This window comes from Bidens hawaiensis, unplaced genomic scaffold, assembly GCF_021521415.1.
Source record: "Bidens hawaiensis isolate Kalapana, Puna unplaced genomic scaffold, B.hawaiensis_p1.1 tig00032527_1, whole genome shotgun sequence".
Lineage (NCBI taxonomy): Eukaryota > Viridiplantae > Streptophyta > Magnoliopsida > Asterales > Asteraceae > Bidens > Bidens hawaiensis.
The window spans coordinates 17036-89124 of record NW_027495562.1 but is presented as its reverse complement, the minus strand read 5'-3'; the positions used below and the strand labels follow the sequence as shown (position 1 = coordinate 89124).

At 37.5% G+C, this 72089-nt stretch overlaps 3 protein-coding genes across 3 annotated transcripts; 2 read left to right on the top strand and 1 right to left on the bottom strand.

The window, feature by feature from the left end:
• Positions 1–13600: 13600 nt before the first annotated feature.
• Positions 13601–16502, top strand: LOC143583796 (glutamate dehydrogenase A-like). Its single transcript, XM_077066008.1, has 10 exons — positions 13601–13708; positions 13785–13898; positions 14286–14507; positions 14588–14662; positions 14731–14847; positions 14915–15129; positions 15453–15488; positions 15833–15908; positions 15990–16076; positions 16326–16502. Exons 1-10 carry the CDS (start codon positions 13601–13603, stop codon positions 16500–16502), a joined length of 1227 nt encoding a protein of 408 aa, XP_076922123.1.
• Positions 16503–34878: 18376 nt separating this feature from the next.
• LOC143583795 (mediator of RNA polymerase II transcription subunit 31-like) lies at positions 34879–35998 on the bottom strand. Its single transcript, XM_077066007.1, has 5 exons — positions 35928–35998; positions 35756–35853; positions 35573–35669; positions 35416–35494; positions 34879–35330 (listed from the first exon to the last, which is right to left on the bottom strand). Exons 1-5 carry the CDS (start codon positions 35972–35974, stop codon positions 35055–35057), a joined length of 597 nt encoding a protein of 198 aa, XP_076922122.1. The 5' UTR covers positions 35975–35998; the 3' UTR covers positions 34879–35054.
• Positions 35999–46678: 10680 nt separating this feature from the next.
• On the top strand, positions 46679–48202 carry LOC143583794 (polyadenylate-binding protein 2-like). Its single transcript, XM_077066006.1, has 6 exons — positions 46679–46789; positions 46882–46984; positions 47386–47459; positions 47555–47746; positions 47826–47947; positions 48073–48202. Exons 1-6 carry the CDS (start codon positions 46679–46681, stop codon positions 48116–48118), a joined length of 648 nt encoding a protein of 215 aa, XP_076922121.1. The 3' UTR covers positions 48119–48202.
• Positions 48203–72089: the final 23887 nt, after the last annotated feature.

Below are 72089 nucleotides of genomic sequence, written 5' to 3'. Positions count from 1 at the left end.
GTTCGTTCTACTGCTCCTGTATCTATTTCAGATCCTATTCCCACATCTCCTGCGCCTCAACAGATTCCAAGGTCACCGACTCCGGTTCATATGCCAGTGTCTCCGATACCTCTGTCTATGACCTTGATTACTACTTCACAACCAGATCCTGTATTTGGTAACATTTCTCAGACTGTTTTGGCTCGAATGCCTACACCGCAGCATGCTACTCCAGCTACTCCTGCTACACCTACACAGTTGCCGAGACCTAAGCACTCATATATGACATTTACTCGTCCTCAGGGTCTGTTGCAACTAGTTCATCCTAACTTCTTTAGTTTGAATCTTCAAACTCAAAGGTTTCATATGATGAATCTGTTGCACCTTCAACAGACTCAAATGTAAGCCGATAGAGCTGCCCATGAGCTAGCGCAAAGAAATTTATTGCGACATATTCAGTTCACTCAACGTGAAAACAGGGAACTTAGAGCCCTTGTTGCTGGAGATTGGACAAACAGGATGAGATCATTCTTCAGTTGACTTGTAAAGACTATGAGTTGAAGAAATTAAAGAACGATGAAGATGATCAGGATGGTACAGGTAGTGGGGTAGATCAGCAACCGGGCGGCAGTTCTACACCGTCAGCAGGTAATAAGACTGATGCAAGTGCTGGTGGTGGATCTGGAGATAATCAGTTGCAGATTGTGCCATACAAGGATTACACGAGAGCTAAACCGATTGATGTCATTCCAGCAAATATGATTTTATTTGTGGGGATGAACGGAATAGTGTATGGTAAGGTGAACACTGATGAGATCGAAGAAGGTGAATTTGTTGATCATTCGTTAACAAAAGAAAAAATTGCCTTGCTTCTGGATCTAAATGAAGATGAGGTGGATGTGTTGGGTAAGAGTGTGGACGTGGATATTGAAATAGAGGAAAGTACTAATACAGGCATTCCACATGGGAATGTGCCTGATGTTGATGAGGTGGAAGTTGAAGACGTTACTGCTGAGGAGTATCCTGAGTTCTACACTGACAACAACAACAACAACGATTCAGGTATTCCATTTTTCACTACTGAGCATTTTGATGCAGCAGAACATTGATTACAAGAAGAGAAAGAAAAATGGAAAGCTGTTGAAACAAGTCACATCTCGGCAACTGAGAAAAAGCGTAAACGTGCTTTGGATGGTATGTTTGAGCATAATGTAACAAAGATGAATAAGATGATCGAGACCTTTCGTTATCATGAACGAGAGGAAGTCAAAATGGCAAGGGCTCGAGCATCGGCATACCAGATGAAAAAGTACAGGCCGGCAAAAGACATCAAGGGTGATTTGATTGCATGGCAGTTTGATTCGGAACTTAAAGTATACATCGTGAAATGGGAACACGGTATTTATTACTTCAAGCGCCCACACGATATCTTATCTATGCCTAGATGGGATGTGAGAACACTAGCAAACAGACCGTTCGAATCGTGGGAACGATCAGTGGGCTGGGTGGTTCTATAAGCAGTTATTACATGAAACCCGTTTCGGTTTCAAGTTCTTCAAGCCACAGGTGCCGACTCACAAATATATTGATGAGATTGATACACGCACAGGCTGGAGGAAGATGATATTGCTAGTGAAGCCGCCAAAGACGATGAAGAGGGTTCCAATGAAGATTTTTCCTCAGAGTCCATTCACCTCGTTTAATTATTCATATTACGACAATCATACAGGTGAAGCGGTTATTGTATTCGGTCATGGTTCAAACATGAAGACAATACGTGTGATTGATCCGATGTGGCTGGTTAATTTATTTGAGGCTGACAACGATGCATTATTTACAAGTCAGATCAGGTTTGCTAACGTATGCGACTACGAGCTTGCTATGCAGTTTCAGAAGGTTGTTCGAGTCTGTTACGCATACAAGATTCATAATTGTGTTGACTGGAAGACCAAGATGTTCCAGAGATGAAATATAAAGAGCTCGAGACGAGGGGGAGTTTGTTGATACAAGTTTTGTCCGTCTTGGTCTTTATTGGTTGATAATGTAATAGTTTAATAGTATAGGGGTTATAAATGTAAATATGCCTAAGTGTAAGGCACATTCGTTACTCCGTAACGAATCTGTCACATTCGTCTTAATGTAAGTTCCATTCGTTAACCAAGATTAACGAATGGAACATGACGAATGCGGGCTATTCCCTTTGATTAAAGTATTAACGAATAAGCATGTTTATTCGTTAAGTAAGTGTAATGAATGACTCATTCGTTAAGACTATCTTAACGAATAAGATCATCTCCTATAAATACTCCTGTAAGTTATTCTAAAGTAAGAATTCTAATTATTTTCTATCATTCCTCTCGTTACTCTGTTCAATTTCTATCTCAACACACATACTACACCTACTAACGTAACCATAGCCTAATCGTATTCGTAATTGACGAGATTATTGTTGTAATCACAAGATCTAGATCCGTATATGCTCTATCATGAACCCCACCATAAACCCAAAAATTTTTGGGTCTAATGAAGCATGCATCCGTATAAGCGGCTCTTGATGCCATTGTTGGGTTTTAACAAGATTATCAAAGCCATAAAACCTTACTTATACACAACACCATTGTATCAGCGGCTCTTGGCATGTTTATCCCATCAACACCATTGTACGCCATGCTTCGGTGACCCTATTCACATGGTTTCCAATTTAAGTCGTCCTACTTATACACACGTGTGAGTTTTCACATACAAGTAGTTAGGTGACCTTTATCCCACAAATATGGTAAACCTACCTCAACCTCACAAGTTTCCTCCAATGCGGTTAGGTGACCTTTATCCCACATCGAGTTCCCAAGTGATTCGAGTGTTGTATAAAAGGATGGTGTTTGACTTAATTTATTAAAAGGATTTTCGTTTTCTGAAAAATCTAGTTTGGAAAACAATTTATGTACCTTGCATTTGCATGCATTCAAAAGTATGGTACTTAGTTGAAAAACCCCTTTTTCAAAGTTCCTAATAATAAAACCCATTTTATTATGAAATCATTAGCCTTTAATAAAACCAATTTTATTTCCTATCGATTACTAAGGAATCAATTTTATGCAAGTTGTTGATTTTAAGTTGTTAACAAACCATATTGAAATAACATAAACAAAAGTAAATCAACCACACAAGCATAAAACACACAATCACAAGTTCAAAACCATAGCCACCTAACTTTGACTACACTTGTTGACCGAAACAAGTGTGCCAAAATGTCTTTCCTAAGGGACCCAAAAGAACATAAGCTTGTGTCGGTGAACTCCCACTTGATTCCGCATCCAAAGGCTTCAAGAGTTCACTCCGTGTTGTGGTCTCCTCCACCTTACTTGGGCTTCATTCCTTGCATCTTCTTTTACAAAATTATATCCTAATACAACTTTCTATAGTAAAAGAAATGCATCTAATATACTTATTATTACAAACCAAATGAAATAAATAAATAGATTACAAAACCCAAATAAAATTATTACAACCATATTGAATGAACAAACACCACAACAAAAACATTCAACCAAACACAAGGCCATGGCTAGGTTATGAACATCTAATACACATCCATATATGTAAAAATCACAAGACCAAAATGGTTCCCCTTTATCCCTTAAAACTTTCGGCCCAAACATAACCAAACCGAAAGTTTCGGGTTTTGTCCAAACAAAACAATCAATCAACCAAGTGACTTAATTTTTCAAGATTACCACATGCATGTAAAGTATAATCTTGAAAAACCAAGGGGAAGCCAAAACCCCTAAAATTTTCGACCAAATGGTGAACCCCACCATAAACCCAAAAATTTTTGGGTCTAATGAAGCATGCATCCGTATAAGCGGCTCTTGATGCCATTGTTAGGTTTTACAAGATTATCAAAGCCATAAAACCTTACTTATACACAACACCTTTGTATCAACAGCTCTTGGCATGTTTAATCCTATCAACACCATTGTACGCCATTCTTTGGTGACCCTATTCACATGGTTTCCAATTTAAGTCGTCCAACTTATACACACGTGTGTGTTTTCACATACTAGTGGTTAGGTGACCTTTATCCCACAAATATGGTAAACCTACCTCAACCTCACAAGTTTCCTCCAATGCGGTTAGGTGACCTTTATCCCACGTCGAGTTCCCAAGTGATTCGAGTGTTGTATAAAAGGATGGTGTTTGACTTATTTTATAAAAGGGATTTTCGTTTTCTAAAAATTCTAGTTTGGAAAACAATTTATGTACCTTGCATTTGCATGCATTCAAATGTATGGTACTTAGTTGAAAAACCCATTTTCAAAGTTCCTAATAATAAAACCCATTTTATTATGAAATCATTAGCCTTCAATAAAACCAATTTTATTTCCTATCAATTTCTAAGGAACCAATTTTATGCAAGTTGTTGATTTTAAGTTGTTAACAAACCATATTGCAATAACATAAACAAAAGTAAATCAACCACACAAGCATAAAACACACAATCACAAGTTCATAAACATAGCCACCTATCTTTGACTACACTTGTTGACCGAAACAAGTGTGCCAAGATTTCGTTCCTAAGGGACCCAAAAGAACATAAGCTTGTGTCGGTGAACTCCCACTTGATTCCGCATCCAAATGCTTCAAGGGTTCACTCCGTGTTGTGGTCTCCTCCACCTTACTTGGGCTTCATTCCTTGCATCTTCTTTTACAAAATTATATCCTAATACAACTTTCTATAGTAAAAGAAATGCATCTAATATACTTATTATTACAAACCAAATGAAATAAATAAATAGATTACAAAACCCAAATAAAATTATTACAACCATATTGAATGAACAAACAACCACATGAATGAACAAACACCAAAACACAAACATTCAACCAAACACAAGGTCATGGCTAGGTTATGAACATCTAATACACATCCATATATGTAAAAATCACAAGACCAAAATGGTTCCCCTTTTTCCCTTAAAACTTTCGGCCCAAACATAACCAAACCGAAAGTTTTGGGTTTTGTCAAAACAAAACAATCAATCAACCAAGTGACTTAATTTTTCAAGATTACCACATGCATGTAAAGTATAATCTTGAAAAACCAAGGGGAAACCAAAACCCCTAAAATTTTCGACTAAATGGTGAACCCCACCATAAACCCAAAAATTTTTGGGTCTAATGAAGCATGCATCCGTTTAAGCGGCTCTTGATGCCATCAAAGCCATAAAACCTTACTTTTATGAAAAACGCAGCGGATATATATTTTAAATCTTGTTAATTTGATTAATGTAAAACCAATTTTACACATGTAAAACCCAAACCCGGATCCAAATACGAAAAACATACTTACAAACACATGCATGTCACTAGAAGTTCATGCATGTTAAGTATACCTTTCAAAACAAAGAAAAGGGTGAAGGAGATGATGAAATGGTAGGCAAGAACTTCAATGGAGGAGTTCCTCAAGCTTGCATACCCCAAGCCTCCAACAATACACCTCTTAGCTAGGAATCTTACACTTGAAAGGCACCCTTGTATAATCTTTCTTCTTGGCCGAAAATAAGGAAGGAAGAAGAGAGAATAAGAGTGTTCTTGGATGTTCTTGTGTGTGTGAGAGAGAAAGAAGAGAGTTTGAAATGCACCTCACTTACTCCCAATGAAACTCCTTGCATGTTTTATCTTACCAAGAAGGAAAGAGAAGAGGGAAAGAGGGGGGGGGGCTTCCTTCCATCTTTTCAAAATTCAAATTATTTTTTTATAACATAAAATAACTTATGTATATATATTTTCATGTTATAAAACTTTTATATCATGTTATAATGAATAAAAGGTTATATAACAAAATCTAGATACATGCAAGTGAACAAGTCTCACATATTGTTACTTAACCATCTTAAATAACATTATGGAATGGTCTCTCTCAAAATATAAATTATCCATATGATTTATTTATTACACAAGTACAATGTATTTAGAAACCCATTTCCAAATAACACAAGTATTAATATTTATTTGATATGATCGTATCATATATAAACAAATATTATTGGTGTTTGTCTAGCTTGTTATTGGGTATGACCAGACTTGGATCACAATGTACTAACCACACAATAATAATATGAGTCTTGGGCAGACCGAGTCCAACAATAGGAACCGGCGGCACATGAATCTTCAGCTACAAAAAGTCATGGACGTATGACTCAAACCCCCACATGACTTTATCTAATCACAATATCCCTATCGAGGTGAAGAAGATCTTGATAGATCGAAGACTTAATCTCGCATTTAGCAAAATGAACCAACCCTTTTGGGCCTAGTTTTGTGTATTTATAAGTCTTGTGTATTGTATGTTAGTTGGGCTTGTCTTTGTTAAGTTGTATTGAGCCTAAGGCCATTTGTACATAAAGCCCATTGGGCTATGTTATAATAGAAACATGTCTCATGCCATGCTTCGCTATAAATAGGAAGCATGTGCATGAGACACATAAGCTTTTGTTAAACAACTCTCATAATCTAATCTAGTTCTCTCTAGTATATAAAAGCTGAAATAACTAACACACAACAAGATCTGAGATCAAGGTGCCTTGGTGTGATATTCCGCTAAACACCGAGTTGATTGATCCAAGAATAGTTGTTAGATCCACCCTTTCGGGACCTACAATTGGTATCAGAGCTTTCGGCTCTACTATTTGAGGTTCTTGGATCACAACCTTGGGTTTTGATCTTGCTAGAGTGTGTAAAGAAATGTGTGTGTAAGTTGTGTTCACGAGTGTCTTAAGAAAATCTTCAAGGAGGAATCAAACGCGAAGAGGGCAGAACGTGAGCGAGTGCTTCTTGAGTGCATCAAGACTCAAAAGCAAAAAGAGGTTGAGAATGCAAAGGAGAAGGCAGCCTTGTTGGCGCGTGTAGCAAGAATGGAAGAGGAGCGTGATATTCATAAAGCATTGATCGATAGCCAGAGAGGATGGATACAAACCCTCCAAAAGCGAGTGGACAGCCAACGGCTTTTGCTTAATACTCAATCGCTGTCACTCGCTTCATAGCAGGATGAGGGTGCTAGAGTCGGGGACCGGGTGAGAACCCTAGAACAAGCTTTGCCGTCGACCTCAGCTCTTGGAAAGAAACTGACTACGGATTTGGAAAGGGCGACGGACAAATGGTTCGTTGCCCAAGAGGCCACCAATGCTAGTGTCTCACTGATTGAGGGTCAACAGGCGTCCTTGGCCACACTCGGTACGCTTATATATGAAAATACTAATTTCAAAACCGAGTTGGAGGCCCTGAAGACAAGATTGTCGCCCAGGAATGCCTTAACGAGCTTCAACTGAAGATCAATGAAGATATGGCGAGAAAGTACAAGGCGGCCTTTGAGCTTATCGGAATGCGTGATGAAGATTTTATGATGCTCAAGAACCGTCTTGACACAGTCTTTAGGAGTTGGAGGAAATCTGGGTTGAAGATGCACACGGAAGAACAGAAACCAACTGCTAGTCCCAGTGTGGTGGTGGGTTTACAGACTGCAAGGGGACCTGAGGGCGAGGCAACGATGGGTGTCATTATTCCTCACGTTGGCCAAGCCACGAGTGTTGTGGGCACAGATCGGCACCTCCGAATGCTGGAGGACCTGCCGTCCGAGCTGGTGATGATGATGAAGAATAAGAAGAAGAAGAAGACGACAACGACGACGACGACGATGAAGACGATGATGATGACGAGGACGATAATGTCCATGATAGTTTTGATGACGAAGATGATGATGATGGTGATGATGGATGTGATAGAGGAGACAGTGGTGCCTGTGCAGTGGGTGGTAATGGAGCGAACACACAAACCGCTCCGCATAATGACGAGCCATGGGAAGCCCCCGCTGCAATCGAGGCTTCGACAAGCGTGAGAGACCAGGATGCGGGACTCGATGACTTATTTAAAGAGTTATTTGATGCAGGGGAGTTTGTAAGTATCCTAGATTCTCTTGAGAAGGACGGAGCTACAGAGGAGGACGATGGCATCAATTACTCGCCACGTACTGATACGCCTCCAACACAGGTTCAAGCTCCTACTTCCGCACCCGAAGCTAAGCCGGTGATTGCCCTGTCAGCCGACTCCACACAGGTGCTGAAAACAAGGAAACGAAAATGGCAGTGTGTGACGAGTCATGCTAGTACACGCAACCTCACCTACAAGGACCACGATGAATCCCTTATAGTAGTTGCTGGGCGTTGCGTAGGGCTAACGGCGACCTCATCTGCCTACACTCAAAGGAGATGCATTCTCTGCCTGAGCTAGACATGAATTATTTTAGACGGGCTGTAAGTGATGGGGTTGGAGAAAAGAAGCATGACGACTGGTTCAAGTGTCATATGGATTGAGAGTCGAAGGTGGATTATGCCAACTTCGAGCTGAATAAGGGTCGAAAGTACAAGCATCCAACTGAGAGGGACCCAGCGACTGGAGAAAGGAGAATAATGTGGAAGTATGAAGCTCCCACAGATAGTCATGAGATCTATCATGGAGAACCTTTCACGCCTAACCTCCTGGACGACTTCATATGTTGGGAGCTTGACAACGAATCAGGTGAAGCCGTCATACACATCAAAACCATGCATCCGTTGCGTGTGTTTGACGAGCACGAGTTGATGGGGCTTAGCAAGGAAGACGTTTTGAAGCTTTACAACTCGCCTTTGCCTACATTAGAAGATATCGAGAAACAAAACACCGATAAGATAGTTGAAGCTTTCAACAAGTTTGCTCGAAAACTTGTTGAGATTCCACTTTCAAAAGACAGTACTTTGGAGTACGATACCGACTAAAGACGAAGACGGGCGGCAATACTAAAAACTAAAAGGAGATTGTTGGGCCTAGTTTTGTGTATTTATAAGTCTTTTGTATTGTAAGTTAGTTGGGCTTGTCTTTGTTAAGTTGTATTGGGCCTAAGGCCATTTGTACATAAAGCCATTGGGCTATGTTATAATAGAAACATGTCTTATGCCATGCTTCCCTATAAATAGGAAGCATGTGCATGAGACACATAAGCTTTTGTTAAACAACTCTCATAATCTTATCTAGTTCTCTCTAGTATACAAAAGCCGAAATAACTAACACACAACAAGATCCGAGATCAAGGTGCCTTGGTGTGATATTCCGCTAAACACTGAGTTGATTGATTCAAGAATAGTTGTTAGATCCACCCTTTCGGGACCTACAAACCCAACAAAGAAGTGATTGAAGATCTACCGACCGATAGCAAAAGTCGTCTCATGGAAGAAAGCATGAATCGGAAACAACTAGAGAAGGATTACCAATTCTTATTGAGTCACCTAACCATATGACCGGACCCGAGTTATGAGCTACCCTACAAATGTAGGACGGGATCGACAAACAAAGATAAGAAAGTTAGTGACGACACCAATGTTATAGCTAGAGAAGGAAAATAAAAAGATTAAAAAGGTGACTTGGCGTTGAGTTGAAATATTGAGGGGTGAAGTATGCTATGGAAGTTCGAAACCACACCCTCCACTTAACAACCAACATTAGATCATTTTGAAAATCTAAAATCCTATTAAATTCACATCTACTTAAGCACGTGAATCTGCTTTTGTAAAATATCTTAATGTTGTGTTCTCCTATATTTCGTATAGGTATTAAATGACTCGTATAGGGCTATCTGACACACCACCGGCACCGGAGCCACTGGCGTGGGGGCCACCACCACAATAGTTCTTATTTTATTTTCAGTATGTTTTTATGTGCACTATTATGAACTTTATGTATGTGAACCACGTGTTAAAAACTTGATATATTTTGGGGTGACCAATTTACTTTTATGCATGTAGACCATGTGTTTGGAACATAATGTATTTTGGGGTGCACTTTTCTTTTTATGTATATTTAGTCAAGTATGTTATATACTTATAATACATTAAAATGTAAGATATTAATGTATTAATATTTTAAATTGTGTCCAAAAAATTGTCTCATACGGCTGTATAATCCTATACGACCCGTATAGGTCTATACGGCCATATTAACGTATCAATATGTAAAATTTTCAAAAAAATTGTCTATATGACCGTATAGCTCTATACGCCCCGTATATGTCTATACGGCCGTATAGGGCTATACGAGGCACTAAAAATGATGAACAACAGCCTCCGACACAGTCTGACATGTTTTAGGTCCTATACGACCGTATAGTCCAACACGAGCCGTATAAGAAAAAAAATAGTGTATAAAGATCCTAGGTGGCGTGGGAGGATCGGCTGCCTCTTATTAATTCCCTTTAGCCGGCATGTAGCACATATACCTTTATGTTGGAGCCCAATAACAATTTAAACATACATCCTATAATGCAACACCAACCAAAAAATTATTTATTTCCTTTTAATTTCTTCATATCTTTATTTTCATAGTTGTTTTCTTGTATATTTATTTACGTTATCACTAATAATAGATAAAAATGATTTGGAATTTTAAACTCAAGCAATGGAATCTCTTACTCTTGTATTTCTTATAATTGTATCTTTTTGATATTTCATAAGTACAAATTATAAAACGGATCAATAGTTATTGTTTTTGAGTTGTTGTATTAGTTTGTCTTATGTTTAATATAAATACTCCACTGCTCGTTTGCATTTGAAACCATATAAGTCATATATAAACCATTGAAGAGTAACATTCTATACAACTGATCCAAAAATAATTCAAAGCGTAGAAAATATTGATGAAATTCATGTATAATCTAGACCACATCAAGTAATAACAGTAAAGATAAAAGGGTTTAAAGTGATTAACTGGTAGTAGCGGATCGTTACCCAATGCTTAACGGTGTGCTAATGCATGGTTAAGAAATAAAACTTGTGCTACATATGACAGATGACGAGGTGTTGATGTTGGCGCGTATCAGGTGGCCCATCATGGTAGCGGACCGGTACCGTAGCTGCCAACGGCCTGCTATGCACAAATATCATCTTATCAGCCAGAGCTTGATACGTGTACGATGGTGCAACGACCAAAATTCGGTGGGCGGCTGCCACCGATAAGTATAACAGTCCGCTACGGATCCAAGAATAGCGTATAAGTAGAGAGTTTGAGATGTTGGAAATCTCACTGCCTTCCCGATTTTCTATCGATACACTCATATTCCGAGCCACAACATCTCAGTTAGCATGAAGGTTCTGTCTAATCCCTAAAAGTCATAACCGGCTGTCTAGCTAGCGTAAAACTTATTAAGGTAATGGTTATTTTTTAATAAATTATTATATCTAAGCTAAGATCTTAGAACAGGGATATAGTCAAACTTTAATTGAAAAGTTTAAACAATGGAATAGGTTTGTATGCAAAAGTTTTGATAAGAGCATCTCCAATAATAGATTTTTAGAAGATGAGTTAGAAGAGAGAGATGATGATTTGAAGGAGAGAGGGTGAGGAAGATTCTTCACCAAGAATGTACAAAAAACATTCATGTGAGGAGAATGGTGGGCGAGAGGGAGATGAGAGAAAAGAGAGGGAAATGGTGTGCCATGTGCCAGATTGGACACATTCTTCACCCAAAAAATCACCTCTATTGGTGATGGTCTAAATGAACGTTTCTTTATCATGAAGGGACAACTTATATATATATATATATAATAAGACTGGTCAAACAGAGGAACTGAAAAGTCTATATGTTTTGACAGTCTACAAGAAAAGTAAAGAGGATGTTTTATTTGTAAAGGTTTTGAACTATACAACAAAGTAAGCATGTTAAAACGAGTTTTAAAAGTGTAAAATTAGATCCTATGATCTAGGTATTTGATAAAGAACCTATTATGAAATTGTAGGTTTGAAAAGATAATTATGTAAAGGTATGGAGCTAGATCCTACAATTTAGGTATTTGATAAAGAACCTATTATGAAATTATAGGTCTGTGAACATAATCAAAGTGTCAAGAAAGACCACGATTTTCAAATACTGGAAAATGTTTTTATATAAGGTAGTAACTAAACACTTAAGCTAAAATGCACATGTCTAGATCTTTCATACATGGTCTACACCAGGTAAATTGTTGTCATGTTGGCCACAATGTATGAGAACTACACGGAAATGGCTTTGCGTATTTCTTGATGACGTAGGATGGGGCCTTCTGAATTGTTGAAAACTATTGTTGATTGTGTCTTAATAGTTATGGAGAATTCATTTTTGTCTGTCTGCGTCCTTCACTAGCTTTTGTTGATATATGTTTCAAAAGTATTTTCTAAGTAATAAATAATATATAATAGACAACGATAGATGTTAAATGGAGACTGAAGATATGTAGGCATTACATGGTATTTGATGGCTCTGATAACCTTTTGTAAATGATCATTGTAACTTGTTTTTGAAGAAAAATTTTGGAATCTATAATTTAAATCCCTTTTGTATAATGTAATGTTTTTATCACACATTTTCCTGTTGCGTAACAAACTTAAAAAAATGACAAAAGTAGTATCAAACGATAGTGATATGTCCAGGCCTAAAGCCAGGTGTGACACAAACATCGAAAGGTATCTTGTCACTTTCTGAATTTGGTAAAATGTTAAAGGTTTTTGTGATCAATTAGGGGCTATTGGCAACTGGTAGATGATGTGGATGCGGTTCATTAGTTTTTTTGTGTTCTTGGACCCTCGTTTAAGATGTTCTCTACGCCTATTCGGGCTACCAAGCTACAAGCTGTTCTTAAAATCCCTTCATGGCTCCCCTAATCCACAAGTTGATAAAGAATGTTATGTTCCCAAATAATGTTTAGATGATTTGAATGTGTGATGTTTGCCAAAATGAATTTTAACACCTAAACAACATTTCAAAACAAACTAAACGTGCGAAACCTTAAAGTACAACATAAAATTTGTTAAAGCCAGTTACTTAATGATGACATATCAAAGATCGAAAAATTCAAGCAATGATGTTTTTTTGTTTATAGTTTAGTTATTTTTATAATATTTTATTTTAACTTAGTGATGAGGTTAGTTACAAAACTTACTTTATTTTTTTATTTATAGTTCTCCCGAAAAAATAACAACGGAATTAACTAATTTACTGTTTTTTTTAATAGTTAGTTTTTTTGACAAAATTAGTGACGGGAGTAATCTTCATTATTGCATATATTTATATTTTTTATTAGTTTTAGTGAGGGCAGACATTAGTCACGAGTAAACACTGGCAAATGGTAACTTTAGTGACTAGCTTCAATTGTGACGGTCTGTTTATATCTAACTAACTAAATATATTGACTACAGATTTCATGGTGATAAAAAATCATGAAAATAATCACAAAAATAAATACTGCAATCTAAATAGCAAATATATTTGGTATCGTCAGACTCTCTTTTTCCTTTTGGACGAAAAAGTCAAAATCATGTGATCCATAGATCAAGGAGTTAGCTAGGAGTTTAGATTGAGGAATTCAACAAGCGCGAGATAAATTATATTTTTGATATTAATTTATTAACTTCAATATCCTATATTCTAGGAGGTCGTTGGGACTATCATAATGTTTTGAATGAGTTAAAATATATTTAGAAAACATCTGCATATCATCATCTGAAACTGAAACTGAAACTGATTTATGGTTGAATTATATTAGAACGTACAATAGTTGTTATCATGAATGCTTTAGCTTCTACAAATCGGAACTTTCGGCATGCGGCTCGTCTTCTTAGCTTAGATTCTAAGTTCGAGAAGAGTTTGCTGATGCCGTATAGAGAAATCAAGGTGTGTAGAAATGATTTGCATTATTAATTGATGCTATATTTTGTTGTTATCAATTAACATTTGGATTTTCATTCAGTTTGAGTGTTCGATCCTAAAGGATGATGGAACTTTAGTGTCTTATGTTGGATTTAGAGTTCAACATGATAACTCTCGTGGACCGATGAAAGGAGGAATACGATATCATCCTAAGGTTTATTTCATTCGTCTTTTGATCTTTCTTTGTGCAGTGTCGATGTGTTTCATGATATTTGAGATTTAGGGTGTTAGAATATTAGATTCTAATATTCCCAAACTATAACCTATTAACCGATAATAATCTGTATTTGCACCTTCAACAATGATAATTATAACCTTGATCACTTTTGTTGCTAAAAATAATCTCGGTAGCAGCATAGTCATTATAGCTATTGTCGATTATTTTCTTTTATCATCTCTTTGATTGAAATGTCAAATTAATTACTATTTTTGATGCGTTGGTTCTTATAAAATTTTGTGTGTTGTAATCTAAACAAATCTCTAATTCTATTTTTGCCTTGAAAATTGATTGATTTTTTTAATGAACTTTGTTTATTTTAAGGTTGAACATGAAGAAGTAAACGCGTTGGCTCAACTAATGACTTGGAAAACGGCTGTAGTCAATGTTCCTTATGGTGGAGCCAAGGGCGGAATCGGGTGCTCACCAAAGGACTTTTCTGTTAGTGAGCTTGAACGTCTTACCCGCGTCTTCACACAAAAGATTCATGATGTTATTGGAGTAAATATTGACATTCCAGCACCAGATATGGGCACCAATTCCCAGGTTTGTACTAATATTGTTCTTCATCACACAATAATGATTGCAATAAACAAAAGTTACTAACCATTTCGAATATTGATAAGACTATGGCTTGGATTTCGGATGAGTACTCTAAATTCCATGGCTACTCGCCAGCTATTGTCACCGGAAAACCAATAGTGAGTACAACTTAATAAATCTATATGTATAGCTTGCTATCAATATATTCAACTATCTTGATTACCAGGAGCTTGGTGGATCACTCGGTAGAGAGGCCGCAACCGGTCGTGGTGTTATTTTTGCCACAGAAGCCTTGCTAGCTGATCATGGGAAGTCAATCAAAGGTTTGACTTTTGCAATTCAGGTATGGCTTATCATCTAGTGTTGATATTATATTTCCTGATATTTTATTGACTTGATTCTTTTTTCAGGGTTTTGGCAATGTAGGATCTTGGGTAGCTCGGCTGATACACGAAAGGGGTGGTAAGATCATTGCAGTGTGTGATGTTACTGGAGCTTTAAAGAACCCAAATGGTATTGATATTCCAGCATTGCTTGAGCATAAAGAAAAAAATGGAAGCTTATGTAGTTTTGATGGTGGAGACAAGATGAATGCAGATGAATTGCTAATTAGTGAATGTGATGTACTAATACAGATGAATGCAGATGAATTGATGGTATTTCCCTTACATATTTTATTATTATTATTGTTAGCTTTTATATTGCGGTTAAACTGTGACCTTTTTATTAATATTATTATAATTAGTAGTAGTTTTTTATATAACTGTTAAACTTTTTTTTTTTTTTTTTCATACACATGTTCTTAGAGCCGAGGGTCTCTCTGGAAGCCATCTCTTTATTCCTTTGGATAGAGGTACGGTGTGCCTACATCCCACCCTCCCCAGACCCTACCTATAGCTCTGCTGTTGGTAGGATTTTACTGGGTATGATTGATTGATTGATTGATTGATTGATACCATGTGCCTTAAGTGGTGTTCTCACCAGGTATCATCTAATTTTTCTAAGAAACATACTAATATACCATTGCGTACATATCGAACGTGTCAACAAATTCATCCTATATAGTGTTTAACAAGATTGATAACATGTTTTTGTAAAAGATGACACTTGATCGGAGATGTGCATGCAGTTTAGACAAAAAAGAATTGTCAAATACTATAGTTTTATTGACCTAAATCAATAGCATCAATAAGTAGTAATGTGCAATGGACAAATGGTTACTTCTAGCTTTGAAATCCACTATTGTTGCAATTTTCACTAGGAATAAAAGTTGTGATTTTCATGCATCATTCGAATTTCAAACTGATCTCATTTCTTTCTTCAAAAAGAGAAAATGCACCAGATGTTAAAGCCAAATTCATCATAGAAGGTGCTAACAATCCTACTGATCCGGAAGCAGATGAGGTATACCATTTTCATTTAGATTCGTTTTTCCATTAACAACTACATTTTAGATTTCTAATAAGATATGTTTTATTCCAATAGATTCTTTCAAAGAAAGGAGTTATAATACTTCCGGATATATATGCAAATGCTGGGGGTGTGACGGTTAGCTACTTCGAGTTAGTTCAGGTAATTAAAAGAATAGAAGTAACGTTTATTGTCCATAATTTGGTTCATTTTTGTCAAGATCCGTTTGTCCAATCCAAATTGATACTTTTTTGTAACAACCCGTTACCTAGCCCAACCCAAATTGAAGCTTTTTTGTAAATACCATAAAAAGAAGTTTATATGACGAAATAAGTGCAAGTTTTTTTTTTATTTATATTCATTTGTAGTTGAGACTGAACGAACTCTTCTTTTTGTACTTTGAATTCTCAGAACAATCAACATATTATTTGGGATGAAGAGCCAGTGAATGCCGAACTCAAGAGATACATGGCTGGAGCTTATAATAGCATAAAAAACATGTGTCAAACATATGGGTGCAACCTTCGGATGGGAGCCTTCACATTGGGTGTCAGCCAGGTTGCACAATGTACTCGTTTAAGAGGATAGGGTGCTTAAATACTCTTGTACGTTTTGCGTTTACTCCTAGAAACTATGATTCATAACATCAAGTTACCGTTTTGAATACCGCGTGAATCAAAAAACCATACCATTGGTAGAATTTATTCGACTAGTAATGACAATTCATGGTAAATTTTGGGTTTTGATTCTTAAATACTTTTAATATCAATTTGCAACAATGTGTTTTCTTACATATGAATTTTAGCTTATTATTCTATTTTTGATTCTTGAATCTTGGCTTAACATGGTAGGGGTGCGGGTAGTGGATTCGTGGTAGCATAATTAAGTTATTCTTTAACCATTATACAGACTACGATGTGTCGAAAATGAAACAAGTGTATCCAAATCAATTAATCAACTAATTTCACTACAAAAACAAGTAAAACTGATATAGGGTATTTGCTCGTTGTGACTGACTGATCATGATCACATATCGTTATAGTAACGTATGATTTTCTAACGTATAAGTTATAACACACTAGTTATGATCATATTTCTGGTTTCATTCTTATATTCCACTTTAATTATGGTCTTATGTGTGTGAGGATTTAACTAATCTTAATGAAGACTATTTGTAGATTCTACACTACTTGTTTCATCTCTTAACTCTGTATGGCCATTAATTAGTTCAACTATATGTATAAACCCATTTTTAAAACTTTTGGACATGCTTCGATAGTATAATTAGCAATTAGAAACTAATATTTCGAAGGTAACTCAAAGGGGGGAATAAACATTTATCTTCAGCTAGTCTTTTATAAAGAGAATACATGGATGGCCCAAGTGGTTCGGAGAAAATTACGGATCTGAGCCAGAATTATTTTTTCACGAGACTGGTCTTCAACAACACTATTTGCTTTCGAAAACAGTACACTGACTTGACTTAACACCTGTCAACTTTTATGTTTGGTACATGCAAATTAACTATTTTACTCTTAAAAACAAAAGTAAAATATCACTAGCAAATGGATATTGGATTTAAATACTTCTAACTTTCACTCGTTGGCCGAGAACACTCTCAACTAACGAAATGTTTATCACTAGTCCAAACTTTCGTCTTATTTTCTTCTGACACTCTAAACTAATTGAGCACTAACTCCATTAGTTTATTTTATGATGTGACATTTTCTTAATGATGTGACATGCTTATGTGATACTTTTAAAAAGCTTGTAGGTCCCACATTCCCACTTCATCTTTCTTCTCCATCAAACCCTAACCGACATACATAACCACCACCGCACATAACACCACGACCACAACACCAACATTCATTTCCCCCAAAATATCAGTCCTAACTTCAACCACATCACTAGGTTGACCATCCAATAACCAAATTAATCAGTATAAGAACCTTTTCATGATTTTGAAATCACTATTGATGATGGAACTCATCGATCCATCACCATCCATTGCGACCTCCAACTGCAGCCACGTCATACATCCCATGACTCTTGATTCAATTCTACTGGATTCGTAGAATTCCGGTAATTTTGAAGTGTATTAACTGTTTCACTCGGTCGATTAGTTCAAGTAAGGATTTGAAATGAGGATATTGAGTGATGGAGGAAAGTTGTGGTTGAAATTGATAACATTGGTTATTATGTCATATTATTTCTTTTACAATGAATGATTCAGATCAAGAATAAGCGTGTGATAACTAAGGAAGCCAAGCTAGTCAAAAGGAAAGCGAATTGAGGTTGTGATTGTGACAATGATCGTGGGCCATGAATGGGAGAATCAAATCACGGAAAACATGGCTGAATCATGGCTATGACTCCCCCTTAAGTGGTGCATGGAGATCAATAATGCCCAACTTGCCAAGTAATGTTTGAAATTCGTGTGCTCCCAAAGGTTTCGTGAATAAGTCTGCTATTTGCATTTAGGTATCAATATGCATGGGAATGATATCCTTCGACTCGACTCATTCTCAAAACAGTCCATTTCAACGTATTTGGTTTGTTCATGAAAAATGGGGTTGTTAGTTATTTTTCTAGAAGCTTGATTATCACAAATAATTGTGTTAGACCTTCACAAGGCATTTTGAGTTCCTTGGGCAACCATCTTGTCCATATTTGCTTGCTATAGAGGCCACAGATTGATATTCTGCTTCAGCTGAAGAACGTGAGACGACGAATTGTTTCTTTAATTTCCAAACTATAGAGACTCCCCCTAAGAGCAATAGGTATCTGGTTCTTGACATCTTGGTAATGGGACAACCAAGCCAATCAGTGTCTAAATAGGCTGTTAAATTCGTGCCACTCTCTTTGCTAATAAGAATCCCATGTTCGGGCTTTGCCTTGAGATACCACAAAATGCGATTTGCGGCTTCAAGATGACTCAGTCTTGGATCAATCACAAACTGACTAAGTATGTTTACCGCATAAGTGATGTTACACTACTAGAAAAAAGAATGAGGATGAGATGCTAACCAACCATAAAAATCGTAACACATAGTCATATAACATTTAGCAACTGATCTAGCAATATCACAATATGCAAATAGTGGAATTGTGTTTGAGTATATTCTTGTATAGTAAGTAAATAATAAAGTTGTGTACGTATAAAGTTCCCAAAATGTAAAATAGAAAAAAGAGAGTGTGATTCTTACCTTGATTGATGAATGAAAAGATCGGGTCTTTGGTTAAGCTTGGGCGAGTCCTAATGAGTAATCTCTAAATCCAAGTAACCAAAGTTTCTTTAGAATATGTTGGATAAATGAAGGTCAAAGAAACATATAACACAACAAAAGTTGAAAAAGAAACAAGAAAAAAACGAAATCATTTTTGGACAGATTTTTGTCACCGATTGCATATATGTTTAAAATATCAATAACTTCTCAAAAATTATAATAATCTCCGATCAACTAAATTAATATGTAAGGACCAACTTTTATTTAGAAAGTTAGCCCAAATTCGGACCCTAGATAGGCTATAATAGCCGATCTTCACAGAGGGTACAAATCTGGGCACCAATTTTAAAATAACGATTGTGAAGTCAAACGAAATAATAAAAATACAAATACATAGTCGTTAGAACTGTAACTCAATAAAGTTAATTATAGGCTTTGCCCTAGCATCTTTACAGTTTGTTATAACCAATTTATTGCCCAACCTTTGTCGAACAATTCTGTTGTCAAATCAACAACAATGTTTTTGATGCTTTGGAATGGATTTTGATAAAAAAATTATGAACCACTTTTGGTATGATAAATATAATATGTTTGGTCATGTATCATCAAAATCCTTATGGTTCATGAATCAAAATAAATTAAACAAAACAAAAACTTTAAGAACGTAAGAACCTGTTAAGGTGTGACAATTAAAGATCATCTTGCAACCTTGTCTCCTCCACCCAACACACCATGGTGTATTGACTAGTTGGGGATCATAGACATGATTATTTGATGGTTTTAAAACCATTATTAAAAAAAGAAAAAGAAAAATAAGAGAAAATGAAGAATAAACACATAAAACATTAATAAGGATAATGAAAATATGAAGAACATAAATTATAAACTTACTTGGAGGAATGCTTTAGGGAAAGAAGAAGATAAATGAGGAAAGGAAAAAAAGATGAAAATGAGATGATATTTATAGTTGTTATTAGAAGAGGATTGAGTAGGTAAATCTTAGAGAGAATGTTGTGTTTGGATATGCAAGAAAGATGTTTTTCTTTTAACAAAAGATGCCAAATAAAATACTTAAGATAAAAATTAATTTAAGATGACCATAATTATTTATGTTACATGTTAAATATTAATATAGACTTACCCGGTTCAACTGTCAAATTAACGATTACACATGTAAACAATGAAATGAACATAGATTCAAGTATTTGCACATATAAAAATAATGTCAATAACTTGAAATTAATTAAAAAACAACAACAACAACAATAATAATAATAATAATAATAATAAAATAAATAAATAATCTTTCATGAAAATCAAAATTTTGAAACGGACCGGGTTTTCGGGGTTTGAAAAATAGCAAATGTTACATAGCCCACCACAATAATTTACGGTTGGCATGCAAATCAATTATTAAAAATAAGATATATGTAATTACCAGCGTATTTGTGCCCATGTCGAGTGCGGGCACGCCCATATTCGGGCCTATGAAGTGATGGGTCTTGCGAGTGAAAATGTGTATTAAGCGCTCCAGTTCCATTAGTGATAACTCGTCTGGGGAGGATTCAACTCCCCCTTTCCCCTGCCAAATGGTACATTCGCAACCCCTGTCTTCCATGTCATCAGTTGCACAAGGGCACTAATTCTATCCAAATCAGAGACATAGCCATATTAATTCAATCCTCAAGAAACAAACGTATGAAACCGATATTAAAACCATATGAACATAAATTCAACCTGTAAGTTCTAGCCCTCATAAGCAAGCAAACCCACCTCTGAATGAATACTTATGCCTCCTTTTATGGGTCTCCAGATTTGTTATGTTGTACTCAAAAACCATAAACAACCATCAACTTTTTCATTAGAACACTCAACCTTAAATGAAATCTTCAGAACATGAACAATCAACAACGAAAACCATGAAAACGAGTTTAAGGCATTACATACCTTGATTAATTGGTGTGGGATGGTTTGGGACTCAAGCTTGAAAATTAGCCTCAATACATGAACTGCTTGACGGAAATTTTACGTAGTCAGTGCTAGAACTAGTTGCTTTCAAGCTGCGTATTGTGGCGGGAATGTGAAGAAAACTCGGTTGGTGACGATTGGATTTATTACAGTACTAGTACGGTACTACTACGCTATAGCAACCAAAAATGAAATCCAAAAAGGCAAAGTCGTAATACAATCATAAGGATATCGACATGTGTAATTGGTTCGTTGTGACGACAACTCGTATTTAAGCATCGAAACAGAGCGATGAAAAAGGTACCTAATATTTTTAGCAAATTGTGATATAAAGCCGTACAAAACGTTGATGATTGTGTAACATTTTTGATAACACTGTTAAAAAGAGAAAAACAATCATATAAAAGTTTAGAAGAAATATGGGAAAAAAACCGAGATGGAAATAAAAGACAAATAAGAAAAGAAAAGTTGGCTTTCAAAGTATTTATGGCAGCTTCTCTATCTCTATAATTACATTAAAGGACGTTACATTTTCTCTCCCATATGCAATTAAATAATGCATTTTTACGTCTTAATTATTATTTTCTCTTTCATTCACTCACAACCACTTTCAAACATGTTAAAAAAATATAGTTAATGGCCATTTTCGTCCCTTTGGTTTGCTACTTTTGCCACTTTATTCCAAAGTTTGAAATTTTGTCAATTTAGTCCTCATAATTTTAAACATTAGCCAATTACGTCGCCACCTAACGGCATCCAACTATGCCGTTAGTTTAAGGGTATTTTTCTCTTTCTCCTTGTTATTTTAGATAATGTTTAATTAATTCAGTTTTTTTTGTCTATAATCCCTGAGAGCATAATCGAAGCCCTAAACCATCGAGCATCGACCGAAATAGGTATGCACTTACTCTGTCGACAAAAGTAATCATACCCCTCTTGTATGTAGTTTCTGGACATTTCCTAAACTCTCCCCCATGGTGGAATTCAATGGTAAAGTGGTCAGTGTAATTCCCTAAAACCGAATTGTACAGAAAAAACTAAAAACATTTTTTTGATTAATGCATAATAGTTAGCGTTTTGGGGATTAACATATCGTAGTGAACATCTGGGTCGAAATCAACATTAGGAGGTCGAATATCACACATTTCCATGTTTGCTCAAGAAATCAATAAACTAAATTGCCTGTGTGTTCTTCAAATCGTGGTGTTGTTCTTGAATCCGTCCAACTCTAGGTTGTAGATGGCTAAACGTTATTGATTACGTCTATAAAGATGATTATAACCCTCACATAATGTCTAAAAGACATTTATGACCCACCCTCACGTAAAGGACACGTGATAATGAAGTAACGATATTATTGGATGCCATGAGACGGTGGGACGTAATCCGCTAATGTTTAAAACTATGAGGACTGAATTGACAAATTTTCAAACTTTGGACTGAAGTGGCAAAAGTAGCAAACCATATAGACGAAAATGGCCATTAACTCAAAAAATAAATAGAAGATGAATAGTGTTCCTTCAAATTTACACAAAATTTACTCATCTCTTTAAAAATTTTTCCTCTCCTTCATTTATAACCACTTACAACCCTCAAAAAGATTTAGAGATTTCTCTCCCATAATCATAGAGGAGCTGAATCTCTTGGTCCTTTCCCTTCTACCATAAGAAAAATAATACCCAAATGAAGTCACATTATCTTGTTGGGTTTTTTTTAACTACACCCACCCTATTTGCCATTTACACCCTACCCTATAGGATTAATCCCATTTAATCTTATAATCCACCAATCAAACATTGGTTTCATTTAATCTCATTCTTTAGAAAAGAAATTTTTTTTTAAAAGTAAATAATGGCCCATTAAAAATAAAATGATCTCTGTAAATTAGTTGGCATTTTTTTTTAATTATTATTATTATTATTATTATTTTATTGAACGATAAATTTTTTTTTTAATCTCTGTCGTTTGTGGGATTTGAACCCAAGACCAGTCAAGTTAATGTTATTCTATTTAGAACTGGACTAAATATATGTTTCTTTGGCTTGGCTCCATATCTAGAGGTGTACAAAAAAACCGGTTTGGGACCGGTTTTAGGCAAACCGAACCGAATCGGTTTGGGTTTAAAACTGGTTTCACCCAAACCGGTTCCCAAACCGCCAGTTTGAGGACCGGTTCCCCTTAAGATCTACCAAACCGATTTTAAAACTGAACCGGTTTGAGAAAAACCGGTTTAAAACTGGCTAAAACCTATTAAACCGGTTTATAAACCGAACCGCACCGACGTGACCAGGCTGGCTTCTCTTGTGTCTAAACCGGTTTATAAACCGAACCGGTTTGAGTCAAACCGGTTTTGACCAGCCGTTGACCAAACCGGTTCGGTTTGGGTTTAAAACCGGTTTTGTACACCTCTATATCAATGAGATAGTTTGGATAGGTTACATATTTAAAATGTCTTAAATAGTTTTATGAGTCGTGCGTATCGTAGTTTTGATTTAAACTTTTCGTCCGTCTACGAAATCAACATATGACATTAATACATAATAAAAATATAAAACTTACATTTAGAATAATTCAAAGGAAAGATTCACACCTGTTTGTATTTGTTTGGCATTTGGCCTATATTTCTCACTGGTCTTGCTAATAAATTTGCAGTTTAAGAAAAATAATAATAAATAGAAACTATGATTAAAGGAGTTTTTTAATTTTAAGTTAATAATTAATGATAAATTAAAAAGACTGTTAACTATTATATATTAATTAATGACCATATAGTGTAGGGTGTTGTAAGGTAGGGTGCATAAAGCAACACCCATTTAAAATGTGCCTTGACACGTAATTAAAACGTATATCAAGACACTAATTAACTACAATATCGTGCATGAATTATTAGCCTCACTCATTTGCAGCACAATTCAAGCTTTTAGTACACCAATCTCAAAACTTTGCTTGTTCACATTAACGTCACGAAGAAAAATTATTCTAGCTAGCAGTAAGAAGTAAAGCACAATCAAACTTTATAACCACCGACTAGCAAAGGAACACAGTTTTTGGCATTATAAAGCAATAATCAACAAATCATGCTACAAATTTAACTATTATATATTAATTAATAACCATATAGTGTAGGGTGTTGTAAGGTAGGGTGTAAAAAGCAACACCCATTTAAAATGTGCCTTGACATGTAATTAAAACGTATATCAAGACACTTGAAGAGGTAGGTCCCAGCAGAGCCCAGTTGGACCCGCAAGACTCACCTCAAAGAGGGACGTCTGCGCAGTTGAACCCGCAAGACTCACCTTCAACAGGGACGTCTGCGCAAAGGCTAAACTCGCAACCCCTTGAAGAGGGACGTCTGCGTAGAAACCAACTGGACCCGCAGGACCCACCATGCTCAGAGACGTGACGTCCTTACGCGCAGTACGCAAGCTGTTCCCGCAGGAAAAGCCTCCCAATGGTGAAGTACTCCGCCTGTTCCCGCAGTTGCGGATACAAGCCATCAGGGAAGGCTACCTGCGCAGCAAAGCTACACGCACAAGGCACTTAACTGTTAAATAATTCAGTAATGTCACCTGAAGAAGGAGTGAGCAAGCCGGGAGAACTCCCGCCCAAATGAGCCAGTCCGTACGATGCTGGAGGATATTTTGTACTGTACCTGACGAGGTATGGACAAAAGATCTGACCAAGGATACGACAGCTCACTGACAACAGTATGACGAGCAGCACGCTCTTGTACTGTATGTCACTATTAGCCGCTGCCTACTCATCAACCTGTCGGAGGACGTGCATGACCTGAAGTTGGTGGAACAGGAATAGTACACAGCCGGCCTGGTCACTATCAGCCGCTGCCTATCCACCAACCACCAGCATGGCATGTGCGTAGCCCACAGTTGTCAGAACAGGAACACTATTCAGCCGGCTGTACCTGCTTGGAAACCTACCTTCGGCTATAAATACTCCAACACCTTGGAATGGTATCATCTTATCTCATATCTCATATCTTGATATATTACCTGATATCTGCTCTAGTCATTCTCTTAATATACACTTATATTCAAGAGCAATCTAGTCTGATTCTCACGCCGGAGGGTGGTCACAAGGAGGTACCCCCCCCTTCTCAGTGACGAGCTCACGGTGTCTGTTTTGCAGGTTATCAGAAGAACCATCTTTGCCGGACTTAACCCTCGTGGGAAACATCTATTTAACCCCCAGATTATCCGTAATCTGCCCGGGGTCGATTAGTGTTTCTTCATTGGCGTCATCCGTGCATAAAAGCTAGAACTTATTCTTTTTTCAGATTTTTCAAACTTCTGGAAAGATGGTTAAGGTTACTCCGCTGCCAAGATCAACGAGTGACCAAGAAGCCCCGGTAACCACAACCCCAGCGACTGGGGAGAATACCGGCGACTACACAGTTTTTACGAACACTACCCCGGTTACCCAAGCCGGGGCAAGTGCAGTAAATTTTACGAACACTACCCCAGTTACCCGAGCTGGGGCGAGTGCAGTAAATAATCTTTCACTGGGATTCACCGATACCCAGTTAGAGAGACAACGAACGAGGCTCCCACGCCAAACACTCGATGAAGTTAAAGCGTGGGCGGAAGCACGTCAAAAAGAATTCCAAGCTGAGTTGGATGAACGCTTACGTTCACTCCAACATGCTGATGAATTCGGAGAGTACTTGGACGATGATTCGGAGGAATCCGATAGTGACGCAAACCCTCGTCATAGGGCGAAAGGGAAGCGTAAGGAAACGGACTCCAAACCGAGAAGGCATTTTGGAGAAACCTTCAAACCAAAAAACGCGGGTGGAAACCCACGTGACTTCAAAACATTTAGACCAACTGCTGCAAATGCGGGAACGTCCAAATTTGCAAGGGACATTGCGGAAGAAATCGCCCCGAAAAGTGCCAAACAGATGTCCAACATCAGCAATTACGATGGTATATTTGATCCAGACGATCATTTGAACAGATTCATAGCGGGGGCAACCGTCAGTAGTTGGACAGAACCTACGTGGTGTTACATGCTCCAAATGACGCTTGTTGGGGCAGCTAGAGCGTGGTTCGATCGTCTACCGGTCCACCACATCTACGATTAGGCATACTTCCAGCAGAAGTTCAGCCAACACTTCAGCCAACAAAGAAAGTACACCGAAGAGCAATGGACAATCCTCAACTGCATCCGAGAGGAAGATGAGTCTTTACCAGACTTCATCACGCGCTTCAATTCAAAGAAGCTAAGTCTGGGCACTATTAGCGAAGATCTTGTTCGTGCTGCTTTCATCCAGGGAGCGAAAGACCCAGAGCTCATCCGCACCTTAACGGGTAAAGATGGCATGCCGTCCACATGGGATGCAATCATGACAGCAGCTAAACGCTTTGCGGAAACGGAGAAGCAACTGGGTAGAGATCTCCCCCAGAGCACAAACCTCTACACCCAGAAAACAAGAGAAGACAACGTCCTTACCGCCCGACTAAACAAAAAGCGGAAGCTAGGCATTTGGTAGTCAAGGGTAAACTTTGACACCTCATCCGGCTTGCAACATCGGTTAGGCGGAAGGGATAACGTGCAGTCGAACCAGAACTCCAGATGGACGCCACTCACCAAAAGCGCCACCGAGATATTCGCCACTGAGAAGCTCCCATGGCCAAAGGCTCCAATAATCCGACATCGTCACAATGCTGATCGGAGCAAATACTGTGACTTTCACAGGGCAAAAGGCCACAACACTGAAGAATGCACAGACTTGAAGGACATCGTCGAAGCATTTGTCAGAGATGGGACGCTCGAGCACCTCGTGGCGTAACGAACGCTGAGCAGGCTGATGCGTGAAGAACCCCAGTTGGGGAAAACACGAATAAAACTGCAGCTTCAATGTTGGAGACTACATACTGCGTAAACAACGAGATTCCGAACCAGGTGCATATCGGCTCAAAAGGCTCGATGACACTCCCAAGAACATGGAAGGGAGCTCAATTACACAGTCTGCATGTAGATCAATTCCAAACTTGTAAAATAAAAGGCCCAGAGCCACTTCTAATGGAAATGATTCTCCTTATCACATTGACGCTGATGGTCTTACATTTATACTTATAATGAACTTTCCACACTGACATGCCGGTCTTCACCGCATACATAAGTGTAAAGAAATCGTTGCGTGTGGAAGACGGCAAAACCCGCAAAAACACAATAAACGGAAAACCTTCACGCAGGTCAGTTATAGGTAAAAGTTTGGTGATCCCACTAAATGAAAGTGCCGGTCTTAGCCGCACAAATCATGATAGAGGAAACCAAACTAACCTATTGATAACCGTGCGTCGAATGGTTAATTTATTCAAAACGCTGATGCCGGTTTTCACCGCATCAGTAAAGAAATCGTTGCGTGTGGACGGCGGCAAAACCCGCGTAAGCACAAAAAACAGATAAAGACAACCTTCACGCAGGTCAGTTATAGGTAAAGTTGGGTGATCCCACTAAATGAAAGTGCCGGTCCTAACCGCACAAATCATGATAGAGGAAACCGAACTAACCTATTGACAACCGCGCGTCGAACGGTTAACTTATAAAACACTTAGAAAATATCTTCAAGAAAAAAATGAGGAAAACCTCCACGCAGGTGAGATATAGGTAAAATTTAGCCATCCTACTAAGTGCAAGTGACGGTCTTACCCGCACAATCACGAAGGAGGAAGCAAAACTTCAACCTATTATCTACCACGTTCAAAGGTTAACTCATTCAGAACACTTAGAAAATATCTTCAAGGAAAAAATGAGGAAAACCTCCACGCAGGGCAGATATAGGTAAAGTTTAGCCATCCTACTAAGTGCAAGTGACGGTCTTACCCGCACAATCACGAAAGAGGAAGCAAAACTTTAACCTATTATCTGCCACGTTGATAGGTTAACTTATTCAAAGTACTTAAGAAATTGCTAAGTTAAACTACAGTATGCACAAGCGAATCATACATTGTTTATGCGGCAAAACAAGTGTCAAATTAAACTATAGTATGCATGAGCACGTCATATAACGTTTATAAGGCAAGTCATCCACTGAAAGTAGCGGTCCTACCCGCACAAAGATTTGTATTCCATAATAATTCAAGTATTACAAGAATGGCCGGGTAACTACCCGCCTAAAAGAATATAAATCTATACAATGTAAACCTATCCTAACAGTGGGAAGGGATCTAAAGGTTCAAGCTTCAGGACCACTCCCTCCAAACCCACTTGTACCCGCACCATCAGTTGGCTGTGGCGGTTCAAGGAAGGTCTTAAGAATGGTTAGCCCATCATCAGCAGCAGCAACTTCGTTCACCTTCTCCACCACCGGATGCGGGAAAGCGGCATACTGGTTCACTGCTTGGTCATATACAGCTTCAGTATCCACATCATATAAAGGGAAGTTGGAAGGCGGGATGCCCTTCTCAACGAACCCTAGACCAAGCAGGAAGCCGGCCTTTTCCCCATCCTCATGAGAAGCGTTGAGGGCTGCGCTCATGGCATCGTCGTATGATTTGTCCGTGAAGACTCGATGCACAACCTACAAGAAAAAATACAAATATCAAAACCTTTTCTATGTACAAAGAAAAGCGTAAAGATATTATGAAATTACGCATACCTGAGACAACGCTTCTCGAAGAAGCCATTCCTTGGCAACCAGAGCCTCCTGGAAGGCAGCTTAAGCTTGGTTACGGGCGCGTTCGGCTTCACTTTTGTTAAGGTTGGCGAGCAACACTTCCTTAGCAGCAGCCTCTTCAACGCCCTTTAGCTTCCGCTCAGTGTGGTCAAGCACGCCCCTCTGGTCCAAGATCTCTTGGAGCTTCTTGGCGTCTTCCATAGCCAAGGCATCATGAGCCTGCTGGAGTAGCTTGGCTTTAAGCTCCTCGTTCTCAATACGTAGAGGCTCAGCAACAGCTTCAGCCTTGGTGGCCCTCTCAGTTGCGTTCCGTGCAGTTTCCTTAGCCAGCCGAAGCTGTTCGTTAACAGCTTGGGCAGCCTTGGAACGGGCCTGAAATTCAACTTCAATGGCCTGGAAGGCCTTCTCCTTTTCCGCAGCCACTGCGGCAAGCCTCTTGTTCTCCTCCCGGATGGCCCGCGCCTGAGCCACTTCCAGGCTACGCGCCGTCTTTAACTTATCGTTTTCACGACAAAGTAACTCGACGCGCGGCTGCATCCGGGCAAGGAGAATCCGCAGTTCATTCGACAGCCTACCCTCCTAGTAGCTGGACATGGCTTCCCCCAGCGCACCAGCGGGGGCGGCGTGGCGCGCCCATTCGACGCATTCTACAGGCGTCCGAAGGGTTGTTCCTCGGCGGATGTTCCATCGTGGAACATACACTTCATTGGAATCCAACACTGCAAAAGCAAAAAGCAGTTAGAAAAAGATGATAAAGAAAAAAAATATATATATAAAATAAAGGCCAAAATAACCCTACGCACCTGTAGGGTCGACGACAGGCCTGTAGCCGCCAAACCCATCACCCGAACCTAACGGATATCCATCCAAGAGGTCAGGCAGATGGGAGGGAGGCAGAGATTGGCTTGACGCCCCAACCCCGGACATACCTGAAGGACCGGCCGTAGTTGCCGGCGCCGGAGGAGGCATAGCGGAGGCCGCCGTGGTAGAAACCAGCGGAGGTGAACTCACAACCGCGGCCGCGGCTGTGGAAGAATCCACAGAAATACTCACCGCCGGCTCAGTGAAAGAATCAGTGAATATGGCACTGACAGCCGGCGGGGACGTCGTCACAGTTGGAACAGTTGGCTCAACCGGGTGAGCAACTGAACCAACTGAAGCAGGCGCAGTCGCCTGGGTCATCGCATCAGGTAGGTTGACCAAACCTACCTTCATGGGTCCAGAACTGCTACCTCCCGCTCCACCCTGGAATGCGGTAGCATCCACGCCTGCACAAAGAAGATATAAGTATAATGGTGGAAAGCTATGCAGTAAAAGTAAAGGAAGATTATACTTACGGGTTTTCTTGAGCCTAAAGGTGCGAACAGGCGGGGACGAACCCGATGGAGCCGGCCTCTTCACGCCGCTCACCATCGTCACACTGGGCTGCCCGGAGGTGACAGCCGTCTCAACCTCCGGAACAGTGGTCTCACTACCACCAGGGTTCCCCGCCGCCTCCTCGCTCTGGGTTTCCGAGTCAGATCGGACAACCGGATCGGCGGTGGAGGCAACCTTCGCCTTGCCCTTCGCGCCAGTAGCCTTCTTTTTCCGCACCAACAAAGGACCATCTGCGGATTCCTCGTCAGAAGATGACAAGATTAGAGGAATTCCTGCAGAGGTTTGAGCATTGAGAGGGCGAGGGTCAAAAAGTTCTTTACCTGGCCGCCTGGCGCTCAAGATCTCGTGGCCTGGCGGGTAGACCTCCACGAACCGATCCGCCGTTTGCTCAAGGATGGGCAACTCGTTCTCATCTAGAGCACGAGTACCCATCCGAGCGGGACCATCACTCTCCCGCGGCTGCAGGAGAGACTGCAAGTCGTTTCCCTCTGTAAACAAAAAAAAAATAAACAGTTAGAAGAAAAACCTATATCAACAAAGAAGACAGAGCATACCGTAAGGGACAGAGTTCAAACCGTATTCGAGGACGATGGGAATCTGTGACGCCTCCTTCCACACCCGGCTCATCCCGAGCATCACCATCCCGGACTCCGCAAAGCGGTACACCGGAGTCTGGATCCGGAAGATCTTGGCGAACCACTCCGCCTCCTGGTGGTTGAGGGCGTGAAGGGCGGGGAGTGCTCTCCCATTCTTAAACGTCATCGCAAGGGGGACGACGCGAGCGGAGATATAAAAATACTCCCGCTTCCACGACCGAAGACTGCGCTCGGTAGCGCAGATCTTCAACCCCTTGATCCGATTGATCAAGGTGTACCACCCCTAGATGCACCTCCAGGAGTAGAAGGTCATCAACCGATCAACGTGGGGCTCCGCGCCCAGAATGAGGCACACCCACTCAAAGTGGCGGATCTTGGCGATAGCCATCGGGTGTACCTCAGTCAGATGCATACCGTGTCTCTCCAGAACACGGTATACAAACTTCGTCAATGGGAACCTGAGATTCCCATAGACGAAGAATGCAACGTACACCCCTATCTTGCCCTTGGGGGCATCGTACACCGTCTGGTGTGGCTCCGGAAACTCAGGCTCGAACGGCTCGAGCATGAACTTCTGGACGACGTACTGATAGAGGTCAGCCGGAAGAGCACACTGGCACTCGCCAGCAGTACTCTTGTCATCCTTATCGGAAGTGGACGATGGATTCTCGACGAACACGTCAGACTCCTCAGCAGTAGCCTCAAAATCGTGAGTAGAAGACATGTTTTGGAGGTAAATAATGATTTCAGGAGAATGCTCGACAGAGAATATTCGCCGGAAATCGCTTAGGAGAAGATAGAAGTGAAGGTGTGGATTACAAAGGACCCTCTCCCCCTTTATATACTCATCGCAATGAATGCGATGAATTTAATGCGGAGGAGAGAGAAAAGAGCTGGTGCAATGAAACTATGACACGTGGAAAAAGCAAGCTGGCAACAGCTGTTGACGGGACGCGCGCCGTAAAATCCGCACCCACGCGCCCAAAAAATCGCGCCCACGTGCCTGAAAAAGCGTCTGGAATGACCATGTACTGTCACGTCGCCATAACTTCCTGCACGTCCTGACACTGTCAGAAGAAACCGTCGGACGACGTTTCAACAGTTTGGACTGTTCTTATCCTTTCACCAACTCTTCGAATTTCAAAAAGATTCAAAAAGATTCAAAAGTAAGCGGGAATATACCCCTTACCTTGGCAACCAAGTAACTATAAGACAGGTGCGAGTACAGTGTTAAGACAAAACCCTTCACATACTTAGCACCTGCAGGGAATTGAAGCCAAGAATACCTCGGCAACCAAGTAACCATAAGACGGGTGCGAGTACAGTGTCAAGGCAAAACCCTTCACATACTTAGCACCCGCAGGGAATTGAAGCCAGGAATACCTTGGAAGTAAAGTAACTATAAGACGAGTGCGGGTACAGTGTCAAGGCGAAAACCTTCACATACCTAGCACTCCGCAGGGAATTGAAACCAAGAAGGATCTTCTGGGCCGTGCTTGCGGAAACGGGAATAACATCCCCGCATAGCGGGAACGTCGAGAACTAGATTGTTTGAAGCTCCAAGATGGAATTGGTTGTTTAAACATAATTGATTATGTTCAAAACTACCAAAACCTCATGGAGAATCTACACAAGTGGAACTCAACGCTCCTGACTTGCGAGGAGGTTACAGACCTACCCGCATCATACCCAAAGATCAAGCAGGAAAGTCAGGAATTTCTGCACGTGACATTAGGACTTCCGCGGGAAGAATCCCCATGGAAAACCTTAAAACTAAACCCTTTTCAAAACCCTTTGCTTAAGTCCAAAAGTTCACCTCACTTATTAACAATTCATGAGAAGAACATTGGACTGGGGGGACTTGAAGAGGTAGGTCCCAGCAGAGCCCAGTTGGACCCGCAAGACTCACCTCAAAGAGGGACGTCTGCGCAGTTGAACCCGCAAGACTCACCTTCAACAGGGACGTCTGCGCAAAGGCTAAACTCGCAACCCCTTGAAGAGGGACGTCTGCGTAGAAACCAACTGGACCCGCAGGACCCACCATGCTCAGAGACGTGACGTCCTTACGCGCAGTACGCAAGCTGTTCCCGCAGGAAAAGCCTCCCAATGGTGAAGTACTCCGCCTGTTCCCGCAGTTGCGGATACAAGCCATTAGGGAAGGCTACCTGCGCAGCAAAGCTACACGCACAAGGCACTTAACTCTTAAATAATTCAGTAATGTCACCTGAAGAAGGAGTGAGAAAGCCGGGAGAACTCCCACCCAAATGAGCCAGTCCGTACGATGCTGGAGGATCTTTTGTACTGTACCTGACGAGGTATGGACAAAAGATCTGACCAAGGATACGACAGCTCACTGACAACAGTATGACGAGCAGCACGCTCTTGTACTGTATGTCACTATTAGCCGCTGCCTACTCACCAACCTGTCGGAGGACGTGCATGACCTGCAGTTGGTGGAACAGGAATAGTACACAGCCGGCCTGGTCACTATCAGCCGCTGCCTATCCACCAACCACCAGCATAGCATGTGCGTAGCCCACAGTTGGCAGAACAGGAACACTATTCAGCCGGCTGTACCTGCTTGGAAACCTACCTTCGGCTATAAATACTCCAACACCTTGGAATGGTATCATCTTATCTCATATCTCATATTTTGATATATTACCTGATATCTGCTCTAGTCATTCTCTTAATATACACTTATATTTAAGAGCAATCTAGTCTGATTCTCATGCCGGATGGTGGTCACAAGGAGGTACCCCCCCCCCCTTCTCAGTGACGAGCTCACGGTGTCTGTTTTGCAGGTTATCAGAAGAACCATCTTTGCCGGACTTAACCCTCGTGGGAAACATCTATTTAACCCCCAGATTATCCGTAATCTGCCCGGGGTCGATTAGTGTTTCTTCAACACTAATTAACTACAATATCGTGCATGAATTATTAGCCTCACTCATTTACAGCACAATTCAAGCTTTTAATAAACCAATCTCAAAACTTTGCTTGTTCACATTAACGTCACAATCTGGGGGTCGATTAGTGTTTCTTCAACACTAATTAACTACAATATCGTGCATGAATTATTAGCCTCACTCATTTACAGCACAATTCAAGCTTTTAATAAACCAATCTCAAAACTTTGCTTGTTCACATTAACGTCACGAAGAAAAATTATTCTAGCTAGCAGTAAGAAGTAAAGCACAATCAAACTTTATAACCACCGACTAGCGAAGGAACACAGTTTTTGGCATTATAAAGCCATAATCAACAAATCATGCTACAAATGCATCATTTCACCAACAGTGCAAAAATAACAATCCATCATTGTTCTTGTTGACAGACATATAAGACTTGTAATAAGGAACTCTAAATATTACTTGGTTGGCAACTCAAATGTCAATATTCTACATCCGTTAAACATGGAAATCACAGAAAATTGCATATATTGCCACTTCTGTCACTTCAAGTTACCCGTCTTTCCTGTAAATGGGTAAACATTCCAGAAGTAAAAACTGGATAATAAAGGGTAGATACGCCAATTTCAACTAGGGGTGTAAACGAGCTTAGCCACTGAGGTCGACTAGGCTCAAGCTCAACTTGTTTGACTTCCGAGAGCTCGAGCCCATTTAGAGTTCTTTTTCTAAAGTACAAGCTCGGCTCGTGAGTAGTCTCCCAAGCCAGGGTTCGGCTTGTTTATAATTTTTAATTAATTTAAAAACATTTTTTTAATTATTTTTATATATTTTTTAATTATAAACTGTGTATACATATTATGTAGTTATTGTTTTTATCAAAATTATATACATACTAATTATTAAACAAATATATATTTAATATATTAAATAAAAATGATATAAACAAATATATATTTAATATATTAAATTAAAATGATATAAAAATAGATTCTTTAATTAATCAAGTTTTTTTTTAAATCGAGCTTGTTTAAGCTCGGCTTGATTCAAGCTTTTAGCGAGTTGATCTTGAGTCGTTCACAAGCTGGCTTAACTTGTTTACAGCCCCAACTTTGGCCAATTTGTGGTTATCATTTTATCCATAACGGGTTGAATGTTAGAAAATTAAAGTAAAAAAAGAAAACGGGCCGAAAATTTAAATTACTATTGAAATAATGAAATCTTTTTCATCATATTAGACACTAAGCACTTGTAATATCTTTCAGACCAAAAATAGTTTCATGTCAAACTCAACTTGACCTGTTTTCAATGGTACAAAGAGACTACCCGTTATGACTGATGACCAATTTTTCGCAAGCGCTAATAAAATTAATGACTAAAAGATTGTTTATGCTAACAGACCGAACATACAGAGAAAAGTTTTACTTTCTCTTTCTTCTATCAATTGCATTTCTCGGGTCATTTTTGGCCAGTGGCGGGCCAGAAGGCACACCATACTGCATAGGCGAGGGTATTGGTGGCGCTGCCACAGGAGCAGCTGAAGCCACCATGGTGGCGGCGGCAGGCGGTATAGGTGGCGGAAGAGCATTAGACGCCTGTGCAGCTGTAGGCTCGGGAAGAGGCCTAGGTAATATATGCTTCAATCGATTATTCCTGTAGTTTTTCCAAAAGTAAAACTGCTGCCTGTGTGTCAACTCCTAAAAGATTCAAAAAATATAATTAAATATAACATAAAAGCATATTATATTTATTAGTTATTTATCAAATTTTAAAAAATGCAACCTTATTGGCCGGATGTGCCATAGCATTGCGGAAGCTTGCATTTTGAAGAAGTTCTAAAAAGTAGAGACAGTGTGGGTACCTATGATTCTCCAAAAATAAGCAGAAGTTAACAAACTGTTGATATAAAAATAAGATTGTTAGAATACATTAAACTCACATAATATATTTTATGTATTCGGGTCGTTGCCAGTACTGAAGGTACTTCAAGTAGCCTATGAAAGCTTCATCTTCAAAATAACGGTTCTGAGCTAAATCTACATCAGAGTTGTAAGTGTAAATTATGCAAAGTTTTGCCATCACTTTAAAGTAATAAAGATGCTACAATGTAAGTTAAACTTACAGTGAATATAAGTTGGATTGGCAAGGCATTGGACAAATTCAAGCTCAAGTAAAAATCTTTGTCGGCCATCATCAGGATCCTTGTATACCTTTTTGGGCCTAAAACATAATTGAGGTCAGACACATGGTAACTTACATTATATTGACACTATATTAAGAACATTTAAGCTTACGAGCTGTTATCATTTGAAGAATCATGAATTTCTTGACCTGAAGCCATGTTGTCGCATTCCTATGACTAACTGCACCAAGATGATGAGCTTTATACCAATTTTTGGAGACAAAGTTATACGAGATGATCAGCATACATTTACATAAACAGGTTTACAAAATGTTTAAGAGCAAGAGAATGGAGCCCCAACTAAACAACCAGCCACTTAAGTATCACCCTATACATACACATATTCCTTTGATTTGATGAATAGAGGAAATCAAGGTTTAAAACCCAAAACATCTTACCAAAATCAAAAAATTAAACATAACTAGGGGTGTTCGAATTCGGATATCCGAAATAATTTTTAAAAATCAAAAAATCAAAATCGAACATCATCATAACTCCAAGATCGAAAAATTAAAATCATCGTCACAGCTTCATAATCAAAGCTCCTTCCCAAATTCAAAATGAAACACGTATATATGCTTGAAGATCATGAACTCAAAGCTATAGACAAATATCAGAATCAAATTCAAAGTTTGATTGTGTAACATTATCTCTAATCTACCAAATACTAACAGACTTGATCACTTCTTACGGGATTAGGAGCCAGAAGGTGATGGTGAACGGCGGCGAGAAGCGAATACGGACATACGGTTGTGGCTGGTGAAGGTGAAAGGCGGTGATAAACTGATACCGAGATAAAGTGTGGATCTTGAATTAGGTTACACCAACCAAAAGACTTATAAAACATTTTTTTAACGAATAACTAAGTAACGCCAGGTATTTCGAACGTGGTCTCCAATCATTAAAGGTAGACCGAGCCGGCCACAAGTCCAGACGAACGGATCCCCTAGAGATCCACCTATTGAGAGATTCCCTGGATAAAACCCGACCCCCACGCCCGCCAAACGACACGACAGCGAGGAGCCGGTAACACCGGGTGAGATCAGGACTCGAACCCTGGCAAGCCAGGCTCATACCTTATATCTCCCATATAAATTGGTGATAGTAAGGTTTAAGCTCCCTACCTCTCACTAATGAGTGCTCTACCATTGAGTCACACCTAATTTACTTTATAAAACAATTGATATTATTATTTAATATATTCGTATAAAATTTATTTCGGACCCGAAATATCCGAACTTTATTCATTTTTTATTATTTTTTTAATTATTATTTATTCATTTTTTACATATACTTTTTTATTCATGTGTAACTTTTTTTATAAAGCGATTGTTATTTTTTATATTTATTATATTTAATTTACAGGTTTAAGTTATCTTATACAGTAAAATCTAAAAAAGTATAAAGATACAGTGGACCATAAAATATAACACAATGTTGAGTAATATAACACAACACAGTGCAAATGAAAAAAACACGATGACCAAAATAAACAAAAAACACAATGGTTTCAATAAAAATTCTAAAATCTTCAAGCTAGAAATCGAAAAGCGGAAACCTAAAATCTAATATCGTATAGTTCCACAAGACAGTTCCAATGCCGATAGTTTAAGTTCAATCAGAATCCATTTCATACTCTAAGACTTCCTAGTTTTTAAAGACTATGTATTTGAACCTTACCATTTAAAGATCAAGTGACATAATATATGCATACTATGATAGAGCCTGTGTGATACACAGGTGCTTAAAAAATAAAACAAAATGGAATGTTGTGAATCTATAGCAATTAAGAAAAAGAGAAGGCTAATATCAATTCATCCTGGTTGAGTTGGTAAGTTACAAACATTTTAAAAGCAAGGTGGTGAGTTTGATTCCCACCAACAACATGTTTTCATTTTATCATTCATGAAGGAAAAATTGTAAAAATGAAAACTTGTACCCTTGCATCTATGTGGATGGTCTAATTGAATGACATGTGGAAACATTGTCTTGCTTTAATAGTACAGGTAGATTTTTTATTTTCTTTTACTTTTTTGGATAGGCTATTATTATATAGTAAAATTTAGGGTTTAATCAAAACGAGCCGAGCCAACCCTAGCTCAATCTCGACTCGTTTAAATTCAATCTTTTTTCAAGTATAGCTTTTTTCAAGCTATTTTTGAGCGAGCTTCGAACGAGTCGCGAACTTTTTGAACAATTTAACTTTAACCATTTCGCTAAATTAATTACCTTGCCTAATACAAGTCATCCTAACTTAAAGATAGCCCAACCGTCTCATAAGCATGTAAACGAACACGAATAACGACATATTTATGTTCATTCAATTAAATTCGAAACACAAACGAATAAATATCATACATATTAGGGTGATAATATGTAAAACACAAATAATATTCAGTTATTTTTTATTAATTGTAAACGAACATGAATGAATATACATGAAAAACACAAGAACATAAATGAACAAACTTTTTATTTATATTTTCTCTTTTATTAAATCAATAAAAGTAAAATGCCAAAGTCGTCCTGTAGGTTTGGTCAATTATTCGATTTTCGTCCAAAAATTTTCTTTTTTGCAAATGTGCCATCGAGGTTTACCACTTTTTGCCAATTACATCCAAACTGTTAACTCCGTTAGTTTTCATAGTTAAACAAAGGATAATTTTGTCCTTTTACATGAATACCTCGTAACTAAAAAAATAAAAATAACAGATAACCTTGAGCCATCATTACCACCCTTCTTCATCCTAAACCTAGGGGTGTTTGGGATTGCTTATTTTCACCAACTTATAACTTATTAACTTTTTGGAAAGTAATAAGGTGTTTGGGATTGCTTGTATTGTGAGAGGAAAAGTTTCATAAGTTACATGTAACTTATTAACTTAATGAAAAGTTATAAGGTGCTAAAATAAGGAATCCCAAACAGTTTGAGTTCCACCACCACAATGGATGAATGGAACACCGTAGTTACCACAGCCTGCGTTGTCATCATCGTCGAACATCACACTCTATTTTCTTCTTTTGCAAATCGACTTTGCCCTCCATCATTTTTATGGTGGTCGCCCTTGAATCTGATTTTTAGGATTCAATAGAATAAAACGCAAATCCTAGATCAGAGACTATTGGGTTTCAGTTAAGGAGGTGTTTTGAATTATTAGGCAATAATGCTTAATTACCAAATCTGGAGGTCGGAGGTGTTTCATAAAGGTCAAAGAACTAGACGGGTCATTGGTTTTTGTTTCAAAAGCTTCCTTGATTTGATCTACTTGATAAGGTGTTTTCACTCCATAAGAGCATTCCCAACCCATTCTCTACTCTATATTCATATGTATCATATAATTACACTAAAAATCACTGATTTTTCTCTCTCCTGTTTAATTAAATAATACTTTTTATACCTTTATCATTATCTTTTCTCTTTACTCCACTCACAACCATTTTTAGAAAATATTAAAAAATTATACAGTATGAACAGTGAATCCCCAAATTTAACTTTCCCCTATAACATTTTATCTCTCATCTACTCACAACCACTCATAATCATACCATATAATTTACAAATCCCTCTCACCAAAACATAGGAAATGGGCTGAGAATGCTCTAAGGTTAATTCTTCAATTGTATCCATTGTAGAGTGACAAAAATAAGGGTGGGTGTGTGGTGTTTATGGGTTATGTTTTATTGTTTTTTATTATGATTATGATTATAATAGATAAAAGGATAAAGCTGCCCATGGTTTAACTATTAAAACTGCCAGAGTTAACAATTTGAATGTAATTGACAAAAAGCGAGGAACCCTGATGGCCCGGTTATAAAAAAGAAACTTTTTAAATGAAAATCGTATAATTAATCAAATTTGAAGAACGATTTTGACACTTTACTCTGACAATAAAGATAAACCAACTTCCTTTCAAACGAGCGTTTACTAAACAGTTTGGTTCGTTTACTTATATTCAGACTTGGGAACAACTAAACCCTAACTTTGTTCCCGAGCTCACTTAACGAAGGAAAGGAAAGGAAAGGAAAGGAAAGGATATGAAAACATTTCCTTTCCTTTCCTTTCTTTTCATTTTCCTTTCCTTTCATTCATTTTCCTTTCCTTTCCATCCATTCAATTCCTTTCAAAATGGAAGGAAAGAATTTACACTATAAAACCCTCCATTTTCCTTTGCTTTCTTTCCTTTAATGAAACTCGAGAACACACTTATTGTTATTTCCTTCCTTTAATGAAACTCAGGAACACAACATTTTCTTTCCATCCCTTCATTTCCTTTCCTTTTCCCTTGTTAAATTGTTAAATGAAACTCAGGAACAGAGTCCCGACACCATACTATGGGCTCATCGGACGACCATTCGCCGCAACCTTCCAAACGTCACGAAATCATTTCAATCGGATCATCAAAACAAAAGAAAGTAAAACACACCGGCGACGACGAGGACTATACATCTGCACATACGCTATGTTCCCGAGTTTAATTTAACGAGAGAAGATAAAAGATTTGGAGAGAAATAAACAAAATTGGTGTTTCGAAGTTTTTTTAATGAAAAGAAGAGGAAAGAGAAGAAAAGGTTTTTAGTATTTTTATATTTCTTTTCAAATTGAAAAGATACGAGGAGAAGAGAAAGGTTATTAAAATATTTAATATCCTTTCCTTTTCTCTTCTTTTAATTTCATTAAACTCGAAAACACAGTCTTTTCTGATTCCCCTTCTTTTCTCATCTCTCGTTAAACTCATGAACACAGCGATATAGTCGACGACCTTCTGATTAAAATCATAACCGGATTACCTCCCCGATCACTACCCATATCCAGATCCGTCTGCAAACACTGGTCATCCCTCATCACCGATCCTAACTTCACTCTACAACGAACCCGAAACCCTAACGCCGATCACCCTCAAGGTTTGTTTTTCCAGTTACAATCAACTTCCTCTGTATTTACATTTGTGCCATTAGATTCGGTTCAAAGACGCCCTTTGATTAAAAGCTTCCCGTTTAACCCGAGCCCCACATCCGGGTTTACGGAGGCTTTGCATTCGTCTAACGGTCTGGTGTTGTGTCATGTGTGGCCTGATAAGTTATATGTATACAATCCAACTGTGAATAAGTACAAGTTGCTTCCGTTACCGTGTACTTGGATTACAAGCCGGGTTATTAACGGTATGGCGATAGCTTTTGATCCCACAGTATCGCCTCACTACAAGGTACTTTATCCTAGAGAGGATTTTAACGATCCCGATATTCGTGTTCGTTTGGAGATTTATTCTTCGGAAACGGGAACTTGGAGGGTTTGTGGTCGAACGTTTAGTTTAGTACCGTTTTTTATGTTTAGTAGACGGTGGTTTACTGGCGTGATGCGATTCATTGGATGGATAATCTCGAGGTTTATCATTTTAAGTGTGATGTAGAGAATCCTCACTTTATGCAAGTGGAGAACCCGAAGATCTTGAATGGTACGGAGTACGGTTTGCACGATAAGTTATTGGTGTCGAAAGATCGCTTGCTTCTTGTTAAGATGGTTGAGGTTCGGTCTATGTTAAAGATGAATGTTTATGAGATAAAGAATACATGCTATTCCGGGTGGTCTATCAGATACCATATTAATCTTGAATGTGCTGGAGATTTTGACTTACTTCTCAGACCTAATCTGACTGAACCTAATATCAATTTACCATCCGGACCTAAGTACAATGTGCTAGCAGTTGTGATTGGGAAAAGAGACGAGGATTCGTTTCTTGTGTTGGAAGTAACCCGGGGGAAACTTGTGCAATACAATGTCTTCTCAAAGACTTTGTGTGAGCTTTGTGACTTGACGCCGTTTCAACTTCGTGATACGAAAGCTGGTTACTTTTTGTTCATGTTGTCTCTTGCTGGTGTGTGAGTTAAGTGCATTATAATAGTTGATCAATAATACACAGTATTGTAATGGGCTTTTATTGTTTTATTGGCTTATTGCCATGTTGTATGCTTCTTAACTTGTACATGCTTTCCAATAGTGTGATATTGTTTTAAGCTTGTTGTAATGTTTATGAGCTACAAAAGTTGCATATTTTTCCATATGGCATAAGATAGGGCTGAGCACGGTTCGGTTCTGTTTTTAGGTAAAACCGAAACTGAAAAGTCGGTTTTTCAAATACACAAACCGTTCGGTTTTCGGTTTTTTTCGGTTTCGGTTATGTTATAATCGGGTTTTTTTTGTGTGTGTGTAGACATTGTATAGAATTCCAAAAAAATGAAAATGCATATTAGATCCAAAAAACAAAAATAGGCATTTGTTACGTGGAACCACGAATACAAATTTGCAAGAGTACTAGAGTTTAAAATTCAATAAAATGCTTAATCAAAAAACACTAAAAATTTAGTTCCAATCTTCATTCTTCATCATCAAAGTATACTCCCAATTTTCACCATCTTTATAATCCTTATCACCATCAACGGTATATCCTTTTGGTGTTTTGTTTCCGGTCCTAACATCTAAAAAACACATATAATTGTATTAATATTTAAGTAAAAACATATATCGGTTCAGTTCGGTTTTTCAAAAAAACAAAAAATAAACTGTCGGTTAATGCTTCGGTTCGGTTTTTTCGGTTAATTCGGTTTCGGTTCGGTTAATTCGGTTTCTTGCTCACCCCTAATAAGGTACCCACATAAAAACATTACATTAAAACAATGTGGCAGTTGTTTTTAGATAAGACGAGTCGAAAATATACCTTTTGATAATCATACTTCACTTCTTGACCCGTATAAGTTGGTTTCAGTTATGGTTCTTAAAATTCATGATCATGACCCTGTAGATTTTTACAGAACTCTACTTTCAATGTGCATATCAAACAGAATCCACATAATAAAGGGGACTCAAAAGGGATTGAAACAATTTAAGCAACCTCCTGCAAAAATACAATTTAGAGGACCAAATGGACTTGCAATGATTCATGCCATATTATTATTTAGCATTAGCATATAATGGGTCAACCTGCTGATCTTTGAAGTTGGTTAGAGTGGAACCCAAACGGATTAAAACATGAGTGTGTACTTTAAATGGTACAATCTAGATATCTACTTGATTTTTTTATCAAGCAAAATAATTTAGTTTTCTTGTTCATTACATTATATCAAATATTTCTAAAATATTTTGAACAAGGCTTAACAATTACACCATTATGGTTCAGTTAAAACACAGTGTTCACTTTGCAAATATCGCATATGGTTAACCAATAAGATTTATAAATTCTAAAGCATCTACTCAACTCCTACGAGTTGACTATTCATATGTTGACTTAACTAAATTACTTTTATCGGAAATGTTTTTTCTCAAATCCGGTTATTATAACCATATTATTTTAAGAGTAATCTAATTTTTTAATATAAAATTAACGTTTGGATTTAGTGGTGGTTGTCTTCAATGTATTGGAATTTAGGGTGCGAAAGACGATGAAGATTTAAGACTCCGACGATGAAGGTTCCCTTTTTCTCTATGTAAGCACAAAAAACAAGAAGAAAAGTATGGGAAGAAGGTCGATATGTGTAGTTCAGCGTGGCAATTAAGTAACAAACACCTCATTTAAAAAAATTATAAATGTTATCTATGTGAGAGAACCGTCATTTGACATTTAATAGTTATGATAATATATTTCTGTTGAGTTAACGCATCAAACATGATTCATAACTTGGTTTCTACAGAGGATTTTATGCATTAACATATACCTTGAAGAAACTTTGGCTACTTAGAAACAAAACACATTTGGCGTTCTTTTTATTATTGGACTGTAAGATTTAAAACATTATATACACCCATGCATAGCCCATGCAGCTCAACTGTGGTTCAAGAAATTGATTTTGCGAAAAAAGATATGTAAGTAGGCCTTTAATATTAGTTTCTTTATCATTAAATAATAATAATAATTATATGCACGAATCATGCAAATGATTTTGAAAAAAAAAAGATATGAAAGGATTTTTTTTAGTATTTATATATCAATTATTTCGTAATGAAAACGACAACCAAAACTTGTGTAAGGGTCAAAAACAAACTTTTGGATAAACATTCTCCATACTCTTAAAACTGGGTGGCATTTAGACCCAAATAGGTCAATTTCAGTTGACTCTTAACTGATCAGACATGCCAAGACAAAATATTTAACTAAAAGAACTCAAAAATGAGTGCATCTAGTGCCTTAAAATCATCACGTGTCTACTTTCTTTGCAGCTTGAATCTAGATGCAGGTGCAGGCGTTTGGCCCGTTTAACTGTTCTCAATGATATGCGCGCGTTCCACAATAGAACCCCTAAAGGCCTGCAAAGAATAAAAAAAATCGTATCTGAAAAATGTATGATATTTCTTGAGTGCAAGTATACTTGCAATGTAAGAAAACTTTCCTTGCTTCTATCGTTGTTTGAGATTGAACCAGAATTGGATACCTGCAAAACATACAATGCCACTTTTTACCATCACACAAACAAAGGTAGCGTTTGGTTCACATGCGAGAATCAATATCGAACCCCTATGCTTATATCCAAACCCCAAACATCCCCTTTAAAGGTTAACAGAAGGCCCGGATTGATAAAAACTATATACCTCCTTTGACACAGGTGAAGCAACACTTGTTTTGCTACCATCATTTCTCGACTTTAAATCTTTGAATAAGAACGATTTAAGAGGTTGTGTGTATAAAGAAAACTTGGCCCGTCAGAGATATAAGCATAATCCAAACAGACCCAGTCTTAACTAAACGGGTCGAATTTCATCCCCTACCTCATTCCTTGACACAGGTGTGTGAGGCAAGCTCTACAAGCCTCACAGGAATGTTTGATCCACTTGGTGTGGGAACCTTATCATGTGAATCTGGGGGGTCATGATAAACAATAAATAACTTATAAGTAGTTTAGTCTTTAGAGTAAACTTTCAAAATCGTCCCTAAGATTTAGTTAAATTTGAGACACTCATCCTACTTCTTCCGTTTTAGCAGTTGGACCCTTGAGGTTTCCTACTTGTTGCCAAAGTTGTCCAAATCTTTAACTCCGTTAGTTTCTTAATGTTAAGTCAGGGGTATTTTGGACGACATTGGCAACAAATGAGAAACCTCAAGGGTCCAGTTGCAAGAAAAAGAAAAGTAAAAAAAAAAATATTCGGACGATTGCAAATTTAAAACCTCAGGGACGATTTTGGCAGTTTACTAAGCAGTTTATACTTCGCAATGATTGTGCATATAACAAGCTAAAAAGAGTTTGGTGCAACTAAATTATATGATCGTTCGTCCAAATTTAATGAAAGATATGTTAACAGCAGACTGACCTTTGGCTACAGAAATATCTGGTGAGTCTTCGAGCTGCAAGTATCAAGTAAACATGTTATTTAATAACTTGAATACTTTGTAGAACTGTTGATCAAGTGGAGACTTTAGCTCTGAAATTCTAACCGCAGGTTCAATATCAGCCTCTTTGTTATCTTCAACTTCTTCAGCAATTTCAGCTTCAAGTTCTTCCTTTTCAAGTTCATCAATCTGGGATAAAATACAAGCAAAATCATCCTTTTAACATATCTTTTTTTTAACTATATGTGCTTAACAATTCAATAAAATAGCTATTTGATCGAATAGGAGCATGAAGCTTGATTTTAGTTTTTCACCGATGAAGAGATATGAACCTGCCACTGCTGTGGCCTTATCTTCATCAACATAGTCTTCTCTTTTTCTACAATACCCTCCTGTTTATATATCATCGTCTGAAGTTATGACTTTGTGTCTTATCTGTTTTAAACAAAACACAAGGATACAATAACTTAAATAAATATATAATGATATTCTACATAGTTGGTGAATCAATAAAGATTCAACATTGCAGCAACAGCATGGACTCAAGTATATACATGCCATAACCAGATAAAAACTAACATATATGTACACTAGTGAAAGCAAAATATGTACAAGCCATTCTCACTAGTTTAAATAAATAATGCAACAATCGCAAGTCAACATAAAGCAATATGACAATAGAAACTCAAACAAACGGATTAATATAGAGGTGGTAGAGCGGGTGGGTAACAGGTCAAAATGTGTGACGGTAAAGGTCCAAACAAGCTACGTCAAGTTGAATTGACCAAAAACACTTTTTGTCCTAAATTGTTAACTTTTTTATTAATTAGCTGTTATCATATTCATATATGCTATCCTCATAGAAACTACATGCAAAATAGTATTTTGCAAAAGGAACCTGCAAAATTCTGTTAACAGTTACCAATCAAACGTCTATGAAGATGTTTTAAAGATGCTTTCTAAATGCTGATTCTTCATGTTGGAATTACAAGTTTGAAAACACACTACAAACCATCCTCAAAAATCAGCTTTGATGATCACAAAATTAAGGTAATCAAATTGTTGCAATTTGATGGGAAGACTAACCATAATTCAGTTAATCCTACCAATAGCAAAACTATGGTAGAGTCTGTTACCTCTATCTCCTAGGAGTAGTGAAATTGCTTCTGGTAAGAACCCCTCAGCTCGATAGTAGTTTTGCATTTAGTCTTGGACATAAGGAACAAAGGTAAAACAAAACATAAAATACATAAAATGGAGATATAAAAGCTAGAAATATATGAAAATGCAAATGATTATCGGTTAATTTTGGATACAGAAAGTAATCAATAACTATTTTTCGGTTAATTTCGGTTCGACTTTTGCTCAAGTAGAGTTTGCAAGAACTGGGCTTAAGCCCAATGCATAACTGGTCAACTAAAACCCGGATTAAAGTTCCAAAAACACCCTTACAAATAATCAGAATTACATTACTACCCTTCATCATCCTCATCTCGTTTGTGAACCAACAAAATCACAACCCTTAATTCAATCTCCGGCAGATTATTACATGGATCAAGATCAGGAGCACGAAGTCTACGGCGGAGATATACCCGATGACGGAGACATGGACGCCGATATGGAAACCCCAACGGAACCCGACGAAACCGCTAACACCAAGGTTTGCTTTTATACTTTTACTTCAATCCATCTTTATTATTATTATTTGGGTATTAGTGTGAAACCCCTGTCTTAATTTGTTTGTGGGCTTAGGATTTGGAGGACATGAAGAAGAGACTGAAGGAGATTGAAGAAGAAGCAAGCGCGCTTCGCGAAATGCAGGCCAAAGTCGAGAAGGAGATGGGATCGGCTCAAGGTTTTCGTTCAATTTTGACTCTAGGCCTTGCAATTCAGATATAATTAAGACTTACTTTGTTTCGGTTAATTGGATCCTAGAACCGGCTCGGGTCGGGTTGTAGTTTAGGCTAGTAGTTTCTTGTCCGTTAACGATCACAACAAGTACAAAATATTTTGCTGATTTAGAGACACAGTTAATAGAATTCGGGCATTGATATTAGGTTTAAAGTGTCATTCGTGTGTGTTGGAGCTAACTGTAATCCTAGATGGCCGCGAGTCCGTTAAATGATGATAATTTATTTAACCACTTGCTATGCCAGATTAAGATCATCCCTATGGTAAAATTGTTGTTTACGTAAAGCTGATAATGTCTTTTCTACCTAACATTATTGTTGTTCTTTTGATCATGTGTGTTGTCAGACGATCCTGCTGGTGCTTCTGCAACTCTGGCTGAAAAAGAGGAGGCGGATGCCCGCTCGATATATGTTGGTAATGTGAGGTTTTATGACCCTTCATCTTCTTTTATATATGTGTTTCACTAAGTGTACTAAATCTGTTTATATTGTTGTATTCAATACCATCTTTTCAGGTAGACTATGCATGTACACCTGAAGAGGTTCAGCAGCATTTTCAATCATGTGGAACTGTAAACAGGGTGACGATATTAACAGACAAATTTGGTCAACCCAAAGGTTTTGCTTATGTGGAATTCGTGGAACTTGAAGCTGTTCAAAATGCTATACTTTTGAATGAGTCGGAGTTACATGGTCGTCAACTCAAGGTCTCAACTTTATTACTTCGCCATCTTATAATTAAATCTCAGCTTCAAATTCTTATTATTGAATTCCCGGGCTGTGCAGGTTGCTGCCAAACGAACCAATGTTCCTGGGATGAAACAATTTAGAGGGAGGCGGCCCAACCCATATTTTGGATTCGCCCCACGAAGGCCTTACATGCCGGGCCCACCAATGTACGGGTACGGGTATGTACTATCGTTTCTTTTCTTTTTAATAATTTTATAAGTAAATTAGTTGCAACTGTGATTTTTTTTTAAATTGGTTGTTGCATATTACATTCAAAGCTCACACATTTGTCGTCACTTTGCAGAAGGATTCCTAGAGCCCGGAGGCCAATGCGTTACAGGCCATATTAATAAGCCATTTTGAGTGTTATCTAGTGGCCAATTCTCTCTAGTTTAGATCATGTATCACTATGTACCATTGCTTTCATTTGCCAAATGCACTCTTTTCTTTTTAGCTTGATTTTCAAAGATTGTATGCTCTTTACATGCTTTTAAACTTACAACCATAGTCTGTCTTTTTCTATTTTTAAGTTATTATAGGTCCATGAGTTTTATATAAAATCTTTGAATCACAATTAGAATAAAAACCATGTTTTAAATAAATAAATAAATAATCCCTTGAATTTCAAGATTTGAGGTTGTTTTGGAGGGAGAGAAGCCATTTAGAAGTGATTAGTTTGCCTCCAAAGAAATGAGATTGAGGTGAGGTTATTTCAATAATGAATGCGGCATAGATGGGATAGAGAATGGGTTGACACTCGTAAAAGAAAACCATTTGTTAGGTGACTTGGAGAAGGTACTTGCATCTAAGGAAGAGTCTTGGGTATTGGGTCGCTTCGGCCGGCTAATCTCGCTCTAATATCCAAATGCTGGAGGAAGTTGCCAACTGATGGACATTTATTTTAGGTAAATTGGAAATAATAATCCCAACTTTTGTGTATTGGCCGATAATAATCCAAACTTTAAAAATCACTACCAGCGGTCTCAACTTTCAACTATTTTTGTCTCAATGGACCTCTGTTAAAAAACGCTTAACGGTGTTACGTTTTTTTCCGAGTTTCAAACCGATGTTTTAGGGCTTTTGATCGGAAGGATGATACGATTCGACTGACGTAAAACTTATCTCGAAATGATAGATTCAAATGATTTGATTTTTGTTAATTGGAAATTCAAACACTCGAATTGAAACATTGTTTCGTCGCTTGGATCACCGTTTTGAGATAAGTTTTACATCGGTCGACTCGTATTGTTCTTTCGATCAAAAGCCCTAAAGCATTGGTTTGAAACTTGGGAAAAAACGTAACGACGTTAAGTGTTTTTTAACGGAGGTCCATTGAGACAAAAATAGTTGAAAGTTGGGACCACATGTAGTAATTTTTAAAGTTGGGATTATTATCAGCAAAAGCATAAAAGTTGGGATTATTTATGTCCAACTTTCCTTTATTTTATTTTTATTTTTTTGTTGTTTTAGTTGTTTTATAATACACACACACACTAGAAGGGTGCCCGACGATGCAACGGATATTTGAACATAGACCTTGATAATCACGGTAACAGTTATGAGCATTCACGGTTCGACACGGCGTGAAACACGACCTGAACACAACACGAATTTAAGCGGGTTCGACACAACATAAATAAATATATGGGTCGAGTAAAGGTTAAAATTAATAATGTCACAATATGGGATTTATTTTATTTTAGAGAACAGTGTACAAATATGCAATGATTCATCAAGCTAGTTAATTTAAGGTTAAAAATTGAATTATTATATGTTACGGTTAAAAAAATAAATGTGTTACTATTTTTTGTATTTAAATTATAAAAGTGAAAATGTAATGTTATTATTGAAGTTTATTGAATACCCTAAATTGAGTTGTTGTAATATTTGGAGGTCTTGTTTGTATCTTTGTGAGAAAAAATAGGTGAGCATTGGATGCTTTTAACCATCTTTTATATTATGATTACATATTTAGATTGTACGTTCATGTTTTGTTGACGTGTATATTATAAATGACGGTTGGGTATTGAGTGGAATTTATATCAAAACGTTGAAAAAATTGAGTCCGTCGCAACGGTAAGTTTCTTTAATTTTTATGATATAATATACTTAAAAATAGGGAAGAAAATAAAAAAGTAAATAAACTTGTCAAGTAGAGGTTAAAGATGATGGGGTAAATTTGTAGCTATTTTTTTAATTAACAAAAGTTTAGTATAAATGGGGGGCAATGCTGTAACTATACTTGAATAAATTAAAACACACGTGATATTTAATAATTGAATGACCTTTTTGCCCCTATTGAAGATGTGCTTGGTAGCTTATAAATTACTTAATCATAAACGTCTTAATTCGCCCTCCTGTTCTATATATATATATATATATATGTATTTTATCAAAATTTGGTCAAAAGAATAACAAATCAATCAAATCACTTTAACACAACTACACAAACAACAAAAAAAACTTGAATTAGGATCTAGCCAGGTAAAATTAGTTCAAATTTGAGCTACTAGAACAAAAAATTGGGTCATTTTACAATAGCTTCTAACTTCAATAATGCAATACATAAATTAAACTGATAAATTAACAATACAGAACTAACAATCTGAAAAAAATAATCAAATAGGTGATTAACAAAAGAAGAAAATGCAACGTATAGTTGACCAATCAGTTATAAAGATTTCAAACAACTTTTTATAGCAAGAAACAAAACCTAAAACTATAATCAATTGGACTTACCTGATGAAAGAAACGACGGTGAGAAGAAAGTTGCAAGCGGCAATGTTCTTGAGTGTCGCTGCACGGAGTACGGTTGGAAATTTGGTTTAGGGTTCTAGAGAAGATGATTCCATTTATGACCTAAGGAGTTTGATTAAATCTCTTCTCTTTGTTTTCCATTTGATTCTTTTCAATTTAGAAAGATGGAGAAAATGGTTAGTTTTCCATCTGATTCCCACCCTTTCACTTGCTTTCTATCCTTAAAATAATATGGAACACCCATTTTTCCTATCTTCTTCCACTTTTTATTTCCTTTCCCTCTATTATTTTAACTCAGGAAGAGCATATTTGTACTTGGTAAAATAATTGTTCCAAATTAATGTTCTGTTTCAATTATCAACGTTTGATCATCCTAATATCATAGTTTGACAGACAGGGGTCTGAAAGACATCATCACCATATATTTTACAAACTTTGCAAGAATAATTCATGGTTTTATTCCTCGATCAATAGTATTCTTGCAAAATTAAAATTCATAAAATCGGATCAAACTATGTGTGATCAAAATAAATAAATTTCACTTACGTCTATTCGTTTGTAAAAGCATTACAAAATAAAGTCTTGAAGAAAAGTATTATATTTATATTATATTAATGATACTCACAAAATAAAATCTTCAAGAAAAGTACATATTAAGATTCCAATCACCAGAAGTGTAAGAGTAGAAGGAACAAAGATGTTATCATCATCGTGACCAAAATGAAACTGGTTCATTAACGGTTGACACAATTACAAAGTTAGTCTCGCTTCTCAAAAGTAACAAGATTGTACACTAAGGTTTAAAGGTTACATGTTTGAGTACTAAGGTTTTAATTTTGTAACAATATTAGGTACCAACTTTAACTTCCGTTAAAAGTTAACGAAATTTGCGTCAACTTGTTGTCGTAACGCTCGGGTTAATTGCCATTACACATTCTCACTAAATTATTTGGCATATTTGTGTTTAGGAATATTTTAAAATTTATGTTCTAATTAGTATGGAAACTAGTGATCCACCGGTGCGTTACGCGACAAATTCGGTAGGTAAAACTCAGGCGTTGCAGTTATGAGTCGATGTGAATTCTATCTGTATTGACTATGTTCATTACGGTACCGAACTAAACCTAAAAAAAGAATTCATCATATTTACATACATAAGAAATTAGCGGCGCTCGTATAACGTATCATTTTTAAAATTACCATATTTAAAGCAATACTTATTCGTTTGATAAAACCAGACATTGTGTTATAGCAGCGAGTTGACGCATATTGGGTGGGTATTGGTTACGTTAGTAAATGTACCTTAATAACATCCAAAATATAAATATGTTGAATTAACATATAAAAATATTAGCATAAAAAAATTAAAAATGTTTAAAACGATTTTTATTAGGTAGGTAAAATCGGGCATCGGTAAATCCGAGCATCGTAGCCTGGGCATTGGTAAACCCGAGTGTTACGACGGCCTGTTGACGCAAATTCCGTTAACTTATAACGGAAGTTAAAGTTAGTACTTAACATTGCTACAAAATTAAAACCTTGGTACCTATATCTGCAACTTTTAAACCTTAGTACCCAATCTTGCTACTTTAGTGAAACGTCATTGACTAACTTCGTAATTGTGTCAATTGTGTCTTAATTGTGGCATCGTCAAGTCAGGCATGTTCATGGGCAGGAGACTATTGCAGCGGACACACTGAAGTTTCACGGTGTTAAACAAGCTGGTGTCGCAAGGAACACTCACCTAAAGTTACAAAAATAATATTAGGAAAGTAAGTAACACTAAAACCCTAGCAGAAAATAATATTGTGAAAGTAACACAGTAAATTATACGACTAGGTGGGTGTCACCGTTGGTGCAGTGGACATAGCAAAGCTGATTGAAGCTTGACGGAGACATAGGGAGGTGGGGGAGGAGGTGTGGTGTCACACCCCGACCAAAAGCGGCGGAACATGCCGGGGCGCGATGTGATTATTTCAATGCACACGACACTATTAAAGTGTCAATATTTAAACAACAAATTCATTTCATTTAACATAAAACACAACACAACTTGTTCATACAAATACAAAAAAGTACAAGAAAAAACAAATAGTTCATTTTACTAATAATCCTAACGTCCAAAATGAAATTAACTTCTTCAATCAATCAATAATCAAACATGTAACGTTGCATAAAATATATTTTTTTAACACGAATGTTGGTGAGTAATTCCATGATTTTTGTGTATATATAATATGAGGCAAAATCCACAACTCTTATGCGAAACCGTAAATAATAACAACAATAGAGGTATATGAATCATAAGTAAATGAGGCTCCTTTCTAATAGGTAAAAATCTACCAAATTACAAGGAGGAGCATATGATTATACTTATTGAGGATGAGGATGAGGCCAACTAACAAAAGCAATAAACATTTAGCAATTAATCATATGAGGCATATAGCATACAACCGAATAATTATTTTAAGTAACACATAAACTAGAGTTTGTGGTTTGAGGATCCTTAAATCATTTTGTTTGAGTAAGTATGCAAGCTACCCCAAAGTATAAAAGCGAAAACTGGGATGAAATTACTCACTTGGAAAATAGTGATGTCGATGAGGAAAACTTAGAATAATAATAATAATAATAATAATAATAATAATAATAATAATAATAATAATCTTTAAGAAAGCGAACGAACGGTTTAACGTGCATGTCTTAGATTGAAAGTGTTGATACATGTTTTGTCCGTCTCGGTCTATATTGGTATTGATAATGTAATAGTTTAATAGTATAGGGGTTATTAATGTAAATTTGCCTAAATGTAAGGCACATTCGTCCTAATGTAAGTCCCATTCGTTAACCAAGATTAACGAATGGAACATAACGAATGTAGGCTTTTCGTTATCATTAAAGTATTAAAGAATAAGGTTGTTTATTCGTTAAGTAAGTGCAACGAATGAGGTCATCTCCTATATATATCCCCAGTAAGTTATCTAAAGTAACAGTTATGATATTTTTCCCGATTCCCTCTCGTTACTCTGTCCATTTGTCCTCTCAATACACACAGTGCACACACTAACGTATATCTAGCCTAATTGTATTGATAATCAACATGAGCATTGTCGTAATCATAAGATCTAGATCTGTCTAAGCTCTCTCAAGTGGTATCAGAGCCACAAATCTGATCTTCGATGCTTCTAGTTGGTTTAATCGTATAATTGAAGTGTAACGAATGAGGTCATCTCCTATATATATCCCCTGTAAGTTATCTAAAGTAACAGCTATGATATTTTTCCCGATTCCCTCTCGTTACTCTGTCCATTTGTCCTCTCAATACACACAGTGCACACACTAACGTATATCTAGCCTAATTGTATTGATAATCAACATGAGCATTGTCGTAATCATAAGATCTAGATCCGTCTAAGCTCTCTCAAGTGGTATCAGAGCCACAAATCTGATCTTCGATGCTTCTAGTTGGTTTAATCGTATAATTGAGCTTGTATTTGATTCATTTCATGATGAATTGATTAGATTTTAAGTTTAATTGAATTCAATTGAAACAGAGACTTGTAGGAATCGAATCAAAGTGAACTGTTCAAAGTATATTGATTCGGTATTAAGGTATGAATGAATGAGAATTGTATGGATTTGAATTAATCTGAGTTTGAATTGAGGTATGGATAGTTTGTTGAGAGTTCGGATTGCTGTGGTTAATCTGGATTGATTAATTGAGAGTATTAGTTGAAGTTTGTGATTACGGACGAGTAGTATTAGGTTTGGATTTGAGTTCCGAGTAGATTGACATAGGTTTTAGGGTGAATTGGATGGATTTGGAATTAGTTTTGAATTTCAGACCTGATGAAGATTTGAATTCTAATTCGTTACTGATGAATTCTGATTCGTTACTCAAGTAACTGATCATTCGTTATTCACTAGTTATTCGTGAAACACATTCGCTAAACATATTCATCATTCGTCATTCTCATTCGCTTAAATCTGATTCGTTAATCCCATTCGCTATTCATTTTACATTCGTGATACACATTCGCTATACCCATTCGTTATACCTCACATTCGCTAAACTCATTCACCATTCGTCTGAACTATATTCTCATTCGTTACGCTTCATAACGAATATCACTCCATTCGTTATCCAGTCATATTCGCTTGAATCATTAACGAATATCATTCATTCGTTAATCGTTGCAACTCACATTCGTTACTGTTCTTTCATTCGTTTGAACAGTAAGTTTTAAGTATTGACAAAGTTGGTCCTCAAAGGTTAACAGCTGTTTACTCATGGCTTCGCAAAACATTTCTTACTATGCATTAGCATCTCAGAACGCGTTAATGCAGCAGATTCTGACCATGGATAGTGAAATTGGCAGTCACAACAAATGTTCCAAATTGTTAAAACTTTCAGACTTTGCTCGTTGGGAACCGAGGTTCCGTGCTCACTTGGGATCAGTTCATCCAAGTAGCGTACAATTTCTTGATGATGTGTATGCGGCACCTCTGGTAGGTAGTGATAACATGGGTTGGACTCCTAAGGAATTCAAGGATTATGAAACTCAAGAGTTGAAAGATTTTGAGAGTGAAACTAAAGCTTATTCAACTCTCACTATGGCATTACCTGAACAAATTTTTCATCAATACAGTACCATTAAGATCTGTGCTTCATTGTTCACAACTTTGAAAACTAGAAGTTTGGGGAACACTCTCGAGAGTAAGAAGACTCTCGTAAAATTTCAATTTAGAAATTTTTATTTTGATAAAAAATGAGACGGTTGAAGAGATGATTAACTGATTTAGTTATTTGATTGTTGAGATGTCAAGTGTCAATCTTGAGCCAACTGAAATAGATAAGATTAATACACTGAAGAATGCCTTGCCTCCTTCATATTCGACTTTCCTGTTTGTATTGAAAGAAAATGGTTTCTTTCGAAACACCGAGCTTACATTCAAAATCAGATTGAGGAAAGGGAATTTGATATCAAATGTCAAAACTCGTTGATGGAAAATCAAAATCAGCATCCTTCAAATCAAAATCCTTCACTCTATGGGGGTGCTATGCCATCAAATCATTCTTCAAGTTCTGTACCAATTAATGCTTTCTTTGCCCAAGTTCAAGAAGAAATTCCTAATGTAAATTGTCCTCCTAATGTATGCTTTATGGCTAATGGAGCTAATGCAAGCACGAATGCTCCAGCTTCGAGCTTGCCTAAAGTAAATCTTCAAGAGGCTGAACAACAGTTTGCATTCATGTGCGCTTTCATGACTTCATATGAACAGCTTGTTGGAAGCAAAATAGTCACGAGTGAATTAACATATGAAGACTATGATCAAATTGACCCATATGATCTAGAATTAATGGATCTCAAGTGGAACATGGCTATGATTGTTCGAAAAGTCAAGAGATTTATGTAGAGAACTGGGAAAGATCTTCCTAGTTTGAATAAAAGGGTTGGATTTGATAAACTGAAGGTAAAATGTTACAATTGCGGGGAATTTGGCCATTTTGCCAAAGAGTGTGACAAACCAAGAAAAGAATATTCGGGGCACGCAATTCAGATAGACCTTCAGGAAAGAATTCATTGGGTGGTGATAAGAGTAAACCAACTACAGTTGTTGGTGAACATGATAAATCTTCTACTACTCAAGCTCTGGTAGTTAATGAAGCTGTTGACTGGCCTTAATGTTTGTTGGACAATCAAGCAAATGTAGCTATTGTTGAACCTGTGGAAAAATTCGAAGATGCAAGCAGTGATAATGTATCTGAGGAAAGTGATTCATCTAACTCTGAGACTGATACTGATCAAAGCTCATCATCTCAAACCGAATCAATTCCTGATCAAGTTGAATCTTATGCTTGTATGGCTAAGATTGACGAGGTATGTTCTAAACCTCAAATTAATGCATCTGAATCTTCATCTGAAGTGATTGAGTGTGCTGAATGTGCTGTATTTAAAGGCAAACTTGAAACAGCTTTAAATCAGAACAATACTCTCACAAAAGATCACTTTATGATCAATGAATGCTACAAACAGAAATCAAAATTACTAGAACAGTGCACTCTTAAAATTCAAAAACTGTCTGAAAGCAATCATGATCTTAAAGCTAAGATTCAGTGTAAGATTATTGTTGTTGATCAACATTTTAAGGAGATTCTTCGACTCCGAACCTGTATTTCTAATCTCGAAAATGAAGTAATGGAACTTAAAAATAAGCTTGGATAATTTAGAGATTCATCATTTCTTTTCAATGAAATCATTGAAGTTAACCATTCACAAAAGAAAAATGGAAAAGCAGGTTTGGGATATGTCGAGATTCCTCCTCCTTTTAAGGAAGATTACAGTAGCATTCCCGATGTGGAAAAATGCTCAGGTATGCCTACTGTTAAATCTGAGGATGTTGATTCAACCAAAACTACTCAAGAACCAATTCATATCAAAAGTAAAACTGTTTTTACCAAAAATGAATTGGATGGTTCAATCGAGGAGTTGACTGAACTAGATGAGATTGTCAAAAACAAAAATATACCTATTGACAATCACATTCTTTGTGAACCTGAAGAGTTTGAGCAAGAGGTTTATGGTTCAAAGTCGTTGGGAGATTCAGTGAAAAAATCTAATGTAATTCCTAATTCGAAGAATTCAAATAAACCGACTGTAACTGATGAGGAATTGATTAAATTTGTTAATCCTCAGCCGGTTTCTTCAAATGGGAAAGTTTTTAAGTTAAAGGGTTTATCAAAAGTTTTTTCGAACAAGGAAGTTCCTTTGAACCTTCTTAAACCTGAAATGATTGAAAGTGTATATCAGGATGACACTTCAAAAGTTACCGAACTTGAACAACAATTTAACAAAGCAAAATCTAAACATGTTCAAGAAAAGACAAAGAACACCACATTTAAACCCATAAAATTTGTCAAATCATCTGGGATGGAGAATTCATCTAATTCTACCAACCTAGAATTTTTCCAAAATAAAAAGGGATTTATATCTGCTGGTACTAAGAAAGTGTCTTTTGAAGAATTAAAATCTCAACCCGTGCTTAACAGTCAAACTAGTGGTTCACTACATAAGTCTTTAGACTCACGTTTATGTTTTAAGTGTGGAGAACCGGGACATGTTTCTAAAAATTGTAGAGCAAAGGTTGATGATATCAAACCGTCATCAAATTGTAAGCCTGAACTGAATGTAAAACCAAAAGAAAAACAAGTTGATGAGAGTGTCATAATGTATTATGATGTCAATCCAAGAAAAGTTATTAGGATTGAATCATTTAAGGTAACAAACAAATGTGTTGACCGTGCTTAACCAATTTGTTGAAACACTTATTCAGGAATTATACGTGACGGGTACTTAAAGAAGAAAAACAAGAAACCTGTCACCTATTCTCAAGTACCGAATACGAGTGTTAAATTATCCTTTTCTCCGAAAGTATCAAAGGGAGAGCCCAAGACTGAGGCTTGGGTTGCCTTTTTGAACTAATCATTTACTTGTTTGTGCAGAGTTCATCCAGGTCCGGATCTACACACAAATGGATTTTGGATAGTGGATGTTCTAGGCATATTACTGGCAACTTAAATCTTCTGAAGAATGTTTAGGATATTAAGGGGGTTATGTTGCGTTTGCTGGTAACAACAGGGGAATGATTACAAAGGAGGGAGAAGTGTCAAACGGCATAGTGACGTTTGAAAGAGTAAATTATTGTGAGAAGGTGGATCATAATCTACTAAGTGTTTCGCAGATATGTGATAAAAAGTTTACCACCATTTTCACAGACAAGGAATGTATTATCCTTCAACCAGGATATACAATTCCTGAAGATATGGTTGTCATGAGATCACCTCGATCAAATGATATTTATGTACTAGACATGAGTAATGATGTACCTGTTTCACCCTCAGCTACTTGTTTCGTGTCTAAAGCTACCGAAAAGGATTCTATTCTTTGGCATCGACGCATGGGACACATTCACTTACGCAAGATGAATTTTCTTATTTCAAACGAGTTGGTGGATGGTGTATCTCTTAAGAATTTCAAGTTCAATGATCATTGTGTTGCATGCAAGAAGGGGAAACAAAAGAAGAAATCACATCCAAGCAAGTCACTCAACACGATTATTACACCACTGGAACGACTTCATATGGGTCTCTTCGGTCCAGTGAATCGTTCTAGTATTGCTGGAGATTTATAATGCTTGGTAGTGACTGATGATTTTTCACGTTACTCATGGGTGTTATTTATGGGATCGAAATATCAGACACCTATCTTAATTCAGAATCTGATTACGAAAATCAAATCACTTCACAAACTGAAAGTGAGACGAATTCGTAGTGACAACGGAACTGAATTTAGGAATAATGTATTGGATTTCTTCTGCATACAGAAAGGAATTCATCGGGAATTTAGGGCACCTTATGTTCCTCAATAGAATGGTGTATCTGAAAGAAAGAATCGTACGCTGATTGAAGCTGCAAGAACGATGCTCGCTGATTCAAAGCTACCCATTCAATTCTTGAACGAAGCTGTGAATACAACATGCTACATACTGAATCGTGTACTAACTGTAAAGAAGTTTAAGAAAACAAGTTACGAACTTCTGAATAATCGTAAACTGAATCTAAGGTATTTGGAACCATTTGGGTGTCCTTGTACTATTTTGAAGAGAGATGCCGGTAAATTTGAGGAAAAGGCATTTAAGGGTTATTTCTTGTGATACAATTCTCCGAAGAAGCGAATCTTCAATATCTCTTCCGGTTGTGTGGAAGAGTGGTACCATGTGAATTGTCAAAGTTATACCATTCCACCTACAGGAAAGGTCCCAACTGGATGTTCGATTATGATGGTTTATTTAATTCGTTCACTTCAGCCGTTGAAGATAGACCTGAAGATTTTATTCGATCTTATTTAGAGGAACAATGTCTTCCAATTCCTAGTTCTTCGTATGCTGATGTGAATGACTCTCCTAACGTATCAGAGACATCGAATGATGTTTCTGAATCTTCCGATAAAGCTGATTATGTTGATTCATCGTCAGGACCATTAGAGGAAGCTATAGACACAAATGAGCCTATTCTAATTGATGATGACTCTCCAACTGTCTCTTTAGACACGGCTGAGGAAAATATCACCAATCTGGGTGATAACGTATCTGTACCTGCCAATCCTCCTTAAGGATTCATTCTAATCATCCACAGGAATAGATAATTGGTGATGTACACGACGGGGTTCGTACACGACACCAATTAGCTAATATATGTGACGAACAAGTTTAGTGTAATTTATCTCCTACTGAGGATTCGATTGTTTGTGCTTATGCGGATTTGCACTCTTCGGGTATCCTTAGTATTGCACAATACACCTGCTTCCTATCACAGATAGAACCGAAAAGTGTCGCAATCGCACTCAAGGATCCGTATTGGGTTGAAGCTATGCAGGATGAGCTGTAACAGCTTATTCGACTGGGTGTATGGGACTTAATTGATAAACCCGATCGCGTGAAAAAGGCGATTCCAATTAAATGGGTTTTTAAGTGCAAGAAGGACGATCGTGGGGTAATCGTGAGGAACAAGGCACGATTGGTCGTTCTTGGTTACAATCAACAAGAAGGCATAGATTACACCAAAGTATATGCTCCGGTTGCACGACTGGAAGCTATACGTATCTTTCTTGCCTATGCAGCCTATAAAAACTTTAAGGTTTATCAAATGGACGTTAAATCGGCATTCTTGAACGGAGCTATTCATGAGGAAGTGTATGTGAAGCAGCCTCCCGGTTTCAAGGATCCAGACTTTCCAGAGCGTGTTTACCGATTAAACAAGGCTCTTTATGGTTTACATCAGGCCCCGAGAGCCTGGTACAGTACGTTGGCTGACCATCTAATTGAAAGTGGATTCACGAGAGGGACTGTGGATTTTACGTTATTTTATAAGAACGTGGGTGATGATTTGCTCCTCGTCCAAATCTATGTGGACGACATAATTTTTGGTTCGATGAACGACAACTTATGTAAAGATTTTGAAAAAACGATGCAAACCAAATTTGAGATGAGCTCGATGGGGGAGATGAACTTTTTCTTAGGCTTGCAAGTTCACCAGTCTGATTCCGGGATCTTTATCCATCAGACCAAATACATGAACGATGTCTTGAGCCGATTCAAGATATCCGACGGCAAAATTCCTTCGACACCTCTTCCCGTGGGTCACAATTTATCACCGGATGAATTGGAGGATACCGTAGATCCAACCCTGTATCGAGCTATGATCGGATTTCTCATGTATTTGACTGCATCGCGACCTAATATTATGTTTGTTGTTTGTTTGTGTGCTAGGTACCAATCGAGTCCCTGAGTGACTCACCTGGAAGCAGTAAATCGCATCTTGCATTATCTGAGGGGGAATCCAGACATCGGGTTATGGTACCCCAAAGACGATAGGTTCGATCTCACCGCTTTTACTGATTCGGACTACGGGGATGCAAAATCAACTTCAAATCTATCACAGCGGGATGTCAATTCTTAGGAAACCGGCTTGTTTCCTGGCAGTGTAAGAAGCAGACAACGGTCTTAACTTCAACAGCCGAAGCGGAGTATGTGGCGGCCTCGAGTTGCTGCTCATAGCTTCTCTGGATCCAGCAACACTTGTGGGATTACGGTTTGAAGTTTCTTACCACTCCCATTTATATTGATAATTTTGCTACAATTTCAATCACCAAAAATCCGGTTCACCATTCGAAAACCAAACATATTGAAATCCGTTATCACTTCATTCGTGATTGTTGTGAAAAGAAATTAATATCAATTGATAAAATTCACACGGATTTTCAAAAGGCTGACCTTTATACCAAAGCGTTTGACAAAACACGTTTTCAATATTTGCTGGGTATAAATGGTTTAAAAACATTAAAATATATCCAAAAGCTTGGTTAAATCATTTTCTTTCTTGTTTTATTTCGATTTTTGTTGTTTTTAGGGGGAGAAAAATATAAAATCTAAAAATATTGTGTTTTCAGTTTGTACAGAGAAATTTAAAAACTCCAAAAACATTCAAATATTGAAAAATTTCAAAAACATTGAAAAATGATCCTCAAAATGAGTTTTGAAGCAAAAAGGGAAAATGATAGTACATTGACGGGATTGATCTAGTACATGAATAAACTAGATTAAAAATTACTGTAAGGCCAACAATATGATATGCAAAGACAGGCTTGATAGACTATATAGGAACTGATAAGATATAAAGATAATAAATGCCGAACCTAGTGGAATTACATCTTGAAAGATTGATACTATATCTGATTTAAGAAAAGTCAAAAGTCAAAATGATTACTGTGTGTGCATGCTTTCATTTTTGAAGAAAATTCTGCTTTGTTTTTATTTTGTTTTGCAAATAAATTCAACTTTATTTTTTCTTTATTTTTATTCAAATATTGGATCCTCTCCTGTGCGATAAGATTATCCGACCTGAGGGTTAATATTTGAGTATTCTGCTTTATTTTCTTGGTGTTTCGTAAAAAATCTTGGACTTTCTCTGCGCGATAATACGGGATTATTCGAATTGAGAGTTAAGATTTTATGCAACTTCAACTTATTTTTATCTTTTTATTTTGTTGAAATGTAACCTTATCTGCGTGTAGTAATACCGATCTTAAGGGAACATTGTGACGATCTGCTTTATTTTCTTTTTATTATTTTTGCATGAGTCACAGTTAATCAAAATTTGGAAAATCAAAGAAAAACGTACATGTGAAATTTACTGTATAAGAGATAGAAATGTTATATCTGATTGATGGGGTCCACATAAGGTTTCGTGCCTAATTGAACCAAATTAAAGCATATCGTAAGGCTTCGACAAGTCTGTGGAAAGTTTAAGAGGACAATTATATCTGCAATCATCGTTGGGTTACGTGTATGATAATCATCGAAATTGAAGTGTTACTTAGTGACATTTTCGTCAATATGATTCCCTGCTCAACTCACAAAAATATGTACTGCTTTAATAGTTTAGTTGTTTACTGTTTTTAGTTAGTTGTTAATTGAAAATTTTTGAAAATCCAAAAAGATTTTTCTTTCTTTTTCAATTCTGCTTTAGTTTCGATTTACCAAGCTAGTGAATACATCAAAAGAAAAAGAAGAATTTGATCCCCAAAAAGTTTTAAGTTAATCGTGCTTAACGTATCTTGAATTGGTATCAACTGAGGTTTTTAACGTAAAAATCCGTCTAAGTTAAACATTACTGATCAATGGTTGATCGGGTATTTTAATGTATGCAATTAAAACCTAAAATGAATTTAATTGAATATTTAATTCATTGTTAAAACCCTAATTGGTTTTAATGGATATTTAATTCCTTAATGAGATTGATTCTCATTCATTAAGGAAATTGGTGATTCGTTAAATGGTTTAACGAATGTAAAGCCATTCATTATTTAAACATAATGAATAAGTTTCTTATTCATTATATCTTCATTCGCTTCCGTTGTGCATAACGAATGGAAGACATTCGTGTGACCATTAACGAATGGAATGAATTTAATGTATTATTCGTTAAGAGTTTAACGAATGACACTCTTATTCATTAGATGTAAGACCCCGAATCCCGGGAATCCTATAGTTGGTATTCATACAAAATAGTTGCAAAATACTTAAACTCAAAAACAGTTCATTTTATTAAAACAACCAATTCAGAGTATAATTCAGCGGAAAACCATAATTAATAAAATAAGTTCCCAAAACCAATTTAAATATGTTTGATAAAACTTTTCAAAAGAAATTTTTAATAATGAAATCTTCCATCCACGTATGCCCTTTACCGCCCAAGTAGCTTCGTGCACGTCCAAGCGATAAGGCATCCTCCTCTGAACCTGAAACTCACACTAACATGCACACAAAGTCAGCTTGAGCTGAGTGAGTTCAAGTTTTAATTAATAACATCAATAATAATAATCATAATAGTCATTCCAAAGGTTTTAAACTATAAAAGGGTTACATCAGTTAGGCCATCATCTTTAATTAATAATCATCCTTATTTCTATATATATATATACATATATATAAACATTTTTATAAGTGCATCCCTATATCGAAACAGCCAAGTGGCATTAATACAACCGCACCGGAAATCTATACCCGGAAAACTCGATGGAACAGCCCTAGACACGGAAACAGATTTTCCTACGGAGACTTCAACCTCAAACACGTCGACTACGCGCTCGGGTGATTTATTCAACGAGGAACAGAAAGCGGTAGACACAAAACTTCTGCTGGCACCTGAATCTAATAAGACTGATGCCTGCAGTTCATCAAGTAAAAAGGTACTTGGGATAATATTACACTACTTCTTAGCTACATGATCGTCACATACTATTCCAAAGGAATGAGAAATTATAACGGTGGGATAAAAGCTAAATAAGGAAAAGTACCTGAAACAGCATCCGCATCATCCTTTGCCTCTTTCTTGGAGATGTTGAAGGCCCTCGCCCTGGCCTTCGGCTTCTCTTCCATCTTCCCCCTCGAGGAAGTCCCCTGACCGGACCCCCCCGCCTTACTGGTAGGACAGTTTGATGCCAAATGACCGGAACCCTTACAGCGGAAACAAGTCAACGTCGGACACTCGAAATGGGGGTGTCCAACCTTGTCACAACGAAAACAGGAGCCAGACCCATTCTTACATTTCCCCTTGTGCGGTTTCCCGCACTTTTTGCAATTACCGAACACCGCATCCCTCTTAAATTCAGAAGTCTCAGTCTTTACCCTTTTCTCAGACGAATTAAAATTGTTTCCCCCGGGCTGCTTACCGTACGAATTTGAGTTCCATGTCTTCCTCGTCTCGGTCGGCGGTAACTTCTCCCTCTGATCATACAATGTACCTGCTAGGGTAACCACCGAGTGAAAAGAGTTCATGTCGGGGGTCACCACACCCCTACGAATATCTGCCGGAAGCCCCTTCACATACTTTTTAATCCTCTTGGCTTCGGGAGTAACCAAATCGGGACATAAACGGGCCATCTAGTTAAACTTTGTGGTGTACTCCCGATGCGTCAAACTACCCGCCTCCAAGGTCAAGAATTCCTGTTCCATCTTATCCAATTCATGCGGAGGACAAAACTGATCAAGAACCAATTTCTTCAACTCATCCCATGTCATCCTCCTAATCGAACGATCACCTATAGCCTACGCCAAGTTATCCCACCAACACAGTGCCTCGGAACGAAAAGAGGCAGTAGTATAAGTCACCATGTCATCCCCCTTACGTTTACTAACCCTCAGAACGTCCTCCATCTCCTTCACCCACTGATGTGCTGCCAACGCATCCTTGGTACCATCGAAAGAAGGAGGGTCACACTTTTTAAAGTCTCCATAAGAGCAACCCCGGGTAGATACATTAATAGTCCGCACCTCATCTTCATCTCCACTCGGCACATACACCTCCTCTTCCTCTTCGACCTGCACCTCCTTACTCTTCCTTCCCTTATCCGAACTCTTACAAACCAATGACTCCTCCATAGCTCTAACGGCCTCAGCAACGATCTCGGGAATGGCGCTATGAAGCGCCTGGTAAACCTCATCCGCGATTGCCGTGCGCATAGCAGGATCTAAGGCGGGGTTATCCCCCTCCTCATGAATTGGGGCTTCCTGCTGAGAAGTAGGAATCTCATTCTCGGTTTCGGCACGTGGCTTACGACCACGACCACGTACACTAGGACGGCCTCTCTTAGCTCCTCGAGTATTAACCATGACTTATCCTTACAAAGACAGAATTTTAACACGGTCACGTACAAGTGGAATTTAGAACATGTAAGGTAAGGGTAAACTGCTAATGACGTTGATCAAGTGTAATTAGTCGTTTACTTTACCCGCCCTTCCTAATCACCCCCTGCCCCTAACCACATTAGCCTTCGATCTAACACTTAAACAGTTAATCACATACTGGAAACTTTTTAAATTCAAAGGAATGACTAAATAATTTAAAGTTACCTTTTGGCGTGCAGCTACTCGCGGTGGGCATACTAGTCTCTTTTCTTACAGTTCGAGTCCAAGCATTCGGGAATGCTCGGATCCCTCGAACCATGGCTCTGATACCAACTTGTAAGACCCCGAATCCCGGGAATCCTATAGTTGGTATTCATACAAAATACTTGCAAAATACTTAAACTCAAAAATAGTTCATTTCATTAAAACAACCAATTCAGAGTATTATTCAGCGGAAAACCATAATTAATAACATAAGTTCCCAAAACCAATTTAAATATGTTTGATAAAACTTTTCAAAAGAAATGTTTAATAATGAAATCTTCCATCCACGTATGCCCTTTACCGCCCTAGTAGCTTCGTGCACGTCCAAGCGATAAGGCATCCTCCTCCTAACCTGAAACTCACACTAACATGCACACAAAGTCAGCTTGAGCTGAGTGAGTTCAAGTTTAAATTAATAACATCAATAATAATAATAATCATAATAGTTATTCCAAAGGTTTTAAACTATAAAAGGGTTACATCAGTTAGGCCATCATCTTTAATAAATAATCATCCTTATTTCTATATATATATATAAACATCTTTATAAGTGCATCCCTATATATATATATATATATATATATATATATATATATATATATATATATATATATATATATATATGACATCCAAGTAATAACATCAGGGTCGAGCAAACGTACAACCCAAACACGTAACATCTCATCAACGTATGCAAACACAAAGTAGGCATACGTAACATCCGTAGTCGATAACGACTACTAACATCGCTAAATATTGGCCATACAATAATACATACATACATACTATAACATCCCAAGGCCTACCATATACAAGCAAGCCTATATAAAATAGTTCAAACGTTTCATCAAGAAAAATCGTTTAGGTGTGCATGCTAGCCCAAAACTTAAAAAGAGTTAAAAAGGGGCATCATAAACTCACCTGACACAAGACACGTGTTCACCACGAGCTAGAGAATCCCTAAGTAATCCCAAAACTCAAACACCTGTCGGTTTACATTCAAACATTACTAACGACATCGAGATGACTCGTTTATCCTACGAGACGTTCTAACATGGCTCGAGTTACCTAAAGTCTCAACCTCATCAAACTCAATCACAACAACCCCCGAGGCCTCACATTCACCAAAATGACCCTAAGGTACTTCCGGGAATAAAGAATTCCCAATTTGCCCCCGGAAGCACTAGGTGACACTAACACGCGCGTTTAAGAGTCGTTTAGGCCGTTAACATCCAACTCATCCCCGTGTGGACCCAATATGATAAAATCACAGCCAACAAGTCCACACGACGCTACACGAGTCAAATGGGTCGGTAACTCGCAAGTACAACGCACCAACTATTCAATAAACACAATTGCGCGTTGTACCGACCCGTTTGAGTAACCGACAACCAATTAAGCCCCAAAACTTATAAATATGATTTTTCAACAGCCCGTACATCAAACCGAGTGCCCCCGAGCTGAATTGGTCGTTAATCACATCAACACTCGCGTTAAATGCATCAAACTACAATTTTAGTCAACTGAACACTAACAATCTAACTACAACTAGTTGACCAATTTAACGAACACCAATGGACATGATTTTTAAGTATGTTATACTAGACATACCTAGGAAGATTTTGGTGCAAAAACCTCAACCAAAACAGTCCCGAAACCGCTCAATTGGACAGCCACCCGGTTAACCTAAAACAAGTCGTTTATCAATCAATACGCGTAACATAAAGATCAATTAAGGTGTAAAAGACCTGGGGAAACATAAAACTAACCTTGAATTGAAGTTTTATGGCTTAATCTTGGCTGCACAGAAGAAATTCGCAAGGGGGGGGGGGGCTGCACTAGGCCGATCGGACAAGAAGGTTAGGGTTAGGGTTTTTTTTTGTTTATTGTTATAATATAAAAATGTTTCATCCAAGCCCCTCAAATTTGAAAGAATTAGCAACTTGTAAGGAAAGTTAAATGTTTTAACGTACCGGGATGACGAAAAGGTTTCTGGGAAATGTCGGTTAAGTCCCGAGAATTATACATACTTTACAAGCTTCGAATCCTTGAATCGAAAATTAACGGGCGTTACATTAGAGACGTTAACAAATAACGTATATTCGTTAAAGTTTAACGAATAAATCCTTATTCGTCAAAAAATATTGACGAATCAGGTTAATAAGTTAACGAATGAGGCCATTCGTTAATTCAAAATTTGAACGAATGACCTCGGGTTGTGTGAAATATGAGGGTTTATAATCCCAAGGTCTGACGAATGGGATCTCATTCGTCTGTTCATATTCATTCAGTTTTCTAAGAGAACTCTTGCCAAAATTTTTCCAAATCCGATACTTGCTTGTTAGACTAATTGGTTGATTCCTTTGTTCTATACAGGTAATGGCGACCCTCATAATATGAAAATTATGAAAGTTTATCGATTATTTGAGGGTTAACAGGTTGTTTGAGATATGCATGTTTATCAAACAGTTGTCAGCAATTAATCAGTATAATCGAATTGATTATCCAACAAATGATTCATATTATTGCTTGAGAACGACTATCGATTGGTTTAGATAGGATGAATTGATAAACTTCATGTGTTTGTTAACAGTTTAGTAGCTTAGACGATGTTATTCTTTCGTTTTGACTCGTTTTTAAGTCAAAATTGAGTTTATAATTTGACTATGAATGGTTAAAGTCTGATCAGGAAATATTCGTTATATATTAACGAATGATTGTTATATTCGTTAAAATTTGTTAACGAATGATCATATGATCTGTTAACGAATGAAGGATAACGAATCAAGATGATTCGTTAAAGATTCAATCTCTGATACGTATAACAAATGTTAACGAATAAGGTTGATTAATTAAGAGTAACGAATGGAAACGTTTAATGTATAACGAATGTCTTATTCGTTTTAAAAATATTAATGAATGAGATAGCTATTTGTTATGTTGATTTTAATATTTAAATATTATTCTAATATGTGATATTGTTTGTTTTTAACAGAAATGGCTGACGAAAACATTCAGAATCCTGATCCCGAGCAAGCTCCACTGTTATCATGGAATGAAAGTCATATCATCTGTGCATATCTCGAGCCGAAATTTGATGATACACCTATATTTGGCGGGATGATCAGCTTCTTAACTCGCTCGAGAATTTACAAGTACTCGCACTGTGGTTTATCAGAAGATTATACGTGCTTTCTGAAATACTGCCCGATTTAATGAAGCCGAGAATCAGATAGAAGATGTTATTCAAGTCAAACGAGTGATAATCGATGTTGGAGTGATTCGAGTCTCGTTGGGCTTTATTGATACTATTGACGATCGATGTGAATTCAAGAAGGATTTGATTAGAGGATTATTCAGCCGTGTAAAGTATAATGGCGATTTGGGTAGATCGATGTACAACAAGGCGAATTTGTGTGAACAATACAAGTACTTGTTGCATGTGTTGATACACTGTCTTGGAGGACGTAAAGGTGGATTCGACGAATGCCGAACGATGCTTCAATCTGCTTTCGTGGCTATTAAATAAACCATTTAATTTCTCTGAAATGGTTTATTATCACTTGAAGGAAAACTTGACGAGCCGCCATAAGTTTTTAATGTATCCAAGGTTTCTACAGATGATAATCAATGATCTGCCAGACTTGATTAAAGATCAAGATGATGTTTTGAAGCTAAAGCACATGGATGAGGAAACAATGAGATGTTTGAGATCGTACAGAGGTCAGAGTCTTGCTGATCGACCAAAATTCAAACGTTTGATTGGTCATTTGGTGAATATTGATTATGTTGCACCATCTAATGATCGTTGGGCTCATGATGACTCCGACTCTGAACGTGAAGGTGGTGATGGTGGAAATGGTGGAGATGAAGGTGGTGATGGTGGTCCAGGACCACAAGCAGAGTTAAGTTATGAGCAGAAACGTAAACGTAAAGGGAAAGAACCGATGGTGGAGAAGGGTGATAAAGTAAAGAAACAACGGGTTAGACGTGGTTCAGGGATTGAGATTCCTAGTCAACTGTTTGTTCGTTCGATTACTCATGTATCTCTTTCAGATCCGATTCACACATTTCCTGCACCTCCATAGATCCCAAGGTCACCGACTCCGGTTCATATGCCAGTATCTCCGGTACCTCCTTCTATGACCTTGATTACTACTACACGACTAGATCCAGTATTTGGTGACATTCTTCAGACTGTATTAGCTCGTATAACTACACTCTACTACTCCGATAACTCCTGTTACACCTACACCGTTGCCAAGACCTGAGCATTCGTTTATGACTTTCAATCATCCTCAAGGTCTGATGCAACTACTTCATCCCCATTTTTATGAGGTGTCTCCCAGTGCCTAGTGGTTTAATCTGTTGAATCTGGTTCATATGCAACAAACCCAGATTCAAGCAGATCGTTCATTTCAGGAACAGATGCGGGCAGAGCAGTGGAATATGTTTAGACATATTAAGTTTATTCAACGAGAAAATAGGGAACTGAAAGCCCTTGTTGCTGCTCTGTAAAGCCCCGAACCCCGGGAACCCCACAGTTGGTAATCATACAAAACACTTAAGAAAATAATTAAACTTGAAAACGGTTTCTTCCATTAAAACAAACATCTCAGAGTATAACTCAGCGAAAAACATAAATAATAAAATAAGTTCCCAAAACCCGGGAATTTTGCCCAAAATCAACATAGTTATCTTTAAATAAAAACTTTTAATAATAAATGTTTAATAGTAAAACTTCAGTTCCCGTATGCCCTTCACCGTCCAAGTAGCTTCGTGCACATCCAAGTGATAAGGCATCCTCTTCCTAACCTGAAACTCACACTAACATGCACACAAAGTCAGCTTGAGTTGAGTGAGTTCAAGTTTTAAGTAAATAACATCAGTAGTAATAGTTAAGATAGTCAAACCAAAAGTTTTAAAAATAAAAGAGTACATCCATCAAATCATCATTTCCGAAAACTAAACATCCTCATACATACATATACAAAATGTATATGTAAACATCCTTTCAATTACATCTCTATATATATCACAGTATATATATATATAACATCCACGTATAACATCAGGGTCGAGCATACGTACAACCCAAACACGTAAAATCAGTGCATGCAAACACAAAGTAGACATACACAACATCAGTAGTCGAAACGACTACAACATCGCCAGATATAGGCCAAACAATAATGTCTATACATATATATATATATTTAACATCCCAAGGCCTACCATATGCTAGCAAGCCTATATAAATCGTTTAAAACATTTAATCCAGTAGGAAAACACTTAGGTGTGCATGCTAGCCCAAAAGTTAAAAGAGTCAAAAAGGGGCATCATGAACTCACCTGAAATCAATCGAACAGCTGCAACGAGCTAGGAAAATCCTAAGTGCACGATCACAAGCAAGGGCCTGTAAATTATACACAACACATTTCTAGACTAGACCGTAAGAACACTCTTGCCTAATGGGCCGTTCAAGCCCAACACTTTGGCCCAAGGCTCAACAACTTGGCCCAAGGCGCAACACTTGGCCCGAGGCCCAAACCTTGGCCAAAGGCCCAACAACTTGGCCCAAGGCCTAACAACTTGGCCCAAGGCCCAACACTTGGCCCGAGGCCCAACACTTGGCCCGAGGCCCAACAACTTGGCCCGAGGCCCAACACTTGGCCCAAGGCCCAACGGTAATCAAATCGGGTCGAATGCGCGTGTAATAAACCTTAAAACCATTTGTTAAACTAATCAGCCCCAAATGGACCAAATTCCATTTTAAATCCTTTCATTCATCAAAATTATGTCACCCGAGTTGATAGGGTTGACGGCTCCTTTTTACAACTCTTACTTTAACATTTAAACGAAAATTCGCGCACCGCCGACTTGATTAACGAAGCACTAACCACAACAGCCCCGAGCATAAAAAAATAAATTTTCCACAGCCCTTAAACCCCCCTAGGGCTGTACAAACTGATTCGGTCGGCCACCCGATCAATTAACGCATCAAACTCAACAATTTGTAATTCTACACCCGATAAACCCTAGTTTTCGAACTAAAATCGATTGACCGACCTAAACACCTCCAATGACCACGAAATTTTAATATGATGTAAATGCCGTACCTGGGGATCTTTCTACACCGGAAACTCTAATTTTTATCCACGGGAAGTGGGTCAATTACACCTTGGCCGAAAATCTGTCAAACGAAAAGTTTCGGCAAAATTGAGCATCAAAATGGTTAGGGTGAGCAAAAAGACTATTGGGGATTGTAGTACATACCTTGAACTACTTCTTGGAGCTTGGAATCGATCAAAAAGCGGAAGCAATGAAAGGGGGGAGGGGCTGGAAGTGGCCGATCGGCATCTGCATTAGGTTTAGGGTTTTTTTTTTTTTTTTAATGTTATAACATAAAACATTTTCATTCTAGCCCCCGGAATTTAATAATAATGCAACTTGGAAGAAATGTTAAGCGATTAGACGTACTGGGATTACGTAAAAGTCTCCGAGAAACGTCGGATACATCACGAGAATTATACGTACTCTAAAAGCTTTAAT

Coding starts and splice junctions, on each gene's coding strand:
- LOC143583796 (XM_077066008.1), top strand. CDS start 13,601: ATGAATGCTTTAGCTTCTACAAATCGGAACTTTCGGCATGCGGCTCGT. Junction 13,709..13,784: donor TGCCGTATAGAGAAATCAAG/GTGTGTAGAAAT, acceptor ATTTTCATTCAG/TTTGAGTGTTCGATCCTAAA. Junction 13,899..14,285: donor GAATACGATATCATCCTAAG/GTTTATTTCATT, acceptor GTTTATTTTAAG/GTTGAACATGAAGAAGTAAA.
- LOC143583795 (XM_077066007.1), bottom strand. CDS start 35,974: ATGGCTTCAGGTCAAGAAATTCATGATTCTTCAAATGATAACAGCTC. Junction 35,854..35,927: donor TCTTCAAATGATAACAGCTC/GTAAGCTTAAAT, acceptor ATTATGTTTTAG/GCCCAAAAAGGTATACAAGG. Junction 35,670..35,755: donor CAATCCAACTTATATTCACT/GTAAGTTTAACT, acceptor ACTCTGATGTAG/ATTTAGCTCAGAACCGTTAT.
- LOC143583794 (XM_077066006.1), top strand. CDS start 46,679: ATGGATCAAGATCAGGAGCACGAAGTCTACGGCGGAGATATACCCGAT. Junction 46,985..47,385: donor GGAGATGGGATCGGCTCAAG/GTTTTCGTTCAA, acceptor GTGTGTTGTCAG/ACGATCCTGCTGGTGCTTCT. Junction 47,948..48,072: donor CCACCAATGTACGGGTACGG/GTATGTACTATC, acceptor GTCACTTTGCAG/AAGGATTCCTAGAGCCCGGA.